Source organism: Varanus komodoensis, unplaced genomic scaffold (genome assembly GCF_004798865.1).
Source record: "Varanus komodoensis strain SLA01 unplaced genomic scaffold, ASM479886v1 scaffold12, whole genome shotgun sequence".
NCBI lineage: Eukaryota > Metazoa > Chordata > Lepidosauria > Squamata > Varanidae > Varanus > Varanus komodoensis.
This window is the reverse complement of record NW_025335349.1, coordinates 24,529,946-24,593,778: the sequence shown is the minus strand read 5'-3', so window position 1 is coordinate 24,593,778 and position 63,833 is coordinate 24,529,946. Positions and strand designations below refer to the sequence as shown.

Below are 63,833 nucleotides of genomic sequence, written 5' to 3'. Positions count from 1 at the left end.
GGCAAAACTTTTAAATTGTTGCTGGGACTGTTCAGAATTCAGTAGGCCCAGAGTTAATTCACAGCACCTCCCATGGACATGTTTGTTTCATTAACAACTTAAGAAAGGAAATATTTATTTAGCTATTACTACCTTTATATCCTACCTTTTTTCCTCTTGCAAGGAACCCAAGTCTGCATGAACAATCCTCTTTATCTTCACAACAACCCTGTGAGGTAGGCCTAGCTGAGAGTGAGTGACTGGCCCAAAGTCACCCAGTGAGCTGCATGGCTGAGTGGAGGACTAGAACCCGAATCTCCTGAGTCCTAGTCCAACTACACCACACTGGCCTACAGAACATGCAGCAGACACATGGCAAGCAGCTTTGGCCAAGCGTAGGTGCCAGCAACATCAATTCCGCTGGATGATGTACGCCATACTCACAACAAAAAGCTCTGCTCTGTGTGGCATGAACTAGCCCTTGCGGGGCTAAGAATAGGGTTATGGCAGGAGCCTACCACAGTTCGGTTTCCAGAAGTCCCCAAAGTTGATTAATGATCCCCGGCAGCCACACAGTTGACATCTGCTTGCATGTAAATGTGGTAATGCTGAAACAAGAGAAACCAGGCTCTCCTCAACCTTGCACCATCAAGATGTGGTAGACTAGAAGCCCTGCCTCCATTTGGCCATGCTGGTTGGGGAATAATGGGAGTTGTACCCAACACATCTGGAACTGGGGAAGAGTCTTCTGACCACTACACCAGACTGCCTTGCTGTACTCTGACTCTTTCTAGTATCATTATAAGATACTAGAGTCTGCCAGGGTGATGCTGCATTATGGGTTTGGGACAGGGAAGGGATAAAGCTAGCACACTGGCACATTTCTCATTTGGGCTCAAGGCCAGAAACAGAGTCCTTCTAGCTAGGTGAGAAATCAGGGAGTATTGGCAGCCACCCCCCCTTCTTCAAAGCATTTCTGACAGGTGATCAATGCACACATTCTGTTTTTCCCGCTATCAAAGCATTCCACGGTTCTGATCATGTCAATGCTATCAGCGGGCTTGCTTTACACGCCAGGAATCCTGACAGCACCTCAGACCGCTCAGCACCTCCTACAGCCTGGGGTGGCAACACGCCGATTCCATACGGGGTTTGCAGGGGTCACCCTCTGCAGACTGAAATATGGCAGCCCTCCATCGCTTTCACAAGCCAGCAGCTGCTCTCTGCAGCACGTGCCTTCTTCCCAGGTGATTAAACATGCACTCTTCCTGAGGGGAATTCTGCACGCCTATAGCACGTTCAGGCACATCTGCTGAGCCGCATGGAATTTGGGAGAGTGGGGGCAGAGGACCTTTTCCACCCATCCTCTGGGAAGATGTCTACACTTCTCCAGCCTGCTGGGGTGGGATACTGCCAGAATCATTTTGGACACCTCAGCAATCCTATCTGGAGGAAGCGCTAAGGGGAGGCAGCTGTCTCAAGGATACAAGTCCAACTGAGAAAAGGGGACCCCGGTTAACTGGTGGGAAGAAATAAGCTTGCTTTTTCTCCTGTGGGCCCCCAAATGGCCTGGGTCTTACAATCCCACCTGAGGCTCATTTTGGAGAAATCCCTTAGTTCAATGTACTATTGCCTTGACTGTAGGCTGGATCAATAGCTGATGGACAACCCCAAACATCATTTGTCCAATGCTGTGCTCCTGAGACTTCAAGTTTCTTCTACTCAAGGAATGGGTTATAAGTGCATCCCCATAAAGAGAACACATTTGTGTTATTTTATTAGGTTTGCATGGATGCAGTTGTGGGAGCGAACACATATGGTCGGGCACATGAGAACAAAACACCTTAAGCCCCAACTCTTAAAAGATTTAGCAGGAAATTTTGGTCTGTGTTGTCAGAATTCTCTCAAAGGTGATAAAGGTAGTGTTTTCTTTCTAAATAAAGATGGGCAAGATTTAGGACTCAGTTTGGGACCTGGCTTCTTAGTTCACTGAAGGCAAATTCCTATGCATGCTCAGATCAAAAAAGTCCTACAGCTCTGAGCATTCTCCAGCCAACAGTGATGGGAGTTGTAGGACTTTTTTTGATCTGAACATGGACAGGACCAGGATCTTCCTTACTTACTTTCTGGTATTTCAATCTCACCTTTCTGAGGCTTCTCAGTGTGTCTTACACAACAGTCAGAGAAGAAAAGCAATAAACAAAAACATACTATAAAATATCCATTAAAACTATGGGAGCTACTTGGGTGACTTTGAACCAGTCACAGATTCTCAGCCCAACCCACCTCCCAGGGTTTATTTATTTATTAAATTTATACCCTGCCTTTCTTCTTACAAAGGACTCAAAGGGGCTTACCTCCTCCTCCTCCTCCAGCTCTCTCTTATCCACACAACAACCCTGCGAGATAGGCTGGGCTGAGGGTATGTGACTGGCCCAGAGTCACCCAGTTGGCTCCATGGCTGAGCGGGAACTAGAACCCAGTCCCATGCTCTTAATCACTGCACCACATTGGCTTTCTGACTGTTGTTGTGAGGACAAGATTGAGAGGAAAATTATGTAAGCTGTCCCTGATTTCCTTGAAAGGGGAAAAAGACAGGATATAAACAAGGATATAAATAAATAATAAAAACTGAAGGAACAAGATGCAACTTCTCAGTGATGAGAGGCACCTTGTACATGATTAGAAGCCATTTTACTCTTGAAAACTGTTCGTTTCTTGAAAGAAGAGATATGGCCAAAAATAAAGGAGGCTGTGCTAAGTGGATGGGCTTCAAGGAGGTGGAGGGGCACGGTCTATGAAATGAATGATATCTGGCTGAACATGGAAAAGTTATTTTTCTTCCAATTTTCATCATTGCAGGGCTTCCATGTGCAAGTAAAATACAGACACAGGTAATGTGAACAGCTTGGACTGAACATAAATATACAATTGTACCTCCATGTGTTACACATAAAATACATCCTGAAATTTAGTTCATTGCACAGTGAAGTGAATAACATTTCAGGAAGGTCTTGCACTGCAGTCATCAACCAATGGTTCATATTGCTTGGACTAAATGTTCACATAAAGGACAAGAGTACTGCTAATAATGTTTGAAGAGGGAGTTTAAAGGCAAGCACTTGTACAATGCTAGAGCTCCATAGAGATCCTGAGCAGGCTGATAAAAGCCAAAATCTGCATGGAGGCATTTCAGCAGAGACTGCATTTTGGCATATGATGCAACTGCATGCAGAGTAATGTTTTCTGAAAAAGCAATGTGATCCAGGGTGCAGGTGACCGATATACTGCAACAGCTAAAGTTCCCACTTGGCTGTGGTTCTTTTCTCAGCTAAATATGGGCAAACTAACCAGTCTACTGCAAAACCTGCCTCCCTGTTTGAGGCTGCAAAGAAGATGTAGTATATATCTGAACTGTACCACTTTATTCTGTGGTATTTTTTAACGTCCTCCTACATGCAAAGCAAAGCGAAACAAAGCATACTTTCCCCCAGGAGGTATTAAAAGAGCTCATTACACAGCGGTTTAGTGTCTCCCTCAAATTAATATACTAAGCTACTGCATGTGAAGATTTACTCTGAGGGATACAGTGCAGAATCCTAGCACTTGCCTAGCACCTCTTTCTGGGTAAGGAGGGTGCTCTGAGCATGCTGCAGAATGAGGCAGGAGACAAGCTGTAGGACAGGCTTAAATTCTTCAGACTGAAGCTGGGGGTGCTACTATTTATAATACCCACATACATGTAAATACACTCCCTGAATGTTGAAAACTAGCTCATGGGGGACAGATTAGACTAGAACCTTTCTTCCTGATGTGGTAGCTTTTTGGTTTTTTTTTTTCACGCTGGTATAAAACTGTGTGGCTTGATGGAAATAGAAAGTAATCAACACTGTCCATCATGGCATCTTAGATTCTACAACCTTCCTCCTACATGTGTAAACCAAGGCTCTCTAAATTAATTCCACCAAGTCTCTCTTGATCTTGAGACTCCAGGATTGAAATCCAGGAAACTCATCTCATCAGATCTGTAAGCAGGATTCTGCCTTGCACTTGTCTCTGCCCCATCCCTGTGGGCACCCTGAGAGTGCCCTAAAATACCACTGCTCTCAGTACATAACTGATAATTCAGCCATCAGGCTTGTTCTCCAAATCTCTCTCCCTGTTTGCACAGTATTTCTCCCCTCCTGTCCTTTATGCTGGAAGCCAACATTCAGTGAGAAAAGGATGCCCAGTTCCTACTTTCAAAAGCTCCCTCTCTGACTCACACACTGGAAGAACAACCTGTTGGTGCACCACAGTTCACAATACATTTGTGGCATTGCAAGACTATTTTCTGCTCTTGCCCCAACCTGGAATCTGTTCAGATTAATTAGTATTTTGCAGGCAAACAGAATTCTTCTGTTGTTTGCCTCTAACCTGGATCATCTGCCTCAGGTTTGGTATGGTAATGATGATCCTCCAATGTTCTCAGCAGTGTTTGAGGGCACAATCCTATCCGTACTGAGACAGAAAAACATGCTACAGCTCCCAGCATTCTCAGGCTTCATGGCTGGCTGTGAGCTGCAGGTCTTCTTTCTGCCTAAACATGTGTTAAAGTAATACATTCAACTCCAAAAATTAAGTGCCCAGCTTAACGCAGCCTGCAAGTTTCACATCCTTATCCCCACTTCCAGATAATTGGTAGATGCAGGGTGGATAAAAATCACTGGGTTTTTTTTACAATCAAATGGGGTTTTTAAAAATTTAAATCAGATTTTTTATTTACATTGTATTTTTTAGAAATTTAAATTGAATTTTTAAAAATAAAAAAGAAAAATCTATCTAAAGAAAGTTTTCTATTTAAGATAGGTTACAGCCCAAAGGTTATTCATCATGAAATAAGGATTAGTTTTTAATTATATAGCATGAGGCTGTATATTCATGCAATGTTCAGATTTTTTGGTAAATGAATTTCATTAATCCATTCACAATGTCATGCTCTTCCAGAGGTTTCTGGGAGATCATTGGACAATATTTAAATCTAGAAGGTATTATCACAGAAGTTTGGTTTTACAGTTGTCAGATTGTGAATTTGTATCTGCAGAGATCACATGCCTCTTCACAGCAAAAAACATAGAGTTGAAAAAACCCTAATCTCATTGTTCCTTTGCAAGTATGTGTACACAGAATCAACTCCTTACCACTAAAGTGCCAAGTTTCAAAAAATTAAATGAATGGAAGAAGATTGTTGGCAGTGGAATAGATCTGCACAAGAAGCTACTGTGAGGAAGGAGGCGCAAGCAGTAAACATGAAAGTGAAACCTTTTGAGCTGAACACTCCACAAGCCTTTAGATCTTTGTGTGTGTGGCCTGAGGTCTATCATATTATTCTTTCTCAGGAGGAGAAAATCTATGATGTCAGCAGGACAAAAAAGAGTCCAAGTTTGGGAATATTTTAATGAAGTACCTCAACCTATGGGTAAGGCAGGCATGTGTGCAAATTATGTAGAAAATCATGATTTAAATCTAGTCTTACTGACTAGTCTTACTGACCCTAGGTAGATGTAAGAAGGCCAATTTTTCTTTGTCTTCATTCAGAGAGGCATCATCAAATGATTTTCTCTTGTTGGTAATATGGCCAAGAATTCAGGACTCACAAAGAGTCTTGCACCTTGATGGCAAACATTCCCATTGGCCATGGAGACCAGGTTCCATCTAATGTTCATGCCAGTAGTCATTGGCAGACCAATGCCTCCCTTAATTTCCCACATTCCCTTGTAAAGCCGTCCAAGAGCCAATAGATTGATTCCATAAAAGAAGCTACAGACTTGAGTTTACATGGGCAGTCATGCACAGGAGATTTTGGAGGGCTTTCATTCATAGGATTGCCACAACCTGGAGACGATTTGAAAGCATGTAACTCCAAGAGCCAGACTAATCTGCTCTGCTGGTTGGTGTTTTAACACAGATGGATCCAGAGGAAGAACAGGGGTGCGAGTGGGAGATTAAACCCTGGCTTTCTCTCATGGTCCAACATTGGGTCGTGTCCAATGTTAGTCCTAGTTAGAGAAGACCCACTGAAATGAATGGGACCAACAGAATCCATATAAGCCAAAGGGAACTTTCTTCACTTTGCAAATATAGCAGGTGGGGGAAAATGTCAAGAGAAGGGGTCAATCTCGTCTCCCCCTCCATACCAGATATTTGTTAAAGAAACATCAACCCTGCAAGAGCAAACTATAGGATGCATCTCATGACTTATTTGGCCCTAAACAGGACAGTCTCCTCATTGCCACATCGGAAGCCAGGGGCACCCTGCCAGGGAAAAATAATCAACCATTGAACCAGCAGAGGCTTAATGTGGTGGTTATTATTCAGTGGTGAAGGAAGATGCTCTGCACACTCACAGAGGCACTCTTCTCATGCCTCAACGTTACCCCTCGGCTTCTCAAATAATTTCCCCGGATAACACCTGGCCAAAATCCAGATCGGAGCATCCCACGCCCCCCCCCCCCCCGCCCCGAGCCATGGCAAGGAATTCCAAAGAGCTGGTTCTTTGCCGGCCCTGCTACGCTCATCCTCTAACTCCCTCGCGCAGACCCCGCCGCCTTCCTCCCAGAGTTGGAAATGGAAACCAGGACTAGGCCTGGCGGTCACGCAGAGGAGGAGGGAAGCCCGTCCGTCCTTCCTCGCTCGCTCTTCGCCTCACCTTTCCCTCTGCCTGACTCATGCCTGATCGTCCCCTCCAGCCAAGAGAAGCGGGCGGGGAGGAGGGAGCCGCCGCAGCCGCGAGCTGTGCAATTGCGTCTAACTGGCTCGCGCGCCGTTGCCGCCTCTCGCGGCTCCGCCCCTGCTGCAAGTCTCCGGCGGCGGGAAGGCCCCGGCTCTGGGGAACGGGCACAGACAAAGCCCACCCCCCGCGCCTGCGGATCAGTCGAGCCCGCCTTGGAAAGTCCCTGTCGCAGGAATGGGGCAGGGCGGCTTTCCCTTCGCGCCAGCTCTGCTGGAAGGAGAGCCGAGCCGTGCACGAGGTCGAGGCCCGGGGGCGGGACGGGCGCCAGCGGGCAGGGAGCGGGCGGCGAACCTGGGCCTCCGAGCGCCTTGTGGTGCAGGCCAGCGGCTGCACAATCTGCCCGCTGGTGGTCGCGCAACCAATGCAGTGCAATGCTCACCTCGTCCTACTGTGGGTGATGGATGGATGGCTTGCTCTGCAGGCCCCCATTCAAGGTGCATCTATCACCTTCTTCGGGATTTTGTGTAAGCCCATTTGTGGGGGCTGCTGGTGGTTGGATGGCTGGACGGGGAAGGGAGGAGGACTAGATTGCCTTTGGCTCCCACTGAGTAATTACATGTGTGCCTTCTGGAATTACACACACAGCCCAAGTGCAAAGCTGACCTTGGCGCAACGGGCGTTCCCCCTGCAATTATTGATCGGATTTATTCGACGGTAATAAACTCGGGGCTCCAAAATAAATGCATAAAGCAGCGTGAGAGCACAAATGAAGTCAATACACAGGAAACGCGGTTCGTCTGACCAGCTTTCTGCAGGGGAGCGCGCCGGTCGCCCAGCGCGATCTTACACGGAGATAGGCGCACGGGTTGGGCATAAGACCGCGGGACTAGAGAGTGGGTTGTCACAGCCACGCCGTCTTTTTGGTGCCTGCTCGCTCTGTGGAGGACCTTCTGGTAACGTTTCCTCTTGACTCCAGTTAGGAGGTGCTTTGATAAAGATCAAATGTACAACCACCAAAAGTTGTGCAAGCTTTCACGTTGTTCAGAACACTTCATCTGGCTAGGCAGATTAGCGCCTAGCCTGACAAAAAGCTGAAAAGAACTGGAAATCTTGCACAATCTTTGCAATTGAAATGTTGATTGCCCTATTACCTAACTCAGAAGACTGGAGATTTGTTTTTACCCACATATATAAACTCTGCTGCTGATTAGCTCATTTAGGACCCTGCATTGTGGCTGCAGGACTTTTCACGTTGCCAACCGAGTCAATACACACTCAAGAGCGCACCTCTCCCTCCGCACCCCCCCCCCACACGCTTCCTTTCATCGCATCGCAATGCCACTGCTTCTGACAAGGAGCACGCTGGGCGATCGACCACCTTGCAGCTCTATACCATGCAATTGGTACTGGAAGAGCAGAGCGGGACATTTTACGATGCTCTATTTCCAGGCTAGTCGGTGCTGCCTCGCCAGCCCATGAGGTTGGAGGCAGCCTTCTCCCATGAGCGCCCTGGTTTGCAGGTAACATTCAGAAGTAGTAAACCAGGGGAGATATCGGATCTATTTCTATTCCAGGGGCCCCGTTGTAGTCAACGAGAAGCAAGAAGGGCTCTCACGTACACAGATTTGGGATTTCCACCCTCTTGTGGGTTCTCTAGGCATCGAACTCCCTTTAGAAAGACCCAGACTCTGGGCCTCCTCTCCGAAAAAACCGGCTGGAGTCCGGAGCGTCAGGAGCTCTCCGCCGCGTAGCAGCAGCAGCAGTTTTTTTTGGGGGGAAATGCACCTGCCCAGCTCTCGGGAGCGCGCGGGAGCTGTCCAGGTGGAAAGGAGACAGTGCATCGTTCAGTTTTGGAGTGATGGAGGGAGCGTTGGGCACGATGGCCTTTTGCTCTTGACCTCCTGCTTGAGTCTCCGCGCCCCCCCCCCCCCCGCCGCCAGCAAGGAAGGAGGGTGATCTGCGCGAGGCTGGGACGCCCAAGGCAGGAGCAACTGCGGCGGAGCCTAAGAAGGGGAGAGTGGAGGAATGAAGGCAAGGATGAGCCTGGAGGAGCGCTGCAGCGGACCGTTTGGGCTGAGAGGGAATAAGGCGCGCGAGCAAGGTGAGAGGTGAGCGGAGAGTCTCCCGCGAGCGAGCAGGAAGCGTCCACCGTGGGAGAAAGAGAGAGAGAGAGAGAAAGGTTCCCCTCTAGGTCCCATTCTAATCTACTTATCAGAGAGAAGCACCGCTGCAGCGGCTTGAAGGGGGGAGGCCGAGATCCAGGCGCCCAAAGAGCGCGGATTCAGGATGTCTTGCGGGGGGAGGGCAGAACTCCTGGGTTCTCCGCGCTCTGGCTGCTGGAGGGCAAGGCGGTCCCCGTGGTCGGAGCTGTGGGAGAAGGTGGGGCGAGGGCCGACCGTGTGTTTGGACAGCACAGATCGCGGCGCCGAATGCTGCCCGTGGGACCCACGGCGAGATCGCGTCCACGCCCGTGGGTGTGGGCACTGGAACCGCACCCGAACTGAACAGCTGCTTCCCGGCTCCAGCTGCCCCCGGATGGGGAGGGGAAACCTCGCCCGGGCGAGGCTGCAGCGGCCGTGCGGAGGGAGATCGAGCGAGCAGCGAGCGAGAAGCGGCAGGTAGAGGAGGGCGAGAGGGGGACCTGCCGGGGACGGGCGGGAGAGGGGCGCGCGGGACTCCCGCCGGCTGTGTCCGTAACTTCGGGACTGGCTGGGGCTTCGCGAGAGGAACGCCCCTGCGAGGGAAGCGGAGAGCAGGCGCGCTCCGTGCTGCGAGTCGGGGAGCTCGGACTCGCGGGCTCGGAAGCGGGGCGCCCGCCGGGGTGGCAGCGCGGGATGTGGCCACGCTGTGCTCCGACTGAAGCTGTGGACAGGCGTCGGGGCCGGTGCGTCTGGAGCAGACTGAGCTGGGGGCGCCCCGGAGCAAGGCGCTGCAGAGCTCCGCTCGCCTCGGTTCAGGACGAAACCTGCCATTCCGGCCCGCTCCCCCGGCACGCCACCTGTGCCTTCGGCTGCGCTGTGACAGGCAGGAGTGCGACGGGCAGTGGCTTCTCCCGTTGCTGCATCTTCGCCACGGGCTGTACTGCACCAGTTTAATGTCTGCCTGTCATCTTGGCGAACAAGCACCGCGGTTCCGTTAGGGAAAACAGCTGGCAATCCTACTTCAGTGCCCGCACCTTAAGTTGGTGTGCGTGTTTGGTTTGAACTGGGTTCCGTTCGCGTGTGCAGGCAGGGATTGTGGAAGGCGTGTGCCCTCCTCGGTCTGTCCAACTGTGCTTTTCCCCCGCACCGGTTGAATAGCCAACCTAGCCTGGCCTCGAGTCTAATGTATTGGAGGAACGCCGGTCAGGAGCAGTGCTTGAATTGTTAGCAACTATTTTTAGAAGGCAATGGAGAGGCCAAAATTTGGCTCAAATTGGGCAGGGTGGGAGTGGCTGGTGAATTTCACTAAGGCGGTTTAGGGATTCCGTTTATGTAAGCCAAGCTTTTCTTACCTGGCACCCTCCAGAAGGGTTTTACTTCAAGTCCCATCATGCCCAGCCAGCACAGCCGGAGGACATGCTGGCTGGGAAGGACAGGAGTTACCGCTCGACACATCAGGAGGGCGCCAGGTTGGGGGAGGCTGTTTGAAAAGATGTATCAGCTGTTCTCCAGGGGAAATCCCCTTCTTTGGCAGCTTCCATAAAAGATCCAAATGCGATTGCATGCAGCTTTCCCTCTCGGTTGCGCACTGGCCAGACAGGAGGCCGCTGTTGCGGAAGGGTGAGCTGCTTGCTTCTACATCTCAGCCCCAGTTCTCTTTTTTTCCAGAGCATTCAACACCCGGCCCTCCCTGCCAGGGACATGAGGGAGCGGGTGCCATCCAAACCAACCAGAGAGCAGCCCAGTGCACGGCCAACTCAGAGCTCAGCATGGCTCCAAGGAGCCCTCGCATGAATACCTGCCTCTTTGCCGCCTGCCTGTGCCTTTGGAGAGGGTGAGTGGAAAGATGCGGGGGGGTGGGGGTGGGGGGGTACTTTTCCCAGACAGGCTGCCCAAGAGGGCACAGTCCTTTGGAATCTCCACCCCCTTGGGGGATGGGACAGGACTGATGTGGTGAGGAGGTGCTGGAAGCAGATGATTGCCCTGACGCAGAAGGGCATTTATCTGCCCAGCCGGCATTGTGCACGCTTCTCCGTTACTACATCACCACCCCCATATAGCCAGCAATGTGCTCAGAACAACGTGTGCAGCAGGAGCCTCAGCCCAGTGAGCTCCGACTGTCCCCTGCTGTCCTACCGGAGTGCAGACGCTCAGAAGTGTGTGATGCCTCAATTTCTAGGAGCACAGTAGGTTTAAGGATTAAAACTGGGAGAAGTGGGAGACAGGATGGCTAAAGGCTCTCCTTTGAAGAGGACTTGGGATGAATTAATTGCCTTTCAACATGTCACACATGTCCTTTCGTGACCACGGTCCGACTGACTGAGAGTGAGGGTCAGCTGAGTTCAGTTGCATGGTTATGGGTAGAGTATGGATTGTTTCCGATGAAGTAGGATCTGGGCGAGCAGAAGGTAGATTTGGGATTTACTGGTAGTTCTTTGTGTGATTCCCAATCCATCACCATGGATTTCTAACTCCCAACTTTTGAACTTGATTGTTGAGCTACAGTATTTCCCCCCTGAATAAGGCTGCTGAAATGAAGAAAGCTTGAACAGAACCAGGGGTGAGTTTTTGTGTGGAAGGACTCTGAGCTCAGTTCTGGCTCTGAAAACCTAGGAAAACAAATTCCTAGGTTGAGATGCATGTGGGGATGCCATGTGCCTCCATTCATAGATCCATTCTTCTTCCTAAGTCATTATTTGTCCTCGGCTCTGCTTGGTGGATCTTGGAAATCTAGGAAAATAAGCAAAGCAGATCCTGAAAGTGTGAAGTCTGCCCACTCCTGAAGTATGGAATGAACTGTGGTAGTTTTAATCTATGGTCAGAGTTGTGTATCTTATTCATTAGATGTTAGTGTCCACTAAAGATGATATTTATGTAGCTGAGACAGTTGTGGAGACATTTGCACAACCTTTTGTTCCTCTCACCTGCTGGATGAGCTCGTCCTTGTCTTCTAACGTAAAACTAGGAAATGGGGAGGAAACTGAAATGAGCAGCTGCTGACGTTAAGCATGTGCCAGAGAAACATGGTGCATCCCTAAGGGCAGGTGCTTCCCCTGGTCTCTCCCTCCTACTGTTTAAGCACTGGAAGGTGGAGGTGGCAGGGAGCCTGCTGGGCATGTCTAGCAGCGCCCTCCCAGGTGCAAGCCATGGCATCTCCAGGTGGAGGGTCTCAGCCTGCTAGCCTGAGAAAGGTCCCCTACTTGAGAGCCTACAGAGCTGCTGTCAGTCGCAATAAGCAATCTCAGCTCCATTTCGGCAGACATTAAATGGGCGAGTGGGCACATGTCCCTGGAACGGGGCTCGCGTGATTCCATTTGCTCGGTGATGTTCACGGGGATGGACTTTTCTCATCTTATATAGCAGCTGCTTTGGAGATGCCTCCTTTTCAGGAAGGGATGGGGCATTACAGTCCTTGTGGTTCCTTGTGGCACCTTTGTAAGGTTATTCAGCAGATGTGTATATGGATGGAGGGCTGTGTTGCCACTAACACACCAGCTTGTATGCATCAGCCTTCTCTTGCCGGTCACTCTCCAGATGTATAGGACTGGAATGCCCACCATTCCTAAGCAGTGACCATGTGGTTGGGAATGCTGGGAGTTGCGACCCAACACATCTGCAGGAGACCACATTGGGGAAATGGTGTTTGCTTGCGTATAAGTGACACTCAGTTCAGCGGGCCTCACCCCAAAGAAATGTGCACCGGATTTCAGCTTAGCCAAGCTTATTGAGCGGTAAATCCCATTGCATTTAAAAGGGCTTCCTCTCTGGGAAATTGACATAGGATTGGATAACTGCCTCTCTGACTGATATAATCAAAAGTCTTGTCATGGGATGCAAATTAGGGATAGACAAATAAATAAATAAATTGCCCCTTTGTGCAGAGTGAGCACCAAATACACATCACGGCTGGCAACATTGTCCTAAGAGCACTCCTCCATGTTCTGCTCAAATATTGCTATTCAGAGTGTAAGAAATTATTTTTCTTTTTTGGTCCTGGGGATTTATCGTGTCCTGGGATGAGGGGGTTGGGGGCTGGTTTGGCCATGTAAGAGGGCCCTAAGACAGATATTTTTTTCCTGGAAAGTGCCTTAATGTGTCTGTTGTGAGAAAGACTGGCTGCTAATCTGGGATACCTCACTTGGGGAAGCGGCAGTGATAGGATTAATTGGACCTTGTGTCAGTATGAAGAAATCGCTAGAACCTTACCTATAATTGCCATGAGGATGACCCTTCTCCCCAGAGGAGGGTGCTATGGCAGCCCTTCTCATCAGGAAACTTTGTTCTGTTTCCTTTTCCCACATCAACATGTCTGCATCTGCCACTGCCCGGGTTATTCCTGCTCCTCCCTCTGCTGCCGCAGAGACACCCTGCTTTTAGGTCTGGGAGGGGCTCTACTTTCTGTCATGGGATCACCCCCCTCCCTCCAACCCCCCTTCTTTGGGTGCTGAGCCCGCAGGGTGATGCTTTTGATCTTCAACCTTGCTTTCATCTGGTGCCAGTGGAGTGGGGGCAGGCAGGGAATTTCCCCCTGGAAACACAGCCACCCAGGTGCACCAATCTCCCTCCGGCGGTGGAGCTCGGCTGGATGGCCACAAGGGTTCTGCACAGCCCTGCATATGTGTAGGAGAGGATGCGTTTGCCCCAGCTCTGGGGATGGGGGAGTGGGACCCATAAGGAGAGAAAGAATTTGGGACTTCTAGGATCCAGTTGCCCTCTCCCTGCTGGTAACATTTATGGGAAGGACAGTTTTATAATAACATGGTGTGTGTGTGCGTGTGCGTGTGCGTGTGTGTAACTGGTACAGTGAGGGGATGCCTCATCGGTTCTTGTGTTGCACAGACTCTCTACACACATGCCCCACCCCTGGTTCACAAGCCTCTCCCACTTTCAGAGCTCTCTCATTCTGTGTTTAGGCAAAGAAATGTTGATCTGAGACCCAGTGCAATTTCCTGCTGGGCCAGACTGTTGTAATAAGATAAGTACTGTTGTGGTGGACAGGTATAATTCTACCGAAGAAGTGATCAGATGTCAAGTTGCACAATATTATTCTTTTTCCCCATTGTTCACTGCTGTCAGCTCCTGATCTGTAAAGTGATTAGTCTCTCCCATCTTCCCTTTCTGTGTCTTTGCTTCCAAAGTCAAGCTTCCTTTTTACTTCCTGTGTCCTCTGATAGGACCTTTGGCCATGACTTCCTAGGGCCAAAGGTACTGGCTGAACCAGTCCTTAATCCCAACACGGTGTGCATGACCCTCCCTTGGCTGAGCCGGCGCCAGCTTGGCCTCTGCAGGAGAAGCCCAGAAGCAATGGCCTCAGCTCTCCAGGGCATCCTCCTTGCCATCCACGAGTGCCAGGACCAGCTGCAGGAGAGGCGTTGGGATTGCTCCGACCTGAGCAGTGGTGGCACCGTGCTTCTCAACAGTGCCATTCTGAAGAGAGGTGAGCAGTTTGGGGAAAGGCTACCAGTGCTGGGATGAGCAGTTTCCTGTGCCGTGACGAGGGTCTGTGAGCAATCAAATTAGAACTTGATCCATTGCTTGCTATTCTTGCTGTACCTCCCGTCTGTCTGCCTCCCTGTTTCACTCCTGTGCTGAAAGCACCGATGCCAAATTGGGGCATTAGAGTGCTTTGGGGGGGGGGCATTCAAAAATGGGTGGGGGAGGTGGGATCAAAAACCCCAAAGAGGGGAGCAATGCCCCCTCCAACAACAGCCCAACGAGGACTGAACATGTGTGCAAAGAGAGCTGCAGAATTTGGAAGAATGGAAACCTGAGCAGAGAGGCTGGCTTGGCCTTCTGGAACCCCTAACAGGTCCTCAGGGTTAGGTAACTTAGTGCCCTCCAGATGGGTTAGACTACAATTTTCAAAATCCTTGAGATTGGTCGGGCTACGTTTGATAGTCCAAAACATCTGGAAGGCTCTCGTTTATATATCCTGGAGGAAGGGCACTCCCCTCTGTTGGGAGAAGAAGCAGACCTTAGATATATTTGGAATGTTTTTACAAGTGTAAATGTAGGTAAGCACCTTGGAGCAAAGCCTTCTCTTTGACTTAAGTGGCTCTTTAAAGCATATGCATACATGTAGGCCATGATGATCAATTGCAGCACACCCCAGTAAGGATTTATTGCAGATCATCGGGAATTGAGAAGGGGCTGGAGCAGGGGGCTGGCTAGTGACTGGCTGGGTTTTAAGGGCTGGAGAGGGACCACAGGGCCTCAGGAGCTTGAGCTGCAGCCAGATTCCCAGTGTGCCATGAAATAACTGCCAGTGTGCCCCTCAGAAATAAATAACAGCAGCCCTGCTGGTGAAGGACCCACTCACAGAAGAGGTTGCCCAACCACATCCCTGGTTCCTTCAGTCCACTTCAGCTGGGGTGGGCAATTCTGCTACATTTCCGTGCTCAGTGCACTTGGAACATTCAGTTCTTCCCCTCGTAGAGACCTTGAATTCCTCACTTCAGAGACACCTGCCCCCTGTAGCTCTGCCTCCTTCTTGCCTGGCAATATGCCGGATCATTGACATGCAGAAAGGACCAAGGCTGGATCCCGCTGGGACTGGGGTGTACGCATCAGGCTGACAGGAGCTTTTGATGATTTACCTCTTGCATTTCTTTTGACACCTTACCGGTGCTTTCTTGGCATGCTTGTGCTGCCTGGCTGTAAAAGTGAAGGGTGCCTCCTATTTTAATGTTTGGAAGAGAGAGAAAAGGTGCTGCAGCTATCAGACATTTGGGAAACACTAAGGCAAAGGATTCATTTCCAGTGGAAGGGGTGCTCTCTTTCTTGCTCATCAATCCTCCTGCAAGCTGAAGGGTGCCCACGAGCTAGAAGTAGCTAGGGAAATTCAGCAATTTGCCCAGTGGTCTTCTTTACATTGTTCTTCCTAGTACCAGGTTAAGGTAAGGAAGCAATAAGTAGGATTTTTTCTAAGCCACTTTTGGCCAAGCCAGAGGTGGGAACATCCAGAGGCTGGGATGGAGGAATGCACCATCCATTCCCCAGTCCTCAGACATCATTCTGCTTCCAAGCAAGTGGCCCGTTCCCCAAGATACAAGAAAATATAGCAAACAAATGCATACGTCCAAACTTTCATTTCTTTTTATGTATTTACAGCATTTATACACCATCCCATATTGAAGTGAAATAAATAAATAAATAAATAACTGAAATGCTGTAAACTACCCTGAGGGCTTCAGCTGTTCAATGGTAAAGAAATGAAATAGTCATCATCATTTGGAACAGTAAGCACTAACTTGATAAAACAGTATGTTAAAAACAAGACATTGATAAAACTGTGGCTGGTCAGTTGAGGAACATTTCCTGAAATGAAGGTGTTTGCAAGAGTCAGCAAAACCAACAAATGAGCAAGCATCAGACAGTGTGTTTGCTGCCAGTGAGTCCAAGTTGGCAGCAGTGGGAGGTGGCATGTCTTGCCCATCCCCAAGTTAAACTATCTGCTGTGGATCTTCCCACCTTAATGGATTTGTGACTAGCCAGATATCCTGAGCTCAGGATAAGTATCCCTTGCCTCTTAAAGACGGCAGCAAGTGGAGATGGGCAGGCCCTGATTTCCAAGGCCTACTTCAGGGCCAGAGCAAGGAGGGAGCACTCTCAGGCATCCGCCAAGGCCTTGACAGCCAGAGTTGGCTTCTGGCACACCCCTGGCGTACTGCTCCAGTCTGAGAAGAAGGCCCAGCAGCCACAGCAGCCCCACTCCCTTGCAGCAGTGAGCAGTGGGTGGCACTGCCAAGAAGGCTGGACCTGCTTCTGTAAGCCCTGCTTCTGTAGGCAGGCAGTTTGCAGCAGGAAACCACAGGGGATGGTGATGACGCCTGCCCATCTGGCCAGCAGATGGGGAGGAGGTAGCATCAGGGTATGCAGGCCTCTTGCCAACCCCCCACCCATCCTCCTTTGCACTACCCAAGCCTGCCTGCCTGCCTGCCTCCCTAGGAGTCTACAACCCTCTTTCCTTGGCTGTATACACAGTGGCCAACACCTGACCCTAGAGGCAAGTTGGCAGGGAGTGCCTTTCTTTTGTTGCTTGAATCTCTGTTGTTCATAATCCGCTTTGAAGAAGCTGGTTCTAAATTTAAACCTGAGATCAAAGAAAGGCCCCTGGGCAGACAAGAGCCAGAGCAAGCTGCAACCCAAGCACCTGAGCTTCTGAGTAGTGGTATGGATCAGGCTTGGTTTGTGGGTCTCAGCCCACTTCACAGGGATTGGGGGGACATCAGAAAGGGTAACAGTGGGAAATATGGATCAGGAAGAAGTGCTTTGGAAAAACAAGACACAAGGGAAATTTATAAGGTGAGGCTGCTGGATATCAGAAAAGGGATGGTTTCATGAAGAGAGAGACAGCTACTCTGTGCTAGAAAATAAACCCTTTCGACCAGAATCCTAAGCTTAGATAGGAGAAGGTCCTATGATGCCCAGCGTTCCCTAGCCAGCATGGTTGCCTATAGAGTGCTTGAGAGACATACAACCCTTTTCTGTCTAAACATGTAAGGGCTGCACCTCAAGAAACCGGAGTCACTTATTTGATCAGGACTGAAAGCTTAGATCTTGTGCATACTTACCAGTCTCACTGAACTCACTGCAGCATACTTCTGAGTAGACATGTACTGGATTGCACATTATGCACAGGCTTAAATATAAGTGCCTTTCCTCAGGGTACCCTGGGAATGGTTTGGTAATGGGTCTGGTAGGGCTTTTTGACAAAATACTCATCCCAACAAACTGGAGATCCTAGGGTTCTTTCTGGAAGCTGTGACAAGAGATCCATGATTTAAGTTCATTTAAGAAATTGGCTTTCAATTATTAGAGATTTTAAAGGGCGACCCACCCACCCTGAAGGCTTGTAAAATTTACAAACACTTATTGATGGTAAAAGAAAAAATGGATCATCAACATATAAAAACACTCATCCATTCCTCAGCCATCATGAGCCGAACCCATCAGAAATGCTTTATGAAGGTCTGAGGCACTCAAGGACTGAGGCACTCTGCCCAGGAAAGGGCAGGCCTCCGTTATGGCATAGCTGCTGATGTTCTCAGCTGGCATAAGCACAATGTTATTACTAAGATGATGTTTTCAGCCTATCTTATGCATGGCTCAATATACACTGTGACATCACTGCACAAGCATGGAATTCAGCTCTGAAAAAAAAACCCTCAGCTTTCAATTTTTGGGTTTTTTGTTTTAAAGGAACTTCCTAATCATCAGGCCTGTGAAAACAGAGTCAATGCTCTGTGAGCAATACCTGATGAAACTGTGGAAGCCAGAAGATGATGGATTGAACAGGAATTCCAGCAGTGGAGGGAGGGGAATAGGTGCCCAGTGGATTTGCTACATAGCTGTTGCTCCTTGCAAACCCAGAAGCAACTGTGTGCACAAATGCATGATTGGATTTATACCAGCAGTTGCAGGATTCTGCTTTCTTTGGCATGCTGTATGTGTCACTTTAACGCTAAATGTTGCTGTGTCAATGCATTGTACACACAGCCCTGATTTCAGGGATCTGAAGAGATCACAGTGGAAGACAAGGGGTGAATCAGTCCCTTTGTGAGGTTGGAGTGAAAAGGTTGCAGCTAGGCCTAGATTGACACCATCCTGGACCCTTATTCCTCCTTGCTAATACTTCCTGGTTGGATACTTGAGTTGCACTTTCAGCTTAACCCCACCCCCTTGTCTGTCTTTCAGGCTTCCGGGAAAGTGCCTTTGCCTTCTCCTTGCTGGCAGCTGGGGTGACTCATGCCGTGGCCACAGCTTGTAGCCTGGGGGAACTGCAGAGCTGTGGCTGTGCCGGGCAAGGCAGTGAGAACCAGAAGCTGAAGCTCAACCAGCTGCAGACACTAAGCCGGGGCAAGGGCCTGCCCCCTGTGCCATCCTCGCTGTGGGGGGAGCCTGGTCCCCAGGACACCTGGGAGTGGGGGGGATGCAGTGCGGACTTTGACTATGCCCAGAGATTTACCCGGCACTTCTTGGACCCTCGAGGGAAACCACGTGATGCTCATGCAAGGATGCAGCTACACAGCCATCGTGTTGGCAGGAAGGTAGGACATTTCTCTGAGGAAGGGTTTTGGGACATGGGACTGTAAGGTGCATGAGCAGCTGGCATCACTAAAGTGGGCATCCTGACAGAGTTGTGCACACTTGGGGTGGCGGGATAGGACAATTCTGTGGTGGTTGTTTTTTTTTTCCTTTTTCCATTCTTGAATTCATTCTGTCCCATGTCTGCATCAGTTTGTGAATTTTCAAAAATTCTGCATGTAAATAGGTATGGTTTCCTGTATGTATGCACTTCTTCTAAAATGTTTCTTTTTTGTATGTACTTTTGCCCAACCACTTACAGGTATTTTAAAATTCAGTAAGTGATATATGAATCTAGAAATACAGGAGAATGCTACTGTACATAAGGGTAGATCCTACCCTAACCTGCAATCTTTTTGCTTGGGTGATGTGTGCCATCAGGCCATCTCCGATTTATGGCAGCCCTATTAATGAAAGCCCTCCAAAAAAGTCCTATCCATGACAGCTCTACTTAGCTGTTCTAAATCCAAGCCTGTGGCTCCCTTTATGGAGTCCATCCATGTTATATTTGGTCTTCCAGTTATGGTGAAGCATGCCTCAAATGCTAACATACAAAACTGGTGGTTTGACTCTTAGGAATTTGGAGGAAATGCTTATAGACTATTCTCTCCACTAACACCCCTAGATATATTTGTAGCCAGAATTGGGAATGATCTAAAAATTAAAATCAAGCGGCTACAAATCCATTTCTTTCTGTGAGCGCACATGTGTGCGTTTAAAGCCAATTTGAGTTAGAAGTCCGTGCTTTCTATATTCCTCCGGGATTTGTTGTTGCTCTCTTTTTCAACACTTTATAGGCACTAGGGGGCTGTAGTGTGCAGGATCTTGGTATAGACATAAGGCTAGAGTGACATACAAAGTGAACTTTCCATACTAAATTGAAAGGTACCACTTAGCATTACCTTCTGTGGGTTCAGAAAGCATTCCCCATCTCCTGCATACCTGTTGTGAAAGTCTTGTGCTGCTGGCACTAGTAACTGGTGGAACAACAATTCTATTTAATTCCAGAAGTGCCAAAAAGGGATGGATCTTCACAGTGGTACCTGTGTTTATCCACAGTGGTTCCTCCACCATGGCTGGCAGAGTGCAGCAGGAGCTACAGTACTTGGGCTTGCAGAAGGCCTGCTAAAAAAAGTTGCACTAAGTTGGAAAAGTTAGACTACCTGGCGCTCTGCAGGTATTTCCAATGCTTCCCAGAATCCTGGAAATAGCAATTTAGTGAGAGTCCTGAAGAATCTGATTCAGCCTTTCCATCCTGATTCCCTCATGGAACTACAGTTTCTGTAGAAGAGGGAAAGGCTATTAAAGCTGTCCAGGCCAGATTTCTAGAAGCAGAGTAGGTTTAAGGTATTTCCTATACTGCTGGGAGCTTGCACAGGAGGGACGAAGTGTTCTGTCCTTTTTGCTGCACTCCTAGATATTCCTGTCCTGGGCACAAAGAGGAAGCTTCTCTCCTCTGGCATCCATTGGGTTTTCATGCCAGGCACAGAGGAGGACAGAGATAACCCATTCCTTCCTCTGCCAATTCACCCTTTTGCACAGACTTCCCTGCATGCATTCCCGTTGCCACCTGTGGCAACCTGGCTAGTGATGACATGGAAGGCCAGCTCAAAGTATGTAGTATAGATATGCTCACTGGGCTGGGTCTGGATTTAGTCACTGTTTACAGCAGACCTCCTCCCTCTTGGACGAGACGGTCTGAGAGTGTCAGAAAAGCTGAGAGCAATGCTGCCAGGAGGCTGGTCCCCAGGCAGGGTCACCGAAGGCAGAATGGTTGAAGCTGGGACACCAGACTAAGATGCATCCGCCTTCTGCAGGAGTAACAGTCACGCCTGCAGAAGAGAATGGATCTCTCTAATGGTGATGGGGGTGGAGAAACCTGAGGAGCAGCCACTGGGCAGCAGCAGTAGTTGAAGGAGACAGTGGCAGAGACACTCAAGCTAACTCTGGTTAGTACTGTGCAGAAGAAGGTAATGGCAAACTACTTATGAATCTTCTTACCTCAGTGATGAAACAAACCAAATAAAACACAAACTAGCGCCAGAAGATGAGACACCCCCCACCCCCAGGTTGGAAGTCAATCAACCAGATACTAGGGAAGAGCAAAAGATAAGTACAAATAGCACTGTAGCTAATGATGCAACTAGAAGTAAAGTCCAGTACTGCACAACACATACAATTGGAACAAAGTTATTATTAATTTCATATATATAGTGCCCTCAAGGCAAACCAGAAACCCTTTCTTGCTTAATGGAACAGTTAAATATTGCAGTATTAGTGTGAACAAACAAGAATGGGCTGGAATGTTACATTTTCAGATAGACAAAGTGTTTTACTCCAGGATGGCAAGCACAGAAAAAAATGGAGTTGCTATAATATTGAGGTAAGATATATCAATCAGAATTGGAAAGCCTAGCAACATAGGCTTCATTCAAGTCTATTCTCCAAGAACAGATGCTTAAGGAGAAGAAAATAAAAACATTTATGCAAGTGTTCAAGAGGAAATAGATCACACACCAAAATAAGACATGCTTATAATCATAGGTGACTGGACTGTAAAAGTAGGAAACAAAACTGAATCAAACATTGTTCAAGTACTTGGTCTAGAGGTAAGAAATGAAGCAGGGAAAACACTAATAGAATTCTGTGAAGCCAAGAATCTTTTTATCACAAACACATACTTCAGACCACCAATCCGATGACTGTATGGGTTGTGTATTGGGCGTGGAAGATGAAGAGGCTATATTTTCACTACCAAAGCAAAACCAGGAACATTTTGCAGTGGTGACCATGAACTACTGATATCAAAAATAAGAGAAGCACAGTGCCAAAATACAACTTAAATAACATAAATGAAGAATTTAAAGTTCACATAAAGTCCAGATTTACATTATTGACCTCAGCTGACCATGAGCCTGAAGAACTGTGCACTGAAACCAGAGACTTTATTAGAGAAGAATGTCGAAAGACAATTCCTGCAGCAAAAAGAAGAAAAAGCCTGGGTGAATGTCAGAAGAAACACTCACAGGGACATGTGAGAAGCAAAAGCAACAGGTTACTGAAATAGGGTCAGAATTGTGAATGCAACTGTTCATGAGTGACTATCATGTAGAGATTAAAAGTGCTGTTAAAATGGCGAAAAGAAAAAAAATAGAAGAGAACAACAAAAGAAGAAAAGCGGGACCTCTTATAGAAAAATCCAAAAAATCAAAGGAAAATTCAAACTAGGTCAGGAATGCTGAAAGACCAACAGAGAAATATACTATCTAACCAAGAGAAAATAAAGCCAGTGTGGTGTAGTGGTTAAGCCAGAAAATAAAGCCAGAGAGCCAGTCTGGTGTAGTGGTTAAGAGCATGGGACTGGGACTCAGACGATCTGGGTTCGAGTCCCTGCTCAGCCATGGAGCCAGCTGGGTGACTTTGGGCCAGTCACAGACTCTCAGCCCAACCTACCTCACAGGGTTGTTGTTGTGGATATAAGATGGAGGAGGAGATGTAAGCTGCCCTGAGCCCTTTGTAGGAAAAAGGCAGGATATAAATCGAAAAATAAATAAATAAAGAGAAGGGGGAATCAATATATAGAAGAATTTGTCCATGGGGTCGCGATGGATTGGACACGACTTCGCAACTAACAACAACAACAAATACAGGAAGAGGAACCCTATGAGGAAGAACTTTCAATATTAGAAAGGGAAGTGGAAGCTGTTCTGAAAGCATGCGGAAGGAGTAAAGCACCTGCCGTAGATAGGGTACCTATAGAACTATTCCAGGTGGCAGAGACTGGATTGGTCCAAATCCTAATAGGAATATGCCAACAAACATGGGAAACAAAACAATAGCTTGCAAATGAAATCTTTCAATATGTGGTCTATTCCTCAAGAAAGGGGACAGAAAAGACTGAAGCAGCTACAGGACCATTGTGCTGATTTTCTGTGCAAGCAAAGTGATGCTCAAGGTGTTGCAACAAAGAATGGAGTGAGAAATGCCTGACATTCAAGCTGGATTCTGACAAGGTAGGGGCACTTGAAATCATATTGCAAATGTACATTGACTACTGGAGCACACTGAAGGATTTCAGAAGATAACTGTTGTCAGGTTCTCCCTGTCCAGACAGGCCATAGCTGATATATCAACCTTAGCCGATAAAAGGTGCTCCTGGCCCCTAAAGCCACCTGGATATATTCAGGAACCAAGAGCACCCCCAAGCTATGAACCTGTCCTTTAGGGGGGTGGGCAACCCATCCAGGACAGGCAAATGTTGCCCATCTGAGCAGACGATCTCCCCACCAACATCTCTGTCTCGTCTGGATTAAGTTTCAGTTTATTGGCACTCATCCAATCTATTATTGAGGCCAGACCATGACTCAGAGCATCTACTGTCACAGCTGCATCAGATGAAAAAGAAAGGTAGAGCTGTGTATCGTCAGCATACTGATAACTTCTCAGGCCACAACTTCTGATGACCTCTCCCAGCAGTTTCATGTGGATGTTAAAGAACATCCATGGGACATAAAATAGAACCCTGCAGGACTCCATGGCATAAATAATTTCCCACCATCACCTTCTGGACACAATTGGTCAAGTCGAAGTGGAATCATTGCAGAGAAATGCCTCCTACTCCCAACTCAACCATCCTGTCCAGAAGGATACCATGACTGATGGTACTGAGAGCTGCTCTGAGGTCCAGGAGAACCAACGCAGTGCGCTCCCCGTCTTTCTCCTAGCAAAGGTCATCCCACAGGGTGATCAAGGAAATTTCTGTTCCAAATCTAGGTCTGAATCCTGACTGAAATGGATCAAGATGGTCCATTTCATCCTAGAGAGCCTGGAGTTGACTAGCCACCACCCACTCGAACACTTTGTCCAAGAAGGGATATTGGCTGTTAATGTCCACAGGCCTCAAGTTGGCCTTCTTCAGGAGTTGTTTAATTACAGCCTCTTTTAATGAGGCTGGGACCATTCCCTCTCTTAATAAAGCATTGACAGACTCCTGGACTCAGGGGCATACCCCCTCCTTTCTTTGTGTGACCAGCCAGGATGGACAAGGGGAGTATACAGGTTGTAGGTCAGATCAATCCAAGCCACCTTGTCCACATCCTTAGGTCTCAGCAACTGAAACTCATCCAATAAACTCAGACCATATGGTGCACTGGATGCTTCAGCCAAAGGAATTGCATCCCGTGGTTAACATGAAGTCCAACTCATGACGAATCTGAGTATTACTAACAGAAAGCAGCAATGAATTAAAACAACTCTTGATGAAAGTGAAAGAAGTAGGTGTGGAAACAGGACTGCGGCTGAATATTAAGAAAACAAAAATCATAACTACAGGACATTATCAACAATGAACAAATTGAAATTGTGAAAGATTTTGTCTACTTTGCCTCAGTCTTCAATTCAAATGGAGACTGCAGCCAAGAAATCAGAAGACTGAGACTTGGAAGGAAGCAATGAAGGAACTAAAAAAGATAATCATGTTTCACTGAAGACCAAGGCAAGATCACCCACACAACTGATCACTATGAAAAGGTGTGAAAGCTGGAGCATGAAGAAAGCTGACAAGAAGAAAATTGATGCATTTGAAACATGGTGCTGTAGAGTTCTGTGAATATCCTGACTGACAGAAAGATGAAGAAGTGGGTCCTAAATCAACTCAATCCAAACATTCGAATCCTGGAAGCAAAAATGACAGAACTGAAACTGTCACATTATGGGCACATCATGAGAAGGCAAGACTTACTGGAGAAGACAATTATGCTAGGGAAAGTTGACGGTCAAAGAATAAGAGGAAGACCAGCTATGAGATGGATCAACTCCATGAAGGATGCCACAGCTGTGAGTTTACAAGAGCTTCTTCTGCTAGGACATGCTGGAGGGCATTCATCCATTCAAGGGGTCACCATAAGTCGGAGGCAACTTGCTGGCACGTAACAACAAGCAATTGAATTCACTGGGATTCTTGTTAGCTGTGTCTAAACTGGATCCACCCCATAGTTTGTACAGCACAGGTGCATGGATACATTACTATATCCATTTAACTGTCATGCTTGTTGTTTCTTCTTCCCTGCTGGCACAGAGCTCTGGCAGCTGCCATTTTGGTGAGCTGCTGACAGTACTCTATTACAGAGCCCCTGCCTTCTCACAAGATGACAGTTCCCGTGGTTAACATGTGGTAAAGCAGCAATACTCTTATGTAGCACACATGTATCTTCCTCTTTCCTCCAAGGAACTCAGGCCACTGTACAGGTTTCTTCTTCTGACAGCAACCATACAAGGTAGGCTAGGCTGAGAAATAGTGCCTGGCCCAGAGGCACCATATAAACTTCATAACCACAAAGGAATTTGAGCCAAGTTCTCCCCAGTCCTGGTCCAGCCCCCACAACCAGTTGGACTGCAATTTCCATCATCCCATCAGGATGGGTGTTGCAGTCCAACACATCTGGAGGACACCAGATTACGTAGTTTCTCACATTTATGTATAGCTTCTCACAGCCAAAATGAGTCATTAAATGGTTTGCAAAGACATAAATAATAGAACAACCCCAAATGCAGTATCTAATGACATTTTCATTAAGAACATATGAATTTGCAAAAGTATCCATGTTCTAAAAGATCGTGCAAAGGACAAAAAGCACAACAGTACATATCCCAAAGGGTCAACAAGGTCGGCCATTAAATTACCTCAGTACCTATGCCAAAAAAAAAAAGGTTCTTGTCTGGTGCTTGAAAGATGATAATTGCCTGGTGCCAGGCAATCTTTCTTGGGGAAAGCATTCCCCCATTGGAAAGGCCTCTCTTGGCTCTCACATGTTCTAAGAGCCATGTGCACAGTTCTTTTGGGGTGTCCTGCATGCGTGCCCTAAAAGCTGCTCTGGTGTTCTTCCTAGGTGGTGGAAGGGTTATCTTTGAGAAGTGGTTCTGGATTTTTAAAAGATAGCATCAAAGATAAGCCACCATAGAATTCTGAGGAAAGACACAGATTCCACTCAGAGTGGCAGGGTGACGTTCAGCAGTGAGCAGGTGTCTCACCTGAGAGGCTTTCTCCATCTGAGCCACCTCCACAAGAAGAACAGGGCAGGCATGCATAGCCAGTCCCTGCAGCAGGCTCTTGCAGCATTTCTTGGCAGCTAACACTTCTCTCTCATCCCTCCTTTTGACAGGCCGTGTCAGAGCTGGGCCAGCGAAGGTGCAAATGCCACGGCCCTTCAGGGAGTTGCCAGTTCCGGACTTGTTGGTTGGCAGTGCCCGACTTCCGGCATGTGGGCTCCAATCTGAGGGAGCGCATGGACCAGGCCATACTCCTGCGGCCACACAATAGCAACTCAGGAGCCTTCCGGCCACGGCTGCACCGCTCCCACCTAGCCAAGCACCTCATCTTCTATGAACCCTCACCTGATTTCTGTGAGCCCGATCCAAGTCTGGGATCCTCAGGCACCCATGGCCGTCCATGCGTCAAGGGCAGTGCACGCCCAAGTGGCTGCAGCAGCCTGTGCTGCGGGCGCGGCCACAACGTCCTGCAGAAGGTGCATGCCCAGCGTTGCCACTGCCGCTTCCACTGGTGCTGCCACGTGCAGTGTGAAGAGTGCCCTGCCACAGAGTGGGTGAGCATCTGCAAGTGAATGGGAGCACGGCACTGCCCTCCAGAGACCTCGCACCATGGGTCAAGCCCCCCAGGGACTGTGCAGACCCCAGCTTGGCCGCACGACAAGGGCCTAACCGCTGCATTGGCAGTCAGCATGTGCTAACGAGGAGCTTTGAGATTATGTCACCAGAGAGGCCACAGACTTCCATGGACAGTGTCATGTGTACTTCTGTGGCAAGCTGTGCTAAGTGCCTGCTGACCTGGCCTCTGTCTTGGTGTGAAGGCAGGAATGCTTGGCTACAACATGGCATGGTGAAGCTCAAATGGGACTGGACGGCATTCCGGCCCAGCCATGCAAGTGCCCTTTAAAGACTGTAGCCTTGTGCCTGTTTTCTCATGGTTGTGCCAGCCGCCCTGTGCATAGTATGGCTTGACAATGAGCTACGATCTATGAAGGGGAAAAGGCACTGAGTGCTCTGTGTCCTGTTGCTTTGCGTTCCACATAGCTCTTGCTGGAAGGACCAAGGGAAAAGCAAAACACATTAGTGGCAAAAATCCTGGATCAGGGCTAGTTTCTCCAGGTTGCAAGCTAGTGCTGGGTGAAGTGGGGCTTTGTTAAACCCAGTCCAAGCTGTCATCGATTCCAGAGCCTCAGGGCATCAGATAAAGGAGGAGTTGAGATACCAAACCTCTGGCTGGACAGTAGGATAAATGTGTGTGTGTAACAGGTAGAGGAAGGCCAGACCTTCCTTTCAGGGGGCAACAAGTAGGGATAAATTTGCAAATGTTGCAACTGTTTGTAGCAGCGGAACAACTGACCCTAAAAAAAGTGATACTGCAAAGTGGCACTAGATGTTTTACTGCAGGATTAATTTATTATTTTGCTATTTTATTGATCTGTGTTGGTAAAGCCAAATAATATTGTTTATGGTAGAAAATGTTGATTCTGTTCTCTAGTCTTATTCAGAGTAGCTGGATCCATTCGCTGGTCAATCATAAAACTATATGTGCATGTGTGTGTGTGTGTGTGTGCAGGCACCTCAGTACTTGTTGGCCAGTGCAATTTTGCTGCTGTCTGTGAACATTAATCTTGGACCCACCCCACTTCTTGTGTGTGATTAAGGATGTGGGAGACCAGCAGGCAAAGGGTTTTCCTCAACCTCCTGACCTTGCACCCTTTGCCAGCTACCTGGTAAAATGAAATAGATTCTCCTACAAAATCCAAACTATCTGGTTATTTATCACGCATAGCAAAACAAGACATGCAGGCGAGCACAGAGGTTCAAAGCCAAAGTCACAGGGCCCAGTCTGGCCCTTCAAGGTTCCCCAGACAGCCACACCCTTTCCCCTCTTCTTAGATCCTTTAGTGGCTTCCAGCCTTCAACACCTCCCCACCCCCCTTCTAAAAGAATGAAATGCCTCTCCTAAGGCTTAGTTTATGGCCGTAAGTGCTTTATGTTAAAATATACTGGCTAATACTAATATTAAATCATTAGTATTTTGGGTCTGACCTCATCAGAGCACATCTTTTGCCTTCAGTCCCATGCACCACTGGCATACCCCCCACCATAACACCTCCAACATTGAATGTGGCACTCAGGCTGATAGAGATTCATGGCTCCTGCAATAGGGACTTTGGTGAACCTACTCACAAATTGATAAAGAAGTCATATAATGCAAGGGCAGGGAACAATTCTTTTGCTGATGAACCAGTAAGGTGTATGTCTTTATTCCTAGAAACATAGAACATAGAAACAGAGTGAGTCAGAAGGGGCCTCCCGGGCCATCTAGTCTGACCCCCGGCTCCAGCTGGCTCCGCACACGACATGCCCACCATGTGCATGTCTAGCCTGTCCTTGAACACCCGCACCAATGGGGCCTCAACCACCTCCTGTGGAAGCCCATTCCATACCCTCAGGGTCCATACTTCCTGGCATCTAAATTGAACCCGGGTTCCCTGAGCTTTGCTCCGTTGGAGAGTGTCATGCCTTCCTCTGCAGGGGAGGTCTCTACCCACCTCCGTGTGACACCCCCTCACATACCTGTATGTTGCCAACAGATCCCCTCCGAGTCTCCTTTTCTCCAGGCTGAAGAGACCCAGTTCCCTCAGTCTTGTCTCATATGGCATCCCCTGCAAACTGGCCACCATCCTTGTGGCCCTACGCTGCATTGACTCTAACCTGGCTATATCCTTCCTGTAATGGGGGCCCAGAACTGAGCACAATACTCCAGTTGCGGGTGCACCAGAGTCACATACATATACGGTAGTAATACCTCTCTCGATCTAGAAGCCACACTTCTGGCTATGCAACCAAGGGTGGCGTTCGCCCTCTTAACCACTGCATCCCACCGCTGACTCATGTTTAGCCTGCAGTCAACCAGCACCCCAAGGTCCCCTTTCACAAGTGCTGCTCTCCAGCCACTTGTCCCCTAACCTGTACTTATGACACCCATTCCTATGCCCCAAGGACAGAACCCTGGGGGACCCCTCTTGTCAAGTATACAAAAAAAGTGCAAATGTATGCATGCGTGTTTCATCTTTTGGGGCATGTGGTGTGTTCACATTTGTAAATGATATTGGCAATGCAGCTCTTGCATTTGGAAGTAAGCCAGTACAAGCCCAGTTGGTGCGTATGCAATAGGCAGTATTATGCATAGAGAGACAGGGTGTACATGTTGGCGTAGCACAGCAGGACTATGAATGGCATAAGGAATCACTAAAGTGTGTGCTTGTTCATGTTAGAAATAAAGTGTGCATGCACAGTTGATGCATGTGCAGTTATTTAATGTCAGTATGGTGGGAAAACGATGAATCAGGATGATGCGCATACAGTGAGTGCAAGACATGGTTCCCCATGGATGCCAGTAACCTTCAGTCTATATGGAGTCAGTTCTGCCTTTAATTCCAATTTGCAACATGAGACCCTAACTTTGCAAAAAGTTATTATATATCACTCTTTCTCCTTTCTTATTAAAAAAAAAACCTTTGAAAAAATATGTTGCCCTGCTGGTGTTATCTTAGGTTGTAGCATGACTTAGCTTTGATTCACAGCCCTTTGCAGAAAAATAGTCTGAGTTCGTGTATTCTGTGGATTTATGCCATTTGAGAATCTAGTAGGTGCCTAAAATTCTACCCATAAACAGGAGCTGGAGATGACACCCTAGAATCTGCTTTTGAAATGTGAGGTGCTGGAGCTCAAAAATTTGTGCAACTCCTTTCTTCTGGCCCAGAACCCAGCTCCCTAATGATAAACATATGAGAAATGAAAGTTGTTGTTACCCAATGACAAAAGAAAGGAACTCTGCAGAGGTTCAAAAACACTTTCTTCCCTCTTTATTCTCCCCATGCCCGAGCATTAGCACTGAAAGCTAAAACCCAGGGAGCCATGTCTTAATTCAGTGGTTTTCAAACCAGTGCGTAGGAGCTCTGGGGTTTCCCTGGAAGCTCACTGGGTTCCTCGGTGAAATCAGCAAGCTTCCCTTAAAGCAAGCTTGCCAACTACGACTTCCACTGAAGTGCCTAGCCACAGGATGGGCATTAGGCATGCTGTTGGGAGGGCTCTCGGGGGAAGCAGCATTCAGCAGGCCTGGCCAGGGCCCACTCTGAGCTGAGAGTGCACCTTCAGATACTCCGGGAATCCCTTGTAATGCACAAGGGGTCCTCAGCCATCCCATCAATACAGAAAGAGTTCCTTGAGACTTGGCTCAGAAACAACTGGTCTTAAATTAAGTCCTGTTTGGAAGTAGATGCTGTGTGTGTGTGTGTGAGAGAGAGAGAGAGAGACAGACAGACAGACAGACAGAGACAGACAGAGAGACTGAGATTGACTCAGCCTTTTCCCAGAGTATCATTGTCACAAATGGCAACTTATCATTACAGGTAAATGCTAGCAAAAATGCCTGTGTATATGAGAAGCCTAATGGCAGTGCAAACGTGTGTCCTAAGAGTATAGATTTCAGTTTGGCCACAATAGTGCAAACAGATGGACTGCCTCAGGACTTCAGGCACATGTCACTGAGTGCTCAATAAGTGTGGGAAGTGCATGTGATTAATATATTTAATCAACATGGTGTGTGTGCGTGTGCACATGCATGCATGCAATTAGCCTGATATGTGAGTGTTTTATTCTGCGCCAGAACATCTCCTTCCAGCCCAAACCGCAGCCTCTGGAAATTCCTGTTGACTTCTGTCAGGCCCTGGCACTTGTCTCAGGGAAAGGCGCTGGCTGCCGCCAGCTCCATGGAGTGATTTACTACGTGGCTACTGCAGGGCTGCAGCTCAAATCAGTCCCAGGGTGACATTTCTTTCCAGATGGAACTGATGCTCAGAGAATCTTTCAAAAGTCTAAATTAAAATCTATACCTGCCACTTGCACAAGGATATGTTTGGGAATACAAGGTGGGGGAGGGTGAGAACTTGTTGAACTGGTAGCCACTGAGGCAAGGAGAAGCAAGGAAAGACTACTGGCAAAATGCAGGGAGCTGATAAATGCCTGGAAGCAACAGCCTCTGTTTTCCCTTTCACCTCTTTCACTTGCAGGGCTGGAAAGATGTTGCTGTAACTCATTTAGGTGCTTGAGACTGGGAGTCCAAATGGTACCTACAGCCCCCTCCCGGATGCCCCCTTACAAGCAGCACAAGTCCAAGCAAGGTCTCCTACATCAGGGATGGGGATGGATGTTGCTGGACTCCCATCAGCCCTAGCCAGCATAGCATATGGTGAGAGATAGCTGGTGTAGTGTCATGGTTAGAGTGTTGGACTGGAGTCAACAGATCCAGCTTCTAGTCCCCACTGGGGATGAGTCTGGGCCAGTCATGGACTGTCAACCTAACCTAGCTTACAGGGTTGTTGTGAGAATAAAATGGAGATGCAGAGAATTATACAAGTTGCCTTGGGTTCCTTGAAAGAAAACATGTTAGATATATAATAAATATGGCTATTGCAATCCAACACTATCTGGAAGGACATTCTCTATCCCAGTCCTACACCATGAACTATGCCCTGACCTAGATTCCCCAAAATATTGTGTCCTATGGTTTAGGGGAACCGTCTGTCTTCCTATGCTGCTACCTTTTATGGTAGTCACCTCACTTAGCTTCATGGCAGCAGGGGTGCCACTAAGTGAAAACAACTCCCATGCGTCTGCACCAGCTTTTGCATTCTTCCAGGTCATGCCTCCTTAGTGCTCCCACAAACGGCCTGAATTTGCAGTTCCTTTTCTTCAGGTGTCTTTTCTGAGGGATAATTGTAAAGGGGAACTTTCAGACCTCAAGCCTGTGTGGAAGCTTTCCTCACTGTCCCACCATTTGCAGTTGCATGTGCTATGGCTGAAAATACTTGGAAAAGAGGGAAAGGCACTTTTCAAATGCTCAGAGGCATTTCATTATTCAAGTTCCAGGTTAAAGTATGACATTAATTGTAAAAAAATAATTGACACATATAAGAAACCTAACTGAATTAGTGCATAGATGCCATGGAGCAAATTTGCCTTTAAAACTATCACTGTGCAAGGAAAAAAATGGCTAATATTCTGAAAAAGAAATCACTGATATTTCTGTCCCAAGCAATCTTTTACTTTTTAGGCTTTCAGGGGATGGGGTGAGACAGGAAGTGGAAACAAAAAAGTGAAAAGTCATGGACTGTGCCCTTGATTCAATTTTCCATTGTGAGTGACAAACACATATGCACACAAAAACACAAGCCTGAACACATTTTTAGAACTGGAATATTCCATGCAACAACACCCTGCATTCCCAGGTCAGTCAAGTGAACGTGCATGATCAGGATTACAAAAAATTATACTTTGCCACCCACCCCAGATGAAAGTGGTACAAAAACATGGAGAAAATAGTGTGTCTGTGGGAACAATTTTTGGTGGTAGAGCATTTGACTGTGGTAAGAGCATGTGAGTACGAGCATGGCAGTGTTGAAGCACTTTTCCCTTCCCTGCTTCTGGCACTCCAGAAAAACTAGTTTCCAAGCAAGCCATAAAATGAAGACATTAAGGGATAGATTCATGCTCCCATCAGCTCAGCCAATGTGACCAGGCATCAGGGCTGGTGGGAATTCTCATCCAACAAGACCTAGAAAGCTGCAAGTTGCCTACTCCTGAATCAAGGGATCCCCCATGCACTGAGACTCTTTCCTTGCACCAGGTCCTGGAAGACCATAGAGACGAAGTTCCTTAAAGGTGCATGGAGGACCTTTCTGTGAGGTAAAGCCAGAGATTCTCAGCTATTTGCCCACGCCTTTCTTTCTGGTCCCAGCCCAGGAGGGACCCACAAGCTGTGAGTCAAGCTGGACCAGGTCTCCACACTGAACTCAGCTTGGTCTCCACCCACAGCCATGACTTCACTGCAGGAGTTTCTCTGTGTGCTTCAGCAGGGAGTGGTTGTGTTTGAACACATGGAAAATTCAGCCAACTGTATGAATGACAGGGTGGAAACAGTAGAGAAGAGAGGCATATTAAAATGTGTGACACTGAGGGAGATTCTAAGAACTATCACAGCACATGGCTGCTGCTGCGCATGCGTACACGTGTGAATGTGTGTGCGAAACTCTTAATTTCCATTCAGGTTAGTTCATGGTACAGTGATGGTGCACATCTTATAGTAAGTCCACAGCACAAACAGGATTTTGCTCTGGCTGGTTATCCCAATCACCCAAAGCATGACAAAAATCTCATCTGGCACTGAATGTTGCTTCTGCTGGGGCTCCTCATTATTCTCTTGGGAGTCACTAGAGTCTGGATTCCTCCCAGCTACCATGTATAATGGTAGTGACACTGATTTGACTGAAAGCCTCTGTGTTGCTTGCTGCACCTCTGCCCTCCCCCTTTTTTTTTTGAGGAGCTAAAGGTAGCCTCCATCATTGAATTACAGTGTAATCTTATGTATACTTAGAAGTAAGCCACGCTGACATGAGGTAGTGAGTCCCATGGAATCCAGTGGAGTAGATATGCTTAGGATTGCACTGCTAGGCTGCAACTCTATACACACTTACTAGGGAAGAACCTTCATTGAATCCAGTGAGTAAATGTGAATGGGGAAGTGTCATTAGCCTCCTCCGGGGAAAGGACACCTCTGCCTGGAAATGGACCAGAGATTTTGAGAGAGAGCTGAAAGTTTTGAGAAAGAAGTTGCTTCCCATGGCTTATAGAGCTATCCTTTTGTCTCACTGCTGGCTCTGGTCAAACATGTTTTGCAGGTTTTCGCTATTTTCTCCTTGCAAAAGAGGGTTTTTTTTGTTTTTGTTTTTTGCAAAAACCTTTTACTACTGGTGAAAGTGGTGAGATTTCACTGGTGAAAACAGTGGAACAAAATAAGCAGTGGCCCCTCTCAAACTATCTTCAAACTACTATAACCAAGCAACAAATGGTATGTCTCAAGTACAAAAACAGCAATCTGTCCCCACTATCCTACCAAACATTCCAGACCATTTCATGCAACACAGCAAGCTACAGCCTGTAAAAGCTTATGGCACAATAAATAAATTACAAAAGCGTAATTAGGCTGTAGGTTTAAATTGATTTTAGAGCCATTCCCTTTTCCCAAGGGGCACTGAGAATAGCAGTTTGGATGCAGGAGAGAAGCAATAGGATAGGTATCTCTGACAGAATTTTCAGCATCACTCTAAATGACAATTCCCAGATTTTTTTGCTATAAGCCATACATTACAGTAGTATAAAACAAATACACAGTGTAGATATAGTCATGGGTTGTAGAATAGGGCCTTACATTTTTATTCAATGGGGCTTCCTTCAAAATAGACATACCTAGGATTGTTAGTTAGGGTCACATTCCAGTGGAGACAATCTTGATGGCTTCACCTCCCTGCTGTTCCCACTTTGCACTGTCTTTGACTCAGAATCTGGGAATCTGAAGTACTCTATAGCCTGGTCCAGTGATGACTAGGGCCAGTGGGTGGCTCCCTGAATCGCCACAGAACCCAGTTTATATTCAGAATGCCAGAGACCAAGTGAATTAACTGGATTAGATCCAATGAATTTATTTCCTAATCCTGCTTATTCCTAAAATGTTGCAGTGGCAAAAGCCACAAGTCCGTTTGTACATGGGAAAAGTGCCAGCCCAGTAGTCAGTTGTGGATTACTTGCATGCCACAAAATCTGGACTGCAGGCCACTGTCATAGGTCTGCTGGTATCTTCATAGTCTCTGGGCCATATTGTTCTTGCTTTAAAAAGGAGTCCAAAACAAAACAAAACAAAACCACCCAAATGAACAAAGCACAAAGGAGGTCCTTGGAATAGTGCAGGCATTCATTAATTCATATGACCAAAGCCAGTGTATTTCAAACCACAAATGCCTTTTCATGGGGAATCTAGCACTACACCTGGTTCCAGGTTAAGAACAGGTTCTGTTCCTGAGATTGTCTTTAAGTCAAATTTGTATGTAAGTCATGCAAATATCATGCAAGAAACACTTCCATATACACAAAAACATCTTAAACAGAATACAGCATTTTAATAATGATAATAATACAGTAGTAATAAAATAACTACAGGAACTGGGGAGATTCAGAGAGAGAATCTGATTGTTGAAGTACTAAAGCCTAATACTTTTCCAATGACAGATGGCATCTCACCATTCTCTGATCACTTTATTATTTCCACTTTAGTTTCGATTGTGATTTTATTTCTTTTCTTCAATGCATCACTTGCACTTGCATCAGAATTATGTTTTGGAGGGATGGTTACAAACCAAATACACTAACTGCATGTAATTTTTCATGATCATGAAAAACTACTGTAGCTCTACTGCCACTGCAGAACTAGTTCCAACTTCACTACTCACTGCTTTTTCCCTCCTCCCTCCCTCCCTCCCTCCCTCCCTCCCTTCCCATTCTTCCCTTCCCATTCTTCCCTTCCCCCCTCCTTCCTCCCTCTTCTTGCCACCAAGCACCTGCAGGTGCCTACTTGCCACTCAAGGACAAGGCAGGACTTCCGGGTTTGTTCATTTATAAGCAGCAGTTGTTCTTAACTTGGTCATTCATAGCTGGGGGACGGGGTGTATTTCAAAGGTACAGTCTTAGATCAAGGCAGCAAAGAATAAGCTTTGTTTATTTACCTCTGCGCTGTTGTAGGATCACCTGAAGACTTGTCTCTTCATTTCAGTTCCTGCTGCAGTAAGAGCAAGACATGGGATGTGGTTTGGTGTGAAGAGTAGGAGGGAATGAACTTGATTTTTGCCTCTTTTCACAGTCAAAGCTAGCTATAACAAGTCCTGATTGCAACTTGCATAGCCTTGCTAATACATGTACACATTTCTTGGCTGTGGCCATTATTTAAAATGATGCTTCTACTATATTTCATAAATGTCTGCACAGAAGTTACTACATAATAATGGCTGATGCCTGGCTTTAGAACACCAGATAACGCATTCCCAGTTTGGGATAAACTGGGGAGAGCAAGTGATCTACCTAGACTCTCCTTTTCAATATGCCGTCAACAACATTCATAAGAAGCAGAAGGAAGACAATCCCCTTTCACTCTTCTTTCTCATGAGCTATTCTCATTTCTTGTTTCACTAGGATAATCCTATACAAACCTATGCAGAAGTAATACTGTTGAGTTCAAGGGAATTTACTCTCAGGTATAGGTTCACAGTCTAAATAACGGCTCTATCAGGATTGGGGGGGGGGGGGTTAATAACATTCAACAACTCAACTGAATGCCCGAAATCCCATTACAACAGAGATCTGCAACAGAACACCTGCCCACCCCGAGGAGTGCATGTCATCCTTCTGTTCAAGCTGCCAACCCATAAAAGAAGGAAGGAGAGTTCTGAGAAGTGGAGAAACAGCTTTATTTTAATTTATATATCTGTTTGCTCTGCTTGGGAGGAAAGTTTGTTCACGCCTACACTAAAACAAAGAATGGCTTAGGAATTCCACTCACAGCACCACAGCTTCTTCTGACCCAAGTTTCAAAAGATGGGCCTGGAGGAGATATTGTTGCTCTAATTTAAAAAAAAAGTCATTAAATTTATTTCAGCTGTTTAAGTAACTCGAGCAATTGTGGTTGATATCAAAACTCTCCAGGGATCAACTTATTAAATTTGCTAATTTAATATTACTTTGATTAATGAAATCTCATGGGACATAGATGGGCATCCTTGAAGTTCAGTTTCAAAATAAGGTAAATACACTTAACTTGAATACTATAACTCAGATTGTTTAGATTCTCATGGAATTCCTCTTGCCTATACCTGAGGAATGTTTTCAAAACTCGGTGCTTTGTTTTATAAATTATTGTGGGTTCCTCTGGGCCATGAATACCTTTGAAAAGGCTGAAAATTCCAATTAAAGAGGGTGGATTTGGTTTTTTCAGATTTCATTTTATAGCACTAGGCGTATTTTTTGACCTATACCAAATTTCAGTCTCATCTACTTAGGTAAGATTTTCCACCATGGTCACTTTTGGAATTTTCCTGTATGGATCTTCTCTCCATGAGGATGGCATTAGGTTCTCAGCACATTAAAATGCAAAGAGTTCCTCCCACAGTTATGGCTGTAAGCAGGGCTTTTTTTGTCATAGAATGCACCTTTTTTTCAATGGATTTTAGGAAGTGATTTTGAACAGTGTAGCAGATCAGCAGCAAACATCATTAACATATTGCCTGCAGGCTGCTATTGTGTCTGCTATCTGCTATCTGATAGTGAGAGATAGCTGCTTGGGATGCTGCTTGGCTTGGGACTGGTGTGTGTGCTTACCACCAGCTGGGATGTGAGTTGAGTTCCGGCACTTTTTTTTTTTTTTACAAAAAAAGCACTGACTGTTAGAGAGATGTGACATATAATGCCATGTCAATTACATTTTTTATCTATTTTCTAATACTAAATTGATTCTACAGGGTAATTCAATTTTAGAAATTGGTAAGAAAATGTTTTTGCGGTAGACTTGGATGGATAAATTATGTTAACCTTGACACAAGGTGCAAATGATGATTTTTTTGTATTTCTCAGCTCTGCATTTGACATCTGAGTAACGATACTTGCAGCTGCGACATTTGTTAGAATCTAGGTTTGGTCCTGCTGCTTTCACAATCACTATGAGATGTATTTATTGAGATTCATCAGTTATATTGATCCATGACACAAGTTTATACTTATTATTGGTAAGTAAATAAGATATACAAAGTGGGGTACAAAGGATTGGAATAGAAAACTGGACTGTCCCAATATGCCTGATCAATAGATCACCACTCTAGTGTCTGTATCCAAAGCATCTATGGATCTCAAATTACATCTTCTTCAGCAAAGCATTTTGTTCTGAGTTTTTTATTTTTATTTTTTGGATGCCACATTGTCTCTTTAATAAGGGTTTGTCTAAACCAGCTAACTGATGAAAGCATAACAAGGAATTATTCTTTTAATTGGATACCCCAAAATTGCCTCTTTTTGGAGGAAGATATTATATGGATAAACTCTGCACTGGAACACTCTTTAATATTTACTGATTTATATATCCCCTTAAATTATCTACCTGCTTCCTGGGATGTAATGCACAATCAGTGCAAATTTATTCTCACCATCCTTTTCACTGCTAAAAAAACCTGACAGGGTGGAATTGGAAGGGTACTTGCTCACCTCCTGTAATGCAAGGGACTGAAGACTTAAGGACACTTACAACATTTGATAGATAGCATAGTGGCATTACATGTGAATGAAAGGATATACGTTTGGTGCTGAAATGAATGTATTTTTAGAAATATGTCTTTTCATTCATATGTGTGTTTGTACTGAAATCGAGATAATCAAAATAGAGTAGTTTGAGTTTGTTATTTCAAAATCTTTTGCTTTTACAAGATATATAGAACGGGTTGGATCCAGATGCAGTTTTACTCATAGTAGACCTACCAAAATTAATAAAATGATCATTAGTCAACTTAAATCCGGTTGGTCTCAATGGGTCTGTGGCATGAGTAAATCTGGATCCACCTCTGAATGCTCTGGATGTTCCAGTTTTCCATGGCACGTGAGATTCTCTTCTAGGTTTGGAATGGGAGTTCATTTGTCTCACCCTCCCTTACAATTAAGACCAGTGCCTCTTAGTGGCTAAACTACATAATGCCACCATCCACCCTTGAAGCTTCCCCCACAATTTCATTCTAATGTCAGGAATAACTTCATCCAATAGATCTCTACGAAATACAAAAACCAGCTTTTGAATGTGCGCGAGAGAGCATTTTAAGCTAGCAAACTCCTTTTCTAGGCTTCCTATCAGAGCACAAATAATGCAGCAACTCACCTCTTCACCCGTATGTATCACCAATGCAAATTAAAAAAGACAATATTTCCCAAGGACTCCACTCTACAGCCACAGTAAACCTGCCATCCCCTCCTCCCCGCCCCCTGCCACGCACCGCTGCAGCCGCTACCATGGAAATGATAGCGAGGGAAGTCTCGCGACACGCGCGCCCCCGCCCCAGCGCTGCGAGGGGGTGGCGAGTTCTCGCGAGAGCGTCGTGTCCACGGGCCTGCCTGATCGCTGCTGCCGCTGCTGCCGCTTCCGGCTGGAAGGGGACTCAGAGTGCAGAGTCAGCTGGGCAGCAGGAGGCGGAGGGGCGCGCGCGCAGGAGCAGGTGGGTGCTCGGGCCCGGCTCGCCTTGCGGGGGTGGCAGCGGCAGGAACAACGGGCGAAACAGCAGCGAGCGAGCTAGAAGCGGGGGATGGAAGGAATAGCGTCGCTGCAGGGGGACAGAGGTTCGTTGGAGGGACGGCAACGAGGAGCGAAGCAGGCCGACCGGGGCTTTCACGGAGGTCAATTTGAGACCAAAGGGGGGGGCATTGCGGCAATGGGGAGAAGCTGGATTTATTTTATTATTTTTCAACGGGGAGAAAAACGGGAGCCGGGAAGCATTTGGAGGCTGCCCCCTGCCTTGTCTCCCGCTGAAGCCCTGGAAGGGGGCTAGGAAGGGTGGCTATGGGTCTTCTGTGTGTGCGTTCGGTTCGTAATGTTTCTGCGAGTGGGTGACTGGGGCTTGTGCATTGCCGGGGGCGGGGAGGGGGACGTCGGGTAAGCTCCAGCTCCGCCGCTCAAGCGGCGACGGGAGCACGCGCGTTGCAATGTGGGGGTGGCAGGTTTCTTGCGCTGCCCCAGCAGCCAAGAGCCAGCGCCGGGTTCGCGAGCTCCGGGGGCAGTGCGAGCCCCGGGGTGCCAAGACAGCCAGAGTGGCGGATCCTCGGGGTGCCTCCTGCGCTGCAACGCGCAGGTGGGCGGATTTGCACTCCTGGGGTGGGGGCGGGGTGGGGTGGGGGCGCCGGGTGTTTGCGGTAGGAGGACTCGCCTCCGGCGTTCGGCGGGTGTCGCGCTTGCAACGTTGTTGGAAGGGAACGCGGCGCCGCAACCAGATTAAGCGTCCCCCGCGCCTGTCGATTTATTATTGTAATTTTAAAACGGTGATATCTAGCAGAAGTGGTAGTCAGGCCTGCACGCCGAAACGGGGGCCTTGAAAAGCTGGAGTGGAACAGTGTGGAAGCGGCACTAAATGCTCCTTGGCTGAAGGGGGCGCTAGTAGTTCCCAGCATGAACAGGAGCTGGGCTTCTAAGCTGTTAGGGCCTTCCCACACTCGAAGTTTCTAAGTTAAACCAAGGGGGATATGTGCTGGATCCAAGACATCTGAGGTTTTAGATGGGCAGTAGAGCCTCGTGAGTTGAGACAAGGCTCCTTTTTGCTTTTGACCAGAACCGGTCTTCCAGATCTTGAGGAATTGGGAACCCACAAATTTCCTGGTTGTGGAGTTTGGATGAGCTCTGTCACTGTAAGGAATGCTGTTGCATGGGGCTTGTCAGGCGTGTTCAGTGTGACGGGCAGTGCCTGGCACGTGCCCCTTCCAACGTTTTGCCTTTCATTATTGTGACACAGGAGAAAAGATCCCTTATAAGTCTGTGCTGACAATGTGATAACAGACCCGCTCTGCTCTCCATCCTTTCTCTGAATCACAATACTGTTCTCCATCTACTTGTGGGTCTTACTGCAGTTCCTTCCTTCACTGGATATAACTTTGTTGGGAAAGTGGAATTAGCTGATGCATAGATAAGAACACAGCTGAACAACTTATCAGATGTTCCTCTTCCAACCTGGAGTGCATCCTTATTGAAACAGCGGCATCTGAGGTTCCTATCTTCCAGAATTAAATTTCTCTACCTGTTAAGGCATTCTGGGAATTGTAGTCTTGTTGACCCTGTTTTTAAAACAGATAGCACTAAGGCATAGCTATGTTGAATCAAAATCAATGATCCTTTCAGCTCACTATTCTGAGTATTCTTAGTAGCCTATGACTAACAACTTGTATTTGATTTGATTAAGAAAATAGGATGGAATGAAGCCATCACCATATATTTCATTAACTTCCATAAGGTTCCATAGAAGTTTTAATCCTTCTTCTCTGTCTTTGTTGATAACCGTATAGAACAGAATAGTCTGCATAACAAAGTGGTTAATGTTGGATTTGGACTTGAAGATCTGGGTTCTAATTCCTACTTGGCAATGAAGCTTGATGGATAACTTTCAGACAGTCAGTGACTGTCAGACCAACCTACCTCACAGGGTTGTTGTGAAGATAACATTGAGAGGAAGATTATGTATGGTGTCTTGAAGGAAAAAAGGCAGGATATGACTCAAGTAAATAAATTCTCTGGACTGTCTTAGTCAACAACTGAGAATTGAGATAGGGGAAACCAAGTAGGTATAGAAAATCCATTGCCTCCAAGCTGGCTTCTTACAGGTTCACAGAAATAAGTCTCACATTAGTCTTCTCCAATCTTGTGGCCTCCAGATGTGTTGGACTGCAATTCCCATCATGCCTAGCTAGCATTTATGGGCATTGTACTTTCTACTGCTGGTGCTGCCTGATAGGGAAGGCCACATTCTGTTTCTAATAGCCTATTGTGAACATTCGAGTTGCATCCTTTTGAAACCAGACCTTCATACCTCCTGTGCTGGAATTTCAGAAGGTTAATCAGAGCAGTGTTGCGGGTGGAAAGAGCTAGTCCTCTTTGCATGTATGTCGATGAAGTAGAGTTGGGATCCCTGCCCTTTTTGGGTTGGTGGGCACATTTGAAATTGTGCTTTCCCAAAATGGCTGCCATGGTAGGTAGGGATTGCCCATTTTAAAAAATGGTGGGTATGGCCAATTACAAAATGCCCATTTCTGTGAAAGCACACTGTGAGATTGAAAGACTGACTAGCTCAGGAGCTGAAGTACAATGCATAGCTGTGTTCTGAGCTCCAAAACAAACGAACAAACAAACAAAAAACACTTTTTAAAACCCAGATGCCACAGGAGGGATGTGCTTCACAGGCATGCCAGACTCCCCCTATACATTAAAGAAAATCTGAAGAAAAGAAAATAAAATTGCAAGGGACAGAACATATCACACATTTCAAAAGCGCTGTTTGCAGTAGGACTATGTTGAGAGCTGGGAACAGAGATTACAAATTAAGGTTTTCTGTGAGCTCTGTTCACACGCTCACCTACAGACCCCTGACTGGCACCTGGTTTTGCTGTAACATCTTTCACACAGCCCTCATGAAATGGCCACTGAGGACATTGCCTGGCACTGTCCCCATGTGGTCTGCCAGCACATCCTATTGTCCCATCTGTCATTCCCTGTTTAGCTTCTAAATTGGCATCTGGGCCCTAGACTGCCAGTTGCTGGTTCCCATTTGCATTGTATCAGGAGCTGCCTCACTCAAGTTGACTCCTATCTGAGCTGTACGGTCCAGATCCTCCTAAGGATAACTGAAAGGAAGCTCGGGGGAAAGCATTGAGGAATTTGGGTATGAGCAGAACTCTGATCTGAGAATGCTTATCTGAATTTTAAGAAGTTCAATGGATGATAAGGTCATGTGATTCCTGTGCAAAGGATATAATTGTCCTCACTGTGTTGCTTGTATTATGCTGGCAGGTCAACTTTGTTAATATAATGCGACAGAGAATATACAAACAAACAGCCATCTGGGTCCTCTGAAAATGTGCAAATTGGGAAAACTTTCTGATGCCTTAAATTAATTGGTATTGAATTTGGCATGTTCCCTTGTTTACTTCTGGTTTTAATTCTCCTGATGAGTAAATGTGTGTGTGAGAGAGAAAGGAGAGCTGGCTTAGGGATAGTCAGTTGAATAGAATGCTTGAGACCATCAGATTCAGCTGGTACTGTACAGTAGCAATTTATTATGTGCTTAATTTTATGAAACAATACACTTGTAGTAATGAGAGCTTCCCACCTCCCACTGCTCATGGTGCGTGCTTGTGACACTCACCAAGTGTTCACACTGCATTATATGCTCCTTTTAAAGCTGAGGTGGTGAATCTCTCGTCCCCAGTATACTGTGTTTCAGCTCTTCTTGTCCCTGACCATTAGACAAGCTGGCTGGGGTTAATAGGAATTGGAGTCCAACAATATCTGGAGGATAGACAGTACATTCCCCAACTCAGCTTTGGCAGGGGAAAAGGGATTGGGTAATGCTTGTTGGAGAACAAAGAGAGGAGAGTGAAATGAGCTTTGTTAAGCCCTGTGATAAATCTTCAAGTGGGACTATTCCTCCGTGGCCACTGAGGGGAAGCAACGTGATAGAGAGGCTTGTAAGTAGCATGTTGACTTGTGGTAAGTAAGATTCTCCTCCAGATGACCACCAGTCAGGGCAGACTTGATAAGATGGAAAGAATTAGGATTATCTTTCAGGCAGTTGCAGCACCACACAGGAATAACAAAATTATATGTGTAGGCAGGATAACATGGAAAAAAAATACAGGCTAGTAATTTCTGTGGGTTTTGAGCGTGAGGCTGCCTTGATTTGTAGAAGGCATGTTCAGCAGCACCCCCCTTTTTGCTGGGAAGAAGATTCCATTGGAAAGTGTATTTCCAAGGGAGTTTTAAATTCAAGTATGAAATAATTACTGGGAGGGTGGTGAATAGATGCCATACCACAGAGAGGGTCAGTATCTCCTCACACTTCCTCAGATTCAGCTTCTATAGTTGATTCAGTTTACTGTACATTCAGTGACTGGCTGCTGCATGCATCTTTGAGACCTTCTCAAGCTGGCATGCAAGATAAGGACCACACAATTGGATACAATAAAAATAAGATCATAGTCAATAAAAATGGAGTTTACCAATAAAAACAGAATTTACCAATAAATCTAGTAGCCCATGCTGGAAGACCATTGAGAACAGGCAAGTCTTCAGGTCTTTCCTGAACACCTGCAAAGAAAGGGGGCTGACAAATCCCTAATTGAAGCTGATTTCAAAGTATAATCAAGTGTTTTGTGCTTGTATGTGTGAATTCACCCTTAGCCACTAAGCCATTAGCCTGAGAGGAAAGTGCACAATTCACTCTTTGCTGGACTTAATATCTTGTGGGACCTGCTAGCCTAGGATTGAAGAACCTGTGGCCCATCATCAGCCAGCATGGCCTACAGTCAGTCTGGCAACATCAGGAGGCTACAGCTTCCTTGCCATTGGATAACTCCTAAGAGAGTTCAGACCAATTTCTCTAGCGGTGTTTTGCCTCCCAAGGCATGCTGGGATGAGCTGTCCCTGCTCCTGTTAACATCCCTTTCGCTTCATAGGACTTGTCCTTTGACATCGACTGGACAGAAGAAACCAAGTCCTGCACTGTTGAACCTGCTGCCATGGGGAACATTTTTGGCAACCTGCTGAAGAGCCTGATTGGCAAGAAGGAGATGCGCATCCTGATGGTGGGACTTGATGCTGCTGGGAAGACCACCATCCTCTACAAGCTCAAACTGGGAGAGATCGTCACCACCATTCCCACTATTGGTATGGTCTCTGTGCTAATGACCAGAGAAGCACATTCCCCCTCCTCTTCCTTTTTGAGGGTGGCATTGCAGTCATGTGATGGCTGCATGTTGAAATTGGTCGTATGATTGTCACCTCAGGTCATCAATAAAAGCAAGCCACTTCCTCCCTGTTCTATCCCCTCTTCCTTTCAGCACCTGAAATTTAGTCCTTATTCTTAGAAATATGGGGTGGGTGTGTGGGTGGGTTCAGGTCCATTTTGAAGCATTTTCCCTGTCATTTGAACTAGCTTTTTGCTTCCCTGATGGGGTACACAGCAGGATTAATTAGGGTGACTCACACAACTGGGAGTGGCAAGATCAGAAGTGAAACGTAAAACATGCATACACAGACACAAGAGCACTGCCTGTGATGCCAAGTCGAAACATGGTTTGTTATTGGTGTTTTGAGGTTCATCTCCAGCCTTGGAAGGGGGCTGTATCAGGGTGGGGTCTGCCTAGTAGCTGGGATTCTGCTCCTCTTTAGGCATGGAATCGAGTGGGTCGACAGGATGGGTGGTTGCTGCATGCCGCTTGCACTTCTCATGAGCGGTGCTCGAATAGCAGGAATATCAGTCCTGTTGGATTAGACTCAAGGGTCCATCTCAGCCTTTCCCAGCCCAGTGGCCTAAGAGAGATCTATTGGACCACAGCTCCCACAATTCCCAGTCAGCATTCTGGTGAAGAGTTATGGGAATTGTAGTCCAATACATCAGCAAGGCACCACATTAAGGAAGGCTATGGATCTGGTCCAGATTCTTAATTTCATAAGTAGCTGGTCAGATGGTATCTGGAAAAACACAAACAGGGTAATACTTTTTCCTCTTGTTCTCTCAGCAATTGTTCTTCAAAGGTACATTGTTCCTTACCTTGCCAGTTCCATTTCAGCCCTGTCTCAGCTGGCTGCAGTTGATATTGCCCTGTAAACTTTGGATTACAACAGGACCACCTGGTTTTTCCTTTAAAAAGTTTATGAGGACAAGGGGAAGTTTGAAAACGTAGCTTCATCCTAAATGTAAATTACCAGAAACCAGGGGAAAACACTGAGGAACTCCAGTTGTGTTAGAAGTGTGCTTGGTTGTGCTCCGTTGCTGTGCGACTCCATTCATCAGTAATACTTCTGCTGGAACCCTGTGGAAAGGAACAGATTGTGTAGTGGTGCTGCTTCATGGATTGCACCTTCTGATTCTTGCCCAATTATGTTGCAAGGGATGACTCAATGCTGAGAGTACTTAAGAATTAGTCATATTAGAGCGTTTAGTTGATTGAAATCTACTGTTGATGCATAGCTCAGATTCTGCACAGAAAGGGATGAATTTGGGTTGTACGTGCTGAAAACTTCTCTGTGATAATGCATGTTTTGCTGGTTTTGAGGTTCAGGGCCCTTTTACAATCCTGGTTGTCACCAAAAGCGCTTCCCCTTTAAACATCATTCCATAAATGGCAGATAAAGTATTGGAAGAGAGAATGCATCTTCCTGCCGAATTCTGGGGCCTAAAGCAGCTCTATCCATATGGAAAGTTGCATCACTACCAATGTGTTTGTCTCTAAGTGACATAAACCTGCAGGGACGTGCAAGAAGCCGCCTGCTGATTCCTGCCCCTGGGTACCCCCTTCTGTTGTATAATTCATGACTCCCCTCACTTGCAGGGAGGGCTGAGTTCCCTACTCTGCAGAGCTTGGTTCTAACCATGCCACTCTTCCTCAGGGTTCAACGTGGAGACAGTTGAGTACAAGAACATCAGCTTCACTGTGTGGGATGTTGGCGGCCAGGACAAGATACGGCCCCTGTGGCGACATTACTTCCAGAACACCCAAGGTATGAAAACGGGAAGGAGTGGGAGGTGGAATTCTACCACTGGGCATGTTCAGTGCTTGTTTCTTCCTCTGCCCCATCCCCAGTTTTCTTCCTAACAAGCTATGAGGCTTGTACACACACTTGGAGCAACAATTTGAACCACTGTGGGGGGTTTTTAGTAGCAAATTGAAAGAGTTTAGCAGAGCTCCGTGGCTCCTTAAGCCATTGTTTAAACAAGGTGTGATAACCCTCTTCCACCATGAGGGCTGGATTCCATTTCAGATAAGTTTTGGGGTGGGAGTGGGCAGGGCTAAAGCTGGGGGCAGATGCTGCCATCTTTCAGCTTATAGCTTTGCCTGCTGGAAATTAAACCTCAAGAGAGGCATCTCGGCCTTTTAGAATGGATGGGGAAGCTGCACAAAAACCAGAAGCTACCACATATCCCTTTGTAAGCCATCCAGAGACTTTTAGTAAAATGCTAGAAAAATAAATAAATAAATATTCATTCAGAAATGGAGGGCCAGGGGAAGGGGCTTGGTTATCTGAGTACCCCAAGAGGGCTAGATTGGGATCCGAGGCCGGAGGCTCAGCACCCCCAAATGATCCTATAGGGATGGTTGGAACAGAAGCACAGTGACTCGCAAGCAGCTGGAGGGAGTCAGTGAGACTTTTGACTAAAATCCCTGAGGTTCCCTTTGGAGTGCCTGTCTTGGGCTCTGCTGACAGTACGGATCATGCAGTATCTGTAAACTACGTGGAAATAGAGGAGGTTAAAATGAAATAAGACCCTACTAACTTAAGATACTAGCTATGCAACAAGATGTCTAAAGAAACTGAGGCATCTTGTTCCCCCACATGCAATCTTAGGATCCTGGAATAGCCCAGTGCTGTACCAACATGATCCCAAAACTGTTCACAAGTCTTTCCCTCCTAGAACCTTTGCAGCCAGCCTGGCAATTCTTGATGAAGGGTGGAGGTTAATTGGAAGATCTGGGAGCCTCGGTTTATCTTGCATGTTAGCATTTATTTTTTATAATCTGCAGTCAGATAATGTACTTGGATCCTTTAAATATAATGTACTCCTTCAGGATGTATTGCGGTATCTCTGTGTTTTTGGGATGCGGACAAGTAAAGACATAGCTTTTGCTGTTTGCCCCCAAACTCTTCTGCTTGCAGGAAAAGACTGGTAGATGTTGTGAGTGAGCCTGTGCCATGGGTCCCCCCCCCCCCCCCCGGTGAATCTATAGCAGAATAGTTGTGAGTCTCCAATGGGGAACTTTTTCCTTTCATCTCTCCTTGTAATCTTCAGAGTTTCTTCATCTACTGTTGCATTTTTTCATAGGTTGCTATTTCCCCTGCAGACAGACATGCTTTGTTTTGCAAGATGTCCCTTGTTAACGCCAGACCTTTGTAAGTGCCTTCTCTCTTTAAGGTCTGATCTTTGTGGTGGACAGCAATGATCGGGAGCGAGTGAATGAGGCACGCGAGGAGCTGATGCGGATGCTGGCAGAAGATGAACTGCGAGACGCTGTTCTCCTTGTCTTTGCTAACAAGCAGGTTGGTCCAGGGTGGCAGAAGAGTCTTGGAGATCAGTGTGTGTGTGTTTGTCAGTCGAGCCTCTCTGACAGCCTGAACTAATTCCGAGCTTCTCCACTTGTGAAAGATACTGAGGAATTGTCTCCTCTCTAACTTCCTGCCTCTTTCGTTAGGAGCTACATGCTGCTGCGGTTTAAAGCCTGGAGTTGACAGTCCTGGGAGCCATGAGGTGATGCTCACCCATCCTCAAGGGCAGCCACCCCCAACGTGGTACTGCCATGCTGGCTGTGGATGATGAGAGCTGTAGTCCAGTGTATCTAGAGGACCCCAGGTTGGCAGAGGCAGTTGTAGGGAAACCTCTTCGATTGCAAACCTGGGCAAGGGTCCTCTCAAAGAGCTTCGTGAAAGATGCCAAGTTCCCTAGAGAGAACAGGATTATCAGTTGACTCAGCTGTACCTGCCACGTATAATCCATCCCCACCTGCCTCCTGAGCCTCTCTTTAAAGCACACATTCATGTTTGACATGCAGGAGTGCATGTTGCAAGTCAGGCGCTGCTACTGTGCGCGGCATTGACCAAAACAGATCCCACATTCTTGTGGCTACAAATGTAAACTTGCACAGATCATGCAGGTGGTCCATTCTTCTTGGATCCATTGGCATTTCTGAATAATGGGTGCTCTCACAGAAAGGCTACTACGCACACGGGGGAGGGTGGCTTGCTCATTCATAAAATGGCTGCTGTGATGGCAGTGGCCAGCCTCATTTCCTGGAAGGCAAACTGGTGATACTAAAAGAAAAGTAATTTCCCCAAGAACCTAATTACAATGGCAGGCTTTGAGTTCCAAAACACTAAAAGCACTCTATCAAACCCAAATAATGATGGCATTGGAGAGCAGCACTTCACTTTAGGCTTCAAGTTAAAAAAAACAACTATAATTGAAATAAATTATAAGAAATAAAATAAAAACCAGGACAGGCAGAGAGCCTGGCAGGCACCAAGAGAGCTATCCAGGCAAACCTATTCTCACAAGCATCATGTTTGACACCCCAGGGACGAGGCAAACTGTGCTGTGGTTCTGTGGGGGTGCAGAAAAGAGTAGAATTCTGTTTCCTAAGAAACCCAGCTTCTGTATATTGTGTGTTTCAAGCAAGTTTCTAGCCCTTACAGTTATGAAAACATGCTTGAAAAAGTGTGGGCATAGCAATACTTTCTGTATGAATTAAGCGAAACAATATTTAAGGCATTTCCATTCTAATTTTGGCTTTCAGGATGCTTTATGGATCAAATGAGAAGCATATTGACCCAATTAAAACTAAAACTTAAAAAGGAAGAAGAACCTGGTGTAAACCTTCTTTAAAATGTTTTTAAGTGATGGGAAAATAAAAAGGGTTTTGTCTGGCACTGATGAAAGAAGTGTGTCAGGCAGGCCTCTCCAGGGAGAGGGTTCCAAGGGTTGGGTTCTGCAGCTGAACACACCCTGCCCTTGGTTCCCACCTCCTTCACTTCAGGTGGCTGGGCTGTCTGGAGGAAGGCATCGGAAGGTAACTGGAGTGTGCCATACAGTAAGGGGGCACTGGATAGAGTGCCAGCATGTGGTACCATTGCAGTTAGCTTGGCACCAAATTGTTGCTTGTTGGTGCAGGGGTATGCACAGCGCCAGAGTAATACTTGGCAAAGCGAGGAGGAGGAGCCATGAGCTGGCCGCCTGCTGGCAGGGATCCTGTGCCTTTCTATTTCCTATAAATAGAGGTAGCAAAACAGGTGGTGCCCCGGAAACAAAGATACGCAAGGTTCCTCGGTGCACAACCTGCATTTTTCTTTTGCATCAAGTATGCAAAGGCCTTCCCATCTAGCTAGTGTAGGAAGAGCTAATAGAGAAGCCCACAGTTTGAGATGGGAAAGAGTGGCCTGTTGGGAGGACCAAGTAAGCTGGGCGGGGACCCTAGAAGCAAAAAGGATAGCTTTTCTTTACAGAGCTGCTTTGACTGTCACTTGGTGTGGTGAGATTAATACAGTGGTGTCTAGAGATGCCGGAGCTGCCCTGAAGGTACTGGTTGAAATGTTCCCGGGGAAGAGTCCTCGATGCCGAATGCATCGCACTGTAATGGTTTTCGAGGGCGGCTTCCTGAGGCTTCCTTTGTAATTTGATGATCTAAAACACCAAAACGATCTGGTCCTGTAGAAGTACACCCGGGCTCCTGCTCCTAACCAGTCCTTTTTGTTTCGGCTTCCTCATATAGGACCTCCCCAATGCCATGAATGCGGCTGAAATTACGGACAAGCTGGGCCTGCACTCGCTGCGCCATCGCAACTGGTACATCCAGGCCACCTGCGCCACTAGTGGGGACGGCCTCTATGAGGGCTTGGATTGGCTGGCCAACCAGCTGAAGAACAAGAAATGAGTGCAGCAGGAGGGTGGTGGGCGAAAGCCCCTCACTGTCGGTTCTCTTTTGGGTTGATCCCCCCCGTTCCCACCTTTCTTTCCCCCGTTGGGTTTGCTTTTCCTCGCCGGCACCGGTTGCTGTGGGGGTGGGGGTGGGGTGGGGTGGGGTGAACTTTTGGTTTCCTCTCTCTTTCTCATGTTCTGGCTCTGCCAGGATTTTTTGCACGGTCTCTGTGTGTGCGCGTGCGTGTGTGATAAATATATATATAGAGATAATAAAATATATGGGTGTGGCGGGAGGGTTGGGGCAATTGGGGGTTGGGTGCCGATTCTGTGGCCTTTTTTCTTTCTATTTTTCTTTTCTTTCTTTTTTTTTTGTTGGTCAGTTTTGTATTTCTTGGTGGTCTGTGAAATTTGGCTCTCTTTGACTGGAGGTGACCAATACTCAGTGGCAGCTGCTTCTTGCTTTTGTGTGTGTTGGAGTGGGTGGGGCGGACGAACCCAGGAGGCAAAAGGGACTGTGTGGCTGTACTGTGTGCAGGGAGGCAGAGACGGACGAGTGCAAGGGGGGAGCATTCTAGGAAATGGGAATTCAGATGAGCAGAGGGCCCCTTTCTCTTGCCTGTTGATCAAGGGGCATCGGTGATCAATAGGATCAATTATAGCATCCTTCTGTCCCCAACATGCGTACTCTTTCTGTGCCGTTTACATTGGGCAGCACCCCCTGCTGGTATCCATGAGACTGCAGCAATACTGAACTTCGGACGCGTCTTTCCTACCTCCCTAGCCATCACCCTGTTAAATCTCATCAGTGACCTACACGGTTAGCTGACGCTGATGAAGTGGACCATTTGCATTGCGCCTTCTCAGACCAAATGGCACCAGAGCCCTCAGTAGTCCGTCTCCGTCCTCCCCATCACCTCCCCAAAGCAGAACAGCTTGGGTGGGCATTGGCCTGGGCTGCTGCAGGGGATTTGGGACCAATGCTACCAAAAGCTCACCTGTGCAGCTGACATAACTGCTTGCTTTACCTTCCTGACCTGCTCTCCATCTGGGAGGAGCGTGTGCCCCTGCAGGAGCATCCCACCTGCTAAACATTCCCACTAAGCTGCTCTTTACTCCCCTTGGGAGTTTCATGCCAGTGAAAGCTTTTTCATTGCTGCCAACAGTATGGATGTTGCCCTGTTGGACAGGTCATTCCCTCCTTCCTCTGCCGCCCTTGGATGAACTCTAACTCTTGAAAAGTTCCTTATCTATGCTAGGGGAAGTGGGGGATTAATCTCCCCCCCTTTTAATTTTGGGGGTTAATGATTGTATTAGGATCAAACCCAGGTCATTGCATGTAACTTTCAGGTCACTCCCTGCCTCTGAACAGTGTTGGTACAGTGTGCCCCCTTCCCCCATCCTGGCAATTATGTATTTCCTCTATTTCTCGCCTCCCACCCCAACTTCAGCTCCCTTTGCTTGGTGTAAAGTGATCTCCATTCTTCCTCCTCTCTGAGTTGTTCATTCTCTGGGCCATGGCTCCCTTTATGTGTTTTTTCTGCCCCCCCCCCAAACAGTTGGATGCACCACAACCTCTGTGCACTCCCATTGGATATTAAACTTGTTTTATGTAGCTGCTGGCTCCAGTCTGGTGATTGGGACTTTTCAGGGGACAGGAGGTGTATGTGGCGCTCTGCAGCTCCTGAGATGGTCCAAAGGCACACCATTTATCCCTGTGACAAGGGGAACAACAAGCCAGGAGTGCAGTGCACCTCGCCTTGAAGTGGAGTCCGGGTATCTGCTCCCTCTTCCCAATGTGCATCGGGAGTTGAAAGTGCGTTAAGTGTTGTCCAGCTTAATTGTTCACTTGAGAAGTTTGTAAAATTCGGTGGGTTGGATTATGGGCTTATGAGATAAGCTTGTGGCTCCTACGCATTACAAAAAAAAATGAGACGCCTGGCTCTTTTTCCACCCAAAGTCTCCATGTTGGCTGGTGACTAATTTTTAAAAGCCTCACCTACTACTTCTCTTCTTGCCTGCCCCCCCTCCACCCCACTGTTCCTGGTAGCATACAAGGTCCATCCTTCTGGCTGGGGTTGCTGTGGCTGGCTCAGAAATGGTGATGGACATTTAGGCCCTGACTTTAATTAGAAACAGCTTAACTGTGCTCTGCTTCTGTGTGAAGAGGGGGTGTCTTTGATCCAGAGTGGCATTTAGTCCCCTCCCTTTCTGTATTGAAGGGGGATATTGGATGGAGCAGCTAAATCCCATTAGTTGTTAATCCAAGAAGGGGGCCTGCCCACCCTGAGGACATCGCAATGGGCTCTCCGTTCCGCTCACTGCTCCGAAATGAGAATCGAGGACACTGGGGTCTAAAAATGCTTCCCACACCCAAACCGCCTTGTTCTACACAAGTGCCTTGTCGCACATTTTTGATGGATGGGAGAGAAGGAGCCTATTGAGAGTGTCTGAAAAGGGAGATGGCTCTGTGTTTAATCTGTAGACCTAAAGGACTTGGGTTTCCTCTACCCAGTTTCCAATAATGATTGCAGCCCATGCATGGGAAGCATGAGTACCAAGGCCTTGGAGTCCTGTCAGCAGCTTTTCATCTTGGGATCCGTTCTGCCTGATGCCAAGTCAAATTGTCCCTGTCCGTCTGTTTTGGACAGCAGTGGCCCTTCAGGAGTCTTTGGCAGAGAGAAGCGTTTTGCATCTCCTAGTACTCAAACAGGATGCCAGGGAGCTTTCTGCACGCAAAGCATGCATTCCGCCTGTCAGCTCTCTGCCATACTGCCCCTTGGACGTTTTCAGGAATTCTGGAGAATATTTTGGGGTATATAGACTGACCATGTGGGATGGGGACTAGGCCTGTGCAACAGCAAGAATTGAGCTCCTTTGCGCACCCGCAGCAAATTTCCTTACCCCATACATTGCAGAGGAGGGCCTGAGGTGGTAGGCAAGCTGTCTTCCAAGGGAACTTGCCATGACTGATCATCTCATTGACGCCAGGCTGAAAACCACTGATGAAAGACATTCCCAGCTTCTTTGTTTCCCATTCTGTGTTGGAACAACCAGGCTTTTGGCAGTCCGACATGGCAATAGGAAGGCACCAAGCAACTTGAGGATTTTGGAAAGTTCCTCATCCTGGCCATTCATATCTCTTTCCATAATTGTCTCTCTAGTTTACATTACAGTCATGATTTTATGCTTCAAGACCTATGAGGGATTGAACTGTTGCCCTCAAGCAAAAGCTAGGCTTCCAATGACTCTGATCATACTGCAAGCAAAATTTTTGCTCTCAAGGGCTCATGCAGAGGAGGGGGGTGGTTGTAACGTGAATGAGCGCTCTGGCCAATGGAAGGGCTGCACCTGCAAGACGAGCCTGATTGGAAGCAACTTTTCTGTTTAATTAGTAGAACTGCCTGCAGTGCTAAGGCACTTCAGCTCAAGTAATTTCCTGCTGAATCCTATTACTAAAAGGGCATTTTTATGCTCCAGGACCTGTTCCTAAAGGAGGCTTAGCTCCTGAAGCTGCTTTACTGCTGGGTCTGCAGTCACTTTCTTAAGCCCAGCCTCTCCAGTTGGCACAAAAAGTCTGGTGATGGCAGCAGGTCTATCAACTGCAAGACAATACTGTGTTTTAAAGCAGTAAGGTTTTGCTCTTGACTGCAGACTGGTGATTAGTCTGTGATGAAAGATTCCCCTCCCAAATTTCTCTTGGAGGAAAAGGAACTTTTCTGTTGGGGACCTGCCATAATTCTCATGATACCTCACAGCTGGGGAACTTGTGAGCCCCCAGTTCCCATTCTTGGCTATGTAGACTAAGGCTGATGGAATCACAGGGCAACCTATCTTGCAGGGCTACATGTTACCCTCCCCACCAAGTCAGCCCTACACTGAGAGAGACAAGTTGCCCACAAAGCCAATGGCCCTCCTGGCTTTTGATCACCTCTCGTGTAAAATCTGATAAGTAACACATACTGTGTCACTGAGGATTTGAATTTTCCCACCCTGTTTCATTGGCTGCCAGTTCCAGGGGATGGGAAGACGTCAAAACATGCCATTGTGCTTTCTAAAAAGTTAGGTGCTCCAAGTGGAGCACATTGGGCTGCAGTGGCACCTGCCTATCTTTGGCTGTGACTGTAAAGACCATCCAATTAAACCGTCAAAAAGTGAACTTGCATGTCCCTTTAAGTTCAGGCCTTATTGAAATGGGCCCCTAAGAAGGGGAGTGATACTGGCCTCTTTGCCTCTTGCAGAAAACCCATGGCAGTTTACATGGTCCTTCATTTTACCAACAACCCTGTGAAGTAGGTTAGGCTGAAAGTCAGTGACTGGCCCAAGGTCATCCAGTCAGCTTTGTGGCGAAGTGAGGGCTAGAACTGGATCACCCAAATTCTTGGCTAATACTCAGCACTACACTTTTCATTTTTAAAAATTATGCACATTTAATTCCATTGCAACACTGCTGTAGTTTAAATGCTAGGTCAATGTGGAATGTGTCTGGATCCCTTCCTGTGAAAATCTTCAAAATTCCTTATGCCCTCAAGAAAGGGAGCTATTGCTTCATCACAGTATGAGTTTATTCCTAGATGCAGACTCTTAAAATAATAAAATAGTATTAAAATAATAATTTGTCCAGCTTGAAGAGAACATACACCTTACACTAATGTTTCTCAGTTTTGGGGGACTAGTATGAAGTTAGATGGTGGAGTAAAGTCACTAAGTAACTGAGTCTGGTCAGTGTCTGAATAACAGATAGGAAATTGCTAAGGGAAATTGCAGTCACACTTTATTTCAAAATTGAAAGCATCTCTAAAATGAGGGAATTACTAAAAACTAAAAGGTCAAGTCAAATGGGACTTTTTGGGGGTGGCTGCCCAATTGTGGAATGTTTTCCCCCAGAAGGCTTGCTTGGTGCCAATGCTGCTGTTATTTTTGGAGCCAGGTTAAAACTTCTTAGGAATTTGGCAGGATATGATGTGGCTTTAGTTAGATATCGAATTGTTCTTATTGATTATTTAAAATTGTTTTTAGAAGTATGAGTCTCTCTGTGTTGTATGTTTATATGTATATAGCTTTATAACGTATTCTTAAGGTTGTAATCTTTTGGAACTGCTCATAGAGCTTTGGTGTCATCAGCAAATGTGACTAGCTTGCATGATTTCATTTCTGTAATACTGCTTAAAACTGTCACTGAGCGATGCAGAAATGAACGAAATGAGATGAAATCACCCCAGAATGCTTGGGAGTCCCCAACACCCCAATAATAGAAACTCAACTTGAATGCCTACCACAGATCAGCAAAGGTACCATGAAGTCCAAGAGGTCACCAATATGGTTAATGAGCAGAGTTCAGAAAAGAAGGCTTTATTTAGAAATTGGAATTTTTGCCCAGATGTGGAGAACAATAAGAAACACAAGCTTACACAAAGGAAATCCAAGCAGGTAAGAGCAGAGGCAGAAAAGGTTTTTGAGGAGTACTTTGCTAATACATTAAGATCAGTGATAAAAAAAATCCATCAACGTTAAAGAAGTACTAAAGGAAGGTAAAAGAAATGCAGAGAAGTTCAATTTTCACCCATGCATCCATCCATCAATCTTCACTGCAGAAGAGAAGGGGTATGTACTCTGAAACAATATTTTCTGGGAGTCTGAGATAAGTAGTGGTGACAAAATTATAGACCTTATTGACAAATTAAGACCAACAAATCACCAGGTCCAGGTGGCATGCATTTAAGAATTGCTGAAAAGTGAAATTGCTGATGTTCTAACAAAAATATATAATCTAAGATTGACCTCTGTACCGGTGGACTGGAGAGTGGCCAATCTCGTGTCAGGTTTTCCAGAGGGATCCACACTGGATTCGGGAAATTACATCTGTTCCAGTATGATTAAAATGTCAACAACCTAGAAGAGCAGCGCCTGCTGAAAAAGAATCCACATGGATTCTGTGAAGGTAAGTCCTGCCTCTAATTCTTTAGAGTTCTTTGAAAGTGTCAGTAAATGTGGGTAACAGCAATCTGACAGACACTGTTTACTTGGACTTCCAAAAAGCATTAGATGAAGTAGCTCACCAAACACTCCTGAGCAGACTTAGCAGTCATGGTGTTAGAGGAAAGGGCTTTTAAACTTGTTCATAAATGATTTGGAGTTGTTCGTGAGGAGTGGGGTGTCCACGTTTGCAGGTGTCACTGAGTTATATGGGGCAGTTAAGATAAAAGGGGGCAGAGAAGAACTGCGGGCAGCTCTCTCCAGATGAGAGGAACGGTAGTTAAAATGACATGTGATTTAATCTAAGCAAGTGTAAAAAGTATTTTGTGGAGTGGGAAAAGGCCAAAGTAGCACCACTGTGAGGAAATGTGACAACTTTCATGGCTTTTTAGGCCAGAAAAAAGGCAAGTGGGGAGAGCATGAATTGTATGGAGAGAATTATGGATGATATGGAGGAAATGGATAAGGAGAAGTTTTCCTTCCTTATTACTTGTGGTTGTTCCATGTAGCAGATTGGTGGGAGATTCAGGAGAGGAAAAAGGAAAAAACAGTACATAGTTAAATGATAACATTTACTAAAACAAAATATTAGTGATGGCCTCCGACTTGGATACCTTTAAAGGGGATTAGACTACATGCACAGAAGATAAGGTTAGTCATGGCTAATAGCCATGATGGTTTTATATCAGACCCAGTATTGGAGGCCACATCCCTCTGTATTCCAGTCACTGAGGAACAGAAGCAAGAGTGTCTTTTGCAGTCTTGCCACAGGCATCTGGCGGTCACTGTGTGTGCAGAATGTTGGACTAGGTAGGATTTTGGCCTGATCCAGGATGCTGTTCTGCCCTTGCCCAGGATGCTCCATTTCATCTCCCTCGGCCCACAAAACAGTCTCTACTCATTCCTCATTGGGTGGATCTGAGGTCTCCCAGTTCTGGTTTTTCCTAAAGGGTTTCTTGTACTTCTGCAATCTTCCGTGTTTCCCAAAGCCTACTCATTTTGTGTGGATGGAGCCATTGTGGCAACATAAGAAACCACACTGTGAGAACTGAGCTGCTCATTGGGGTAGGTGATAAGCTGTCTTTGGACCCAAATATGCCTTGCCTGCTTCCAGGCAGGAGGGCGATTCCTCCAGGGCTGCTCATGGCCCAGCACCCAGGCAAATGAAAGGCTGATGAGAGAACTTCTTGCATCCCTTTTCCCTCAGCACCTACACAGCTCCCCCCCCCCCCCGAGAGTTGTGGGAGCCAGGAGCCTCGAGGAAGGCAGGAGGCAAGGGCAGCCCCTGTGCTCGGTGTTGCTCTTGGGAGGTGCTTGGTGGCTTTGCAGGCAGACCGTCCCAAGTTCAGTCCTCCACTTTCCCAGCGGGGCTTTCGCTGTGCAAAACGTCCTCGCCTGCACTCTGCTCTAGTGCCCACGGCAGCTAACCCTTGCCTCTTGTGCAGGGCTCTCTTGCACTGATAGTGCTCCCTGCTGGCAGCGATCCAGCTTGATTCTACTCTGAGCACTGCAGGAGAGCGCAGTCCAGGGCTGGCCTTGGGGGTCAGCACCATTGTGTGCCTGCTGTGCCTGTGCCAAGCCTTGGATCCTCCCAACCCCGTTGCCCCTCCCTCCACCTTCAGACTGTCTGGGCTACCCAAGCTGCCTTCTCCGAGCCTGTGGGCATGGCAAGCGGGCAGGGAAGGAGGGTTTTCCTCCAGTCGCCTGCAGTTTTATTCTTGTGGCGATGCAGCCTGGGCCCACCATCCATCCAAAACCTTAGGAACACTGTGCAGCTCCTGGTGCAGTGCTAAATGCAGAGAGTCAGAAAATAAGAGCTAGAGAAGAGGGAACCAAAAGCTGCTCACTGAGGCCCCGATCCTGCTGTACCCCAGGAGGGTTTGTAGCTCTTTGGCATCATGGAGGGGAAGGAGAAGGAGCAGGAGCTGGTCGCATCCAGTGGAGAAACAGAGCCTATCCTCCGCCTCTCTCCCCCCGCACTCTGCCCAGCCTGGGCTGGAGCCTGCCTCCTGTTTCTCACCAGTTCGGGGCTCATCCATCTTGCATTGTCTCTGGGCAAGGGAGGGGGAAGCGCCCGTAATCCCATTAAAAGCCGCCAGCCCGTCTTCGCCTCATCACAGCAACGAGTGCTGGTATGTGGATGCAGCCATAGCCCTGGAATGACAATGGGGGTAGCAACCCAGCAGGGGAAATAGCTGGCATGCCTATCCCATCACCGGGGGCACCCGGCCTGCCCTGGCGGGGGACTCTTTCCGCACTCCCATCTTCCTCTTGCATCTAAGCACCATTCCAGCCTGGGCCTTCGAGGTACATAGCACCGTGGAATAGCCAAGGGTGCAGTCTGGAGCATGCTGGGAGTTGCACAGCCTTTCTCCGTCCAGACATGCACACAGTGGGGCCCTAAGTGGGTTTTATAGCACCACTGGACTGCTGCAGAAACAGTCTGTTTGGGGCTATGCTTGGTGCGGGGGCAGGGGGGCAGGTCAAATATTTTGGGGGAGGGAGCCACTAAGGTAAGGTTGCCAGCTTTTGGCAGACCTCTCCAGATGTGCCTTTGACCCACTGCCTGACATACAGTGAGTGTTCCCTGATGGGCATTAATAGCATGCTCTGGAAAGCTTTCTGGGTGTCTAGGTTTCTGCACAGTCAATCTACAGCACTAGAGCAATGCAGCTTGCTTTTCCCTCTTCCATTTGTCCATCACGGCCTGACTGGAAGAGGGACGGGTTTGAATAAGGGTCCTGGAAACCTTTGGTGGGGCTGGTGTAAACACCGCAGTTCCCATCATCCTGCACACTCTGCCTGTTGGTAGAATAGAGGATTGGTGGAGTTGCTGGCTTTGGCTGAATGCCTGGAAGTCAAGCGTACAGTGTAATAGGGTTAGCACAGGTAAGTCTTCACATACACCGTGTGTGTGTGTGTGTGTGCGCGCAGCAAGGTGTGCTGAGAGGGTGTAAGGTCTTCTGTTTAGGAAGACATGTTCCAAGACTGAATAGCCTCATCGTACAACAGTAGGAAGCACATAAGTGGGCACCTTGTTGTAACTTTGTGCCGGATGCAGACTGCATTTGAACAGCTGGCTGAAGGTGTGTTTTACAGATTGAACGTTCATGGTCTGAAGTAACCACCACTGAGCTCAACAGAGCTTAATTCCATTTAAAGATTGGCATTATGTTGAAAAAATAATAATTTGGGCATGCTGGGACATGCCGCCACCACATATATATACACATGCAGTTCTGGTGAGCATCCAGACTTCAAACTGTAACCACTCAGCTACTGTGGGAAACAGTCCCGTTGGAAGCTGGACATGAACCCGTCCAGCGGATTTGGCACTGTCGCCCTTCTGAATAAGCTACACGTGCTTAGGGCATCTCCAAGGGAGAATTGTTGGTCTTTTGCTGCCGAATTGTGGTGGCAATCACGTACTGCAGCTTACTGGTAAAAGCTAATAGTGCTTCCATGGCTATAACTAATAAATTAATGGTAAGGATTGGAGGAACAATCCATTCTAGTCCTATTTTCTTGGCAAAAATCAAGCCAAATAGGAGTGATGGGATTGATGGTGGCTTCGGCGAATGGGGCGGCATAGAAATTTTCTAAATAAATAAACAAATGTGCCCCTGGGGTTTTGTGAGTAAAAGAAGAAAATGTCACTTGACTTCAGGGAAGGTACAACTGTCACCATGATGAAATGAATACTTTACTTTTGTCTGCATTGCTTCCCTGGAAAAAATAATAAGGGTTGTTTTGACATTTATGAGGCGTTAGTAGAAGTGAGTGAATTTAAAGTAGCTTGAATACAGAAAGTGACAGCCTTTCAAACATTGCAGAATCATAAAAAATGGTCCCCTTGATTAAGAAACCATAAGCATAAAACAGTAGACTAAATCAGGCCCACTTCCAACAAAATGAAACCACTACTACTGCCAAACATACTGAACATGCTAGTCTTTTATACACAAGAAAACTAGCTAAAGGTCAAAAGAAACTTTTTTCGGCTCTACTGACTGCTTAATATTATGTCCTCCCAAACACACACTTGTAACCACTATTGGCTTCACTGTTCTCTGAGGAGCTCAAAGAAGTTTATTAGATCTGCACCCTGAGCAACCCTTGTGATTGCACCTAAATGCTGTTTTAGGGACCAGGGCTCTCAATTGCACCCTTGATGCTTGTAAGCCTCTGAACGTGGGGGTTTCTGAGCATCCAGTGCAGAGTTGCCACAGCAGAACAGTAGTAGAGGTGACTCCCTGCACCCCCCACAGAGTATTGCAGTAACATAGTTCATTCTGACAATCTAGCTGAGGTGTTTCACAGAGGGAATGAAGGTGGCCAGAGCATCATCATGATGCATCATACCCTGGTGGCCCCAGTCTCCTTTCCCTCTACCCCCAGAATACCCCTTTAAACCTTCCCTGAGCTCAGAGAGGTAGTGGGCATGGTTCTTTCCACACTGGCTGCAAGGGGTGGGGGAGATGGATTGGAGAACACATCCTCAGCTTCAAGGTTGGAGCTCTAGCTCTGCAATCCTTCAGCATCTTTCATGAGTACTAGCCTCTTAAAAGAATGCAAAGTTTTTCTGCAGTGAGGCTGCTAGGCCTATCTCCTGGTGCCCAACCCTGAATCTATTTCCTATTCACCTAAGCCCAGGGTATTCATTGCTGCCAGTGGAAAGCGTCTTTTTCCTCCTCATTTTTAAATCATCTGCAGCCATTCCTCCAAAATATCCCACTGCATAGCTATTAAACTTGGGTGGGGGAGTGGGGGCAGGGGAACTAAATTCTTCTAACATAGAAATCACCAGCTTCACTTGTTGCTAGATACCCTAAGTCATTTAGAGATTTGTAGGACAATAATGTAACCTTGAAGTCCATGTCTCACTAAATTTATACGTTCTGACAAGTTTGTCAGATTGTGAGAGGAGGGAAAACAGCACTGGGATCAGCCACAAATGTAAGCACCTGAATTTCTGCTAAGAGAACCTTGAGAGAATCTGGGTGGGCTTTCAGTACACAGACGCCTTATTTGAACATAATGACAACCCAGAGTTCTTACTGAGTATGGCTTATCATTGAATCATGGATGGTTGTTGTGTGCAAACCCTGCCCAATGGTTTAAGTATGGGTTGTTAACTATGAAAAACATGAATTGTTGATGGGTTGTGAACTCTGAGTTGTTTGTGCTTAACAACCTATAGTTAACCACTGTGCAAGGTTGGCACATAAGGACAACCCATGACAACCCATGATTCAACAACAACCCATACTCAGCCCCACTCAACCCACAGTTCAACGACAACCCATACTCAGTTGTTGCAACATGAATTGGATCAAGGAATAATCTGCCATCACTCAACAAACTCTTGCACATGTCTCTAGGTATTAATTGCTTCCCCCAACTACCTGGCCATGGGTCCTTTTGTCAGTGATGCCATATTTTTGGCCATCTTTCCTACAGAAACTAAAAGCTATCTAAATAGCATACAAATAATTCTGGCAAATTACTCATATGGTGTGTAAATTGATCTAATCTGTGCAATATGTTCCATTTCCATAAATAGGGAACAGTAGGACAGAACCCCGCAGGTGTTTCCCATGTTTAGTGGTCTGATTCTCTCACATGTCATTCTTGCTAGATTTATTGCTGTTTGTCTTGCAAGTTTTCCAAGAAGCTCAAAGTTATTATTGTGATTCAACAGAGTGCTTGCTCTAGGCTGCATAGCAAACATGTCTGGAGTTAGAAGCCACCAGGATCCCATCATCACTGTGGGATCTTCAACTCTTTGCACCCTCACCTGGGAATAAGCACCATTAAACCCAATGGGACCTACTTCCACATTAGCTTACATAGAATTAAGCTGTCAGAATGGATTCTGTTTAGTCATGCTGCTCCCATTACTATCACTGGGAAGTGCATTCAAATACACCAGACCATTCCTTATCTGGTGCAACTTGTTGTTGTTGTTCTTAGTCGCGAAGTCGCGTCCGACCCATCGTGACCCCATGGACAACATTCCTCCAGGCCTTCCTGTCCTCCACTATCCCCAGAGTCCACTTAAGCTCAGCCACCTCATTCTCTGCCATCCCCTCCTTCTTTTGCCATCTATTGTTCCCAGCATTACGCTCTTCTCCAGGGAGTCCTTCCTTCTCATTAGGCGGCCAAACTATTTGAGTTTCATCTTCAGTATCTGTCCTTCTAAAGAGCAGTCAGGGTTGATCTCCTCTAAGACTGACCGGTTTGATCTCCTTGATGTCCAAGGGACTCGCAGGAGTCTCCTCCAGCACCACAATTCAAAGGCCTCAATTCTTCACTGCTCAGCCTTCCTTATGGTCCAACTTTCACAGCCATACATTGCAACTGGGAAAACTATAGCCTTGCAACTACTCAAGTGTAAATGCTTCTTTCAGTCATAGCTATTGCTAGGGAATATGGCAGGAATCCAGGCTCCAAGAAACTATCCATGTATTGCTTATTTGACTACATTTTCAGTCAATTACTGCTGTGTTTTCATTGTAGCTTTTCAAATGTCATTAACTGTTATGTGCTGAGCTTTCTGATGGACTGAACTGTAGCATAAAGATAGAACTAGTTGCTTGCAGGATTGCAGCATTTCACATGGAATTAATCAGGACCAGAATAACCAGTGTGGTGTAGTGGTGAAGAGCATGGGACTGGGACTCAGACAATCTGGGTTCTAGTACCTGCTCAGCCATGGAGCCAACTGGGTGACTTTGGGCCAGTCACAGACTCTCAGCCCAACCTACCTCACAGGGTTGTTGTGGGGATAAGATGGAAGAGGAGATGTAAGCTGCCTTGAGCCCTTTGTAGGAAAAAGCCAGGCTATAAATTGGAAAAAATAAAATAAATAAATAACCACTCCCTGTGGGTTATCACTACATAAGAGCCCAGCTGGATCAGAACAGGGTCCAGCTAGCCCAGTATTGTATTCATATGATGGCCAACCAGGTGCCCACAAGTTCCTACAAGTGGACATGAATGCAACAGCACCCTCCTGCCCATGTTCTCCAGCAACAGGTGCACATTGTCATATTGCCTTGGAGGCTGCATAGAGCCATCAGGCCCAGCAGCCATTGGCAGCCTTCTCTTCCATGAATCTATCCAATCCCCTTTTCAAATGGGGGCCATCACTACATTTTGTGGAAGTGAATGCCATGCTTTAACTATGCACTGGGTGAAAATGTCCGTCCTTTTTATCTGTCCGGAAGTTACCACCCATCAGATTCATGCATTCTAGAAGACTACCCTCTCTTTCTGCCCCATGCGTAATTTTATCCCATATTATGTCCCCCTCTAAGCTAATCAACCTGAAATGTTGTAACCTCTCAGCAGAAATTAGTTTCTCTCACACCAGTTTCTATTTCTTGGGCTCATTTTAAAATCCAGACTTGAACAGACTTGAGCCTTGGCTTATCTAGCCCCATCTTGTCAACACTGATTGGCAGCAGCTCTCCAGGGTTTCAAGAAGGAGGTTTTCATGGCTTTTCCTGGTAATGGTGAGGAATGAACTTGGGTCCTTCTGCAGGCAAAACGTGCACTTTGCAACTGAGCTGAGCCACTGCCCCTCTTTTTTAGAAATTTATGGTAAAGATGCCCCCATTCCAATTTTACTACTCCTCGGTTTCGTTTTTCCCTCCACACACATCCAAGAGTCTATCTTTGGCTTGCCTTCCCAGAAGTCACTTTGTTGTTCTCAGTGACTCTGTCCTGGGACACAGTCAAGGTGACAGGTTGGCATATTTCCTACCTACAGGCTGGTAGGAAATTGTAGCTGGCATGTTTGCTTTCTAC

General features: G+C 46.8%; 2 protein-coding genes across 4 annotated transcripts; both read left to right on the top strand.

The window, feature by feature from the left end:
• Positions 1-10,601: 10,601 nt before the first annotated feature.
• WNT10B (Wnt family member 10B) lies at positions 10,602-26,537 on the top strand. Of its 2 annotated transcripts, XM_044422174.1 has the most exons (4): positions 10,602-10,666; positions 14,007-14,269; positions 18,529-18,881; positions 26,079-26,537. In XM_044422174.1, exons 1-4 carry the CDS (start codon positions 10,602-10,604, stop codon positions 26,535-26,537), a joined length of 1,140 nt encoding a protein of 379 aa, XP_044278109.1. The 2 variants fall into 2 exon arrangements, with proteins under 2 accessions (XP_044278109.1, XP_044278107.1); XM_044422172.1 differs by lacking the exon at positions 10,602-10,666 and having other exon boundaries at positions 11,830-14,269.
• Positions 26,538-39,036: 12,499 nt separating this feature from the next.
• ARF3 (ADP ribosylation factor 3) lies at positions 39,037-50,188 on the top strand. 2 transcript variants are annotated; one of them, XM_044421896.1, is made up of 5 exons: positions 39,037-39,101; positions 44,095-44,305; positions 46,031-46,141; positions 47,553-47,677; positions 49,900-50,188. In XM_044421896.1, the coding sequence occupies exons 2-5, from the start codon at positions 44,158-44,160 to the stop codon at positions 50,059-50,061; spliced, it is 546 nt and encodes a 181-aa protein (XP_044277831.1). In that variant the 5' UTR covers positions 39,037-39,101; positions 44,095-44,157; the 3' UTR covers positions 50,062-50,188. The 2 variants fall into 2 exon arrangements, with proteins under 2 accessions (XP_044277831.1, XP_044277830.1); XM_044421895.1 differs by lacking the exon at positions 39,037-39,101 and adding an exon at positions 39,148-39,222.
• Positions 50,189-63,833: the final 13,645 nt, after the last annotated feature.

Bases quoted from the DNA above. Each gene is read 5' to 3' on its own strand.
- WNT10B (XM_044422172.1), top strand. From the start codon at position 13,858: ATGTCAAGTTGCACAATATTATTCTTTTTCCCCATTGTTCACTGCTGT. The intron at 14,270-18,528 runs GTGAGCAGTTTG...TCTGTCTTTCAG, and splicing joins CAGTGCCATTCTGAAGAGAG to GCTTCCGGGAAAGTGCCTTT. The intron at 18,882-26,078 runs GTAGGACATTTC...TCCTTTTGACAG, and splicing joins GCCATCGTGTTGGCAGGAAG to GCCGTGTCAGAGCTGGGCCA.
- ARF3 (XM_044421896.1), top strand. From the start codon at position 44,158: ATGGGGAACATTTTTGGCAACCTGCTGAAGAGCCTGATTGGCAAGAAG. The intron at 44,306-46,030 runs GTATGGTCTCTG...ACTCTTCCTCAG, and splicing joins CACCACCATTCCCACTATTG to GGTTCAACGTGGAGACAGTT. The intron at 47,678-49,899 runs GTTGGTCCAGGG...TTCCTCATATAG, and splicing joins TTGTCTTTGCTAACAAGCAG to GACCTCCCCAATGCCATGAA.